Source organism: Cajanus cajan, chromosome 3, assembly GCF_000230855.2.
Source record: "Cajanus cajan strain Asha chromosome 3, NIPB_CcT2T_4, whole genome shotgun sequence".
In the NCBI taxonomy this organism is placed as follows: Eukaryota; Viridiplantae; Streptophyta; class Magnoliopsida; order Fabales; family Fabaceae; genus Cajanus; species Cajanus cajan.
Window position 1 is genome coordinate 6831231 of NC_138519.1, and position 72089 is coordinate 6903319.

Sequence of the window (72089 nt, forward strand, 5' to 3'; positions counted from 1 at the left end):
TATAGCAACCCAAGATAGCACTCCCCCACACAAAGTGATCTAACCCCAAAGGGGAATTAACAACACTCAACTGTTGGACCGAGTGTATCAGCTCGGTCAGAAGAACCGTATACAAGGCATTGAAGCTCCATTCTCCACTAATCCAGCAGTCGGCAACCGTTTTGTTGGTGTCCGCAATGTGAACAAAAGGGACTTTCCCACACCAAAGCCCATTACCTGACCAATCCGTGTACCAAAGTGATGAGGCGCCCGAACCTAGATGAGGCTAGAATCCCTCACGGAGTGAAGGAAGGGCCTTCATAATACTCGACCAGATTGGAGAAGCACCCCGCTTATTTTGAGCACACAGGATAGAATCTCCATGTAGATAGAGGTTGCTGAGGAGTTGAACCCAAGGCTTCTGCGGGTCCGAAAGCAGATCCCAAACTAACTTCCCAAGGAGTGATACATTCACCCTGCGCGCCTCCCTAACCCCTAGGCCACCTAACTCTTTAGATAGAGTAACAACATCCCAACTCACTGGAGACCAAAATCGTGTATTATCAGCCTTTGCCCAGAGCATACGACGGCAAGCCTGATCAATTATATTACACACTGCTTGGGGGAGCCACAATGATTGCATGCTATAAACGGGAATAGAGGAGATGGTAGACTTCACCAGACACAAATTTCCTGCCTTATTGAGGAGCTTGGCCTTCCAAGCCGCGAGTCGACCCTGAATCTTATCCATCACATCATAGAAATCTGCGCACCTCAGCTGACCATGAGTTATGGGAACACCCAGATACTTCCCAATCCGAGTCGTATAGCTAATCCTTAGCAGTCCTTCCAACGTATCAATCCTCCTCTACGAAACCCTTCTAGAGCTCACAAACTTGGACTTAGTCAAATTGACTCTTAAGCCTGATGAACGCCAAAATTCCTCCAAGAGAGGTGCCACCAAACGAGCCTGGTCCTCTGAAGCTTGACAAAATAGTAAGATGTCATCAGCAAAGAAAAGGTGTGAAAGCGGTAGCGCCCCAGGAGATAGCTGAATCGGTTTCCAAAGACCCTCCTAGAGCAACTCAGATATCCTAAGGGATAGACGCTGCATGCAAAAAACGAACAAATACGGAGATAATGGGTCTCCCAGCCGAAGGCCTCAGGACGGGACAAATGACGGTAGTGTGCTTCCATTCCAAAGGAGGGAAATTGACGAATTCTTCAACCCCCACATGATAAGTTGGATTATGATCGTAGGAAACCCAAACTGCATCAGCGTAGACTCCAAGAACTCCCACCTGACCCTGTCGTATGCCTTTTCAAGATCGATTTTTAAGGCCAAGGAACCCACACCTAAGCCGTCTTTCCGAACGAAATGAAAGGCTTCCTGAGCAATAATACTGTGGTCACGAGTCCCCCTCCCAGGGATAAAGCTGCCCTGGAAAGGCCCAATGACGCCCTGCAAGAACGGTCGAAGACGAGCTACAATCACTTTAGAAATAACCTTCCAGGCGACATTGCATAAGCTAATAGGACGAAATTCTTTGAGGCTAACTAGGTGGTTCACCTTCGGAAGTAATACCATTTGCGTCTGCAAGAGTGATGTGTCCGAGTACCCCAACCGAAAGGCATCCCTCACCATACGCCATAATTCATCACCCACAATAGGCCAATACTGCTTGAAAAAGAATGGTTGAAACCCATCTGGCCCTGGTGCCTTGAACGACTTCATGCTCATCACCGCCCGGCGAACCTCCTCCTTCATGACTGGGGCAGTTAAGGCAGATCGGGCCTCAACTCCCAAGCCATGTGAAATCCCAGCATGCATGTCTAGAGACCCTTGATCGTTCTCCACCGAGAAAAGCTCCTTATAGAACCTGATTGCCTCAGTTTTCATGACCACAGGGTCTGTATGCCAAGTTCCATCTGGTGAAAACAACCCCTGTATTTTGTTCCTCCTTCTTCTCGCGAGTGTTTGAGCATGGAAGAAGGACGTGTTGCGGTCCCCAAACTTCACCCACTTCTCTCTAGATTTCTGAAACCATAGATACTCCTCCTGAAGACAAGTTTCGTCCAACTCCATTTGTATAGCCTTCTCCAAGCGCGACAAGCTCTCTAAATCCCCCATCTCCAGTTGTAGTTGTACCCCTTTAAGACGACGTTGGAGAGCCTTCTTCCTAGTAAGGATATACCCAAACACCTCTTTGTTAAACTTGAGGGCATCTACTTGAACAACTTGTAGCCCATTAGCAAGGGTTGGCGTGCTACGACACCATGCCTCCCTAACGATCCGCTCAAAGTCTTTATGGGTGGCCCATGCAGCTTGGAACCGAAAGGGTCGATCCGGAGATTTGTCCCTAGAGCCGTCACGCCGTAGTAAGAGTGGGAAATGATCAGAATAGACCCGACACAGATTCTCAACATATGCTTCCGGAAACATTGCTTGCCACGCGACATTACACACCGCTCGGTCTAACCGCTTTGCCAGCACAACCCCTCGTTGATTACGATACCACGTAAAGCGGCCCTTAGCCCCCATGTCGAGAAGATTACAATCATTAAGAACCTCTAGAAACTGTGATGCCCGTGCCATCGAGAAACGACCCCCACGACACTCCGTTGACAACAAAATTTCATTAAAGTCCCCAAGCACTAGCCATGGAAGCGTAATCCGTCCTCCCAACTCCCGAAGGTGAGCTCAAACCTGTTGTCTGAGTTCCACCCGAGGATTAGCATAAACGGCAGTACAAACCCAACCCTTGCTCCCTTCAACAACCGTAAACGAGATGGCCTGAGGGTGAGAGGCAAAGTCGGAGGTGGTAGCAGAGCAAGACAAGGCCATCAAAACCCAAATACCTCCAGAATGCCCCGTAGTCTCAATGCTATAACACAACTTATAGTCCAAATTTTTCCAAAAGGATTCCACCGAAGAGAACTGGCAATGAGTTTCCAAGACAATAAAAATAGACGGGTGGTGGAGCCTTACTAACTCAGAAACCCTCCTTTTACCTTTGGCATTAACAACCCCTCTAATGTTCCAACTCAAGATATTTAAATTTGTAGACATTAAATAAAGCAAAACTCGACAGGTACTTACACCATCATGGCCTCCTCTTCCAATGGCTGATCATATTGCATCACATCTTCCGTCCCCAATATGTCTCGCCCACTATCCTCGGACTCGTGAATTACCAAGGTCTTGCCACCTAGTTGGGGCGCAATGGAGACCAATCCCGTATGCAGGTTCCCCATGAGGCCTTCGTGCATGTCTCGTGAGCCTCCCAGAGTAGGATTATCTTGCGAACTGCAGGCCTTAGGAATGATACCATCCGTTACAATGCTACCTCCATCTAGATTGGGTCGTGGGCGGGCCCCAATGTCCTCCACTCTGCTGCGTTTTTTAGTCTCCTTTGCGAACCCACTTCATGTTGATTCACGGGCATCACATGGCCCATATCAACACCACTTTCACGTTCGCGGTCACCTTCACGAGAATTCACGTTCACTGCACGTTGTGCATGGCCCTGTTCACGTTCACGTGGACTCACTTTGACTGCACGTGGGTTTTTAAAAACCTCACGTGATTCGGCCTCCATATGGGATCCCCGCGTAGGGTAACGCGGAAGGTTCTGATTCTTCTCCGTATTTTCCGCAGTCCCATAATGAGAGGGAGATTTACCCTTGCTCAACGGTTTGCCGAGATTGTTTTTATGAGTTTTCCGTTTCACGATCAACCAATCCCTATGCGGATCTGGCGTGATTAGCTCCCTTGCGCGCGGAGTGGATTGCTTTCCTGATTGAGCCACAGAATCTGCACTGTGCATTGCTTCCCCTGACGGCTGTTCCACAACCTCTTTCTCTCCCATGCTGTTTGCCTTTGCCACAAGCCTAGCTGCATGTGGACAGTTCCGCAGAATGTGCCCATAACAGCCGCACGACGAACACAACAGATGTAATCCCTCATACTCCACGTTATACCAAACACCATTGAGGAAAAATCTTCCCACGACTGGTTCATTTAGATTGATCTCGACACATACTCATGCAAACCTTCCCCGTGTCATGTTGAGAGTATTCAGATCCACCTTAACTGGCTTCCCTATGGCTGAAGCGATAGTTAGGAGAACACTCTCATCATAAAACATAACTCCAAGCCCCGGAAACCTGACCCAGACAAGAGTACTGTCAACCTTCGTTGCTGAAGCTACGAACTCCGGGGACCATGGTCTAACAATCAGGTAGTGATCAAAGAGCATCCAAGGACCCCCGTGCATGACCCGTTCTCTATCCGCTTCCAAGTCAAACTTCACCATGAAGTAGCCATGTGACACGTCCAACAACTCTAGGCCTCCTTGGACCTTCCACAAGGCAGGTAGCCTGTCCCGCAAGGTTAGGAACCCCACATCTCTCCCTAGCAACTTGATCACTAGACACTGTTCCCATGGTTCACACAACTGCTTCAGGGTTGGTGCTGTGATGCTGAACTTGGGTAACAACCGATCTCCACCCTCGAAATCCAACGTCATAGCCCCTTCCTTAATAAGATCGCGAACGACCGGCCTCACAGCCGGGGCACCCAGTACCTTCTCCTTGAAGGTCATGGTCTGGCTCATCTTTAGACCCCATCACCCTCATCCGGCGGCTGTGATGGTGGTTGGCGTCCCATAGGCATTCCCCAAATCCTCTCCATTTTTTTTAAAGAGTAATGTCTGACTGCACAGTATATGTCATGTAAATACAAATGAACTGTTATTGGTGAAAGAAAATGGAAATAAATAAATAAAATTAAGACAAATAAATAAATAACGGTGTGAATTATTTAACTTTTGTTTTTTTAAAAATAAAAAAAAATTGTAAGCTAATAGTATTCAATGAAAAATTTCTATTAATATAATTTTTCTAAGCGATTTTATTAAAAAAATGTAATTAAACTTTTTAATAGAATTTATATTTTAGAAAACAAAAGTTAAGTATTAAGGAGTAAGAATCATTTGAAATTTCTTAATCATATAAAATTCTGCTAATATTTTTTTTTATATATATAGTTTTCCTTAATAAGAGAAGTAGAATATTAAAGAATGGTATGATATAGTTAATGTCGTATTGCTTACTACATGCTGCTGTGGCTTTGTGTACGGAAATGTACTCTCCATGTGGTCTTAGGTGGAGGTTTACCATTCTCACTCAAACACACCAAAGCCAACACAAGTCATGTCTCACCCTCATCACTCATAAATAAACAATATTAGGTGGGATATGATACTAAATTACAAAATATTTGTCTTATATTAAACTTGCCTCAAAACTACACGCATATATAAATATTTTACTACAAATATTTAGTCAAATTTATGATAGAAATTAGTTATCAATTAAATTAATAAATATTTTATGCTATTAAAAATAAAATATAAATATAATACGTTTACTCTTTAGTTAATCAACATATAAATTAAAATATTAATCAATATATTTTTTAAGTTTATAATAATATGTACGATAAATTTGTTGACATCGTTAATTATTATATTTAAAGTATTATTTATTTTGATATTAGATTAAATCGTCGTAATTCTATTCTTAAACAAGTATTTTAGTGAGTTAAATAAAAAAGATGTTCATAAACAATGATTATCTTTAACTTTCAAGAGATATGAAACTTTGAAACTATTATTAAAACAATTTCTTCAATTAAAATTAAAGCGACCTCCATTAATATTTTGTTTATAAATTTGCTAGTATTATTAAAATTATTATATTCAAAATATTATGTTTATTATGCCATCACAAGTCTTCGAAAAAATATTTATATAAATTAAACAATGAGAGTGTTTATAAACGATTTCTAACTTTTACTCTTATTAAATTATTTGAAAATTTCAAATATATCAAAATAAACACTCAACTAATTTTTAAATAAAGTCTATGTTTAAGCTGTATGAATGAAAAAGACACATCCAATAATAAAAGTGGTCTATCATATTCTAGAAAGAAAGAAAAAAAAAATCTTAAACAAAATCGTACAGATATTTTTTTAATAATAAAAGAATCATACAATGTTAGAGATAAGTTAATTAAAAAAAGTCATACACCCAGACACATGCACTTGACTTATCTGTGTGTTGTCAGCTAGCCCTTATCTTAATGGACAAAAGGGACAAATCTTCCATGTTTAGGGATAGTTATTATAAGAACTCCTGCTTCATGCATATGGATAATCACGCAGGAATTCTGTAATACATGAGGACAAATATTCAGCTTAAAATATATAAATGCTCCAATTAATGTTTCAATTTTTAAGATATGATAAATTAAGTTAAATGATTCCTTCATTGGAAACAAAAGAGACACATTGATAGTTAAGTTTGGCATTGGATTAATTTTTCGTTCATATAGTTCACTTTTTGTGTAATGAAATGCAAGTTAGATATTGTGATCGATGTTTTAAAAATTGGTGCGGTATTAAACAAGTCAAAGTATTTGTTTTAATTTAAATAGTATATAATGATGGTCAAATTAGTGGTGAAAATTAAAATAATATACTTAAAAAATATAATATTATATTTTGCAATATTAAAAGTTGAAATATGAGATCATTTTGTAAGTTCTTATGATGTTTGAAGTACTCACAAAAATATAAATAAAATATATTACAATGTTTAAATTTAAAGTTCCAACAATATCCAGCAGTGCCCATATTAACAAAGTTTATATATTCAAAATAAAAAAAAAAGAATGATAAATATCTTAAGTTGATATTTCCTTTTAAAAATCAAACAACATTGTATTAAACATTTTTATTGACCTGTTAATCTATTGTGAACTAGTTTTTGTTGGTTTAACCAAATTTTAACAAAATTTACAATTTTTTACTGACTTTTTTTTTCCCAAAGTGGATTATGTGATTTATTTGAATTTGACACGAGATCAGTTTTCTTGTTGTATTGGGCCTATTGGCTAATCTAATTCAGCTTCTAAACTATGATTGTGGGTCTATGTTAACAGAATAATATATCATGCAAAAAATTAATACATAGTATTATTACATTCAATGCTTAATATGCCAAACCATCACAATACACCTAAAAAGTGATATTTTTAGTTGAGGTTATATGTCTAAGCCAAAGATCAAACCAAATCCTTAGTTAAAAAATATAAATGAGGAATCACTTGAACTAACATTTTATTATTATTAATGATTATAATATTAGTTTAACTTTAGACAAATAAAAATAAATAAATCTTAACATTGATTTTTTTATTCATAACCATATAATACTTTTAATAATAGTTTTGAAGAGATAACAAGAACAATGCTTTGCATGAAAAGTTTTAAGAAATGTAAGCAGGACAATATAGATTAGATTTAATCACCTATGTACTACTAGCGTAAAATTTTTTACACTGACAACTAATTATATTTTTTAATTGTGTCATGTCACTGTTAAAAGTAAATATGTTTACAGTGACATGACACAATTAAAAGATATAATTGGTTGCCAGTATAAAAATACTTTACACTGACAGTGTATAGGTGATTAACTCTATAGATTATGAGTTGCTTGACAAACTATATATCAATATGTATAAAAAATAAAATAAATAAAGAGTTGTTGAACGTGAATGTCTTTCAACACTGATGTAATGATATAAGCTTTCTGGACCCAAGATATGGACGTGTCTCAATTTTTCAATCAAAGCCCAACAGTGTAATGAGCGGGTTGGTTAAACTAGCCTCAACCTTCCCACAAAAAAATTTTGGGGCCTTAACTTTATACCAAGAAAAAAAAACAACACAAACAAAATTTCCCCTCTTTGCTTTTCTTCAACCCAAAAATAAAAAGCCAGAAGTAAAAAGCAAAAAGGAAAAGACCCAGCCAAGAAATTCACTAGTAAAAACAAAAGAATGTTATTAATTGGGATCTAGGAGGTGACAATTATAATTAATCTAATCCACTTACCAAAATTATCTTAATTAATCGGCTTATGTCTAAAGCTTTTCCATCCATAATAAAAGTTCTTTCATTAATTTTTTTTTTCATGGACATAATTTATGTTGTGTTCTAAAATTGATAATGAATAATTAATTTATATTTGTGGGACGTAATTTTTATTGACCAAATATTATTTTAACATAAATAAGAATCGAACTTAGGACTACCAAGTTGATTCACTCATCTAATATGTTTTGTAATATTTTATAGTTTATCAATAATTAAAGTATTATTAATATTTTAAAAGAGTGTTTATTCACTATTTATTCGTGAGATTCAGTTAACATTCAAGAATACTTACAAATTAGTTTATATTAATAACATATTGAATAATAATAATAATAATAATAAATTTATTAAAGTTGTGAAGCTTATTTAAAATTAATTTTTTTACAATTATAAATATTATTTATTGATAACTATTTATAATTATGTAACACAAAATATTTAATATTTTAAATTTTAGTAATAATAATTAATATATATATATATATATATATATATATATATATATATATTAAATCACTAAGGCTAGTCTAATAGTAGAAGAATTAAAATAATTGTTAAGTCAAAAGATGATCTTAGATTTCTTAGACTATTAAATTTAATGGTAACAAATTCAAATGTTTTTAAGAAATAAGATTTTCAAATTATACTATAAGATGAATAGTGATAACATGATTAATTATTATAACATTAAGTCTCTAAGATGAAACATTTTATCTATAAGACAAAAGTTTTATATTTATATCATTGTTTAATAATTGAATCATGTTTATTACTTAATATATAGAAGGGAATAAAGAGCTTCTTTGCAAGGAACACAACCATATTTTTGCATCAGAAAAAAAGATTAGCATATCTCTTGAAGCATGTAAAATCTCAGAGAAAGTTATTTTCAACTAACACACACATAGTTCCTATTTTTTGATACCTAAAAAATGGTAAGTAACTTTTTTGATTAAATAAGAAGTGATAATTTGGTAAAACACATTTAATGCTTACATTTAATGCACCAATTGACACTTCTCGCCATAAGAAATGAAGATAAAGATAGACATAATAAGCTTGTGAGAGACGCTCAATGATTTGTAATGGTCATTTTCATGAAACACGTATATATAAAAAGTTTGAAGACTCAAAAAGAGTAAGAAACAATTATTGTAAAAAGATATATTCATTCTTTCTGTAAAACTTTATATTTAATTGGTTGTATCATGTCTTAATAGTAAAATGAAATAACATAATTATTTCATAGCTTTAACTTTATGTTATTTATTTGAGCATGAAGATATTGGACGATAAAAGAACACTTGATTGTTAAAACCTGAAGAGACTTTGTACTGAAAGAATATTTTGATAGTTATTTGAAGATGCAAGTTAAAAAACACTTTGGTTGATCCAGAAGTGACTTCTAAAAAAATACTTGTATTTTTAAAAAAGATAGTGAAACTTGATCAGATTGATAAAAAATTAGACATAATTTTGATAATTAACGTGAACCAATATAAAAATATCGTGTGTTCTTTTTACTTAACTTTTAGTCTACACTCTTAATGTTTTGATACTATTTCATTATTTTTAAAAAGTATTAAAATTTTAAATTTTGTGTTGATACTATTCACCCTTTCTAATCTTTCTTTTCTCCATAGTGATATACATAATAGTTTAGGTTCTAACTTTGGTATGTCACTATAATTCCAAAAGCTAAAAAAATATTAAAAAAGTCATTCACATAAAAAGCATATTTATAGATAATATTAATTTTTTTTTATCATTTAATAAAATTTTATTATTATACTATAGAGGATGTGAATTAATTAATACAAAATTATTTTAATTTAATAAGTAACTTGAAAAACAACAAGACATTATAACATACTTTTCAAAAGATACATTATAATATATGTTATCTATAAAAAAATATTTATTCTACATAAATAATTTTTTTAATGAATTCTTATATATTTAAACACATAATTATTTTGTGTGATTATGTTTTTAAAATTTATTCTTCATTTTAAAGTTCCTTTTAATTTCTTGATCAATTCAAATTTTTTATTTATTATGTAAAAATTAAAATTTAAATATTTTTAAAATAAATTATCAATATTTATATATCATAATAAGTTATTTATCTTAAATTAAAATATAATTTATATATTTTAAAAAATTTATTTATACAAATATAAAATATAATTTATATATTCAAATATTATAAAATTTAGTTATATATAATAAATATTTAACCCGTAAATTAATTTTTATAATAACTAATTAAACCTACGTGAATTTGTGATTGGTAGATTGCTAATTTTGTTTTGTTTTGTTTTTTTTTTTGAAGAGAGATATTAAAGTCAATTTGAAATCGGTAGCACGATCACATTGACACCAGACTAGGTTGCAGTTGTTGGTAGGGTGCACCAGCCGCAGACGATCCCCCCTGGCTCATTCTCTACTTGGTCATTCTCCACTCACTCCACCATCTTCTCTCTGTTGTGGTGGCGACTCAGAAAAACCAACCACACCTCCAATTACCCAAACTCCGAACCGCATTAACCGATAAAAGATCCGAATGAGGGATCCCAATCTGGAGCTGCAGGAATCCGGTTGGGAGGAGCTGCGCAAGGAAGCGCGCAAGATCGAGGGCGATCTCGACGTCAAGCTCTCTTCCTACGCCAAACTCGGCGCTCGCTTCACCCAAGGAGGAGGTTCCTTCCATTCACTTTATTCAATCTTAATTCAACATATATGTACTGGAATCTCAATCGCCTTTTATGTTTTCCGAATCTGAATTATGAACAATGTTGAAGGCTTGCTAATCTCATCTTACGCCCGAGTTACTTCTTCTTCATGTTTTTAGTTTCCGATTTGCGGCTGATTGTTACTGCATTTCGGTCGTTTACATGTGGTGATTTAGTTTTTTTATGTAGGCGTTGCGCTGTTGAAATGGAAATGTTTCTCCTGCGCGTGAAATTGTATACCTGATGGGTTGATTTTTGTTAATTAATAGCGGTTGACGGACTGATTTTTTGTTAAAGGATGAATGTTGTTAACCAGTAATTATTAACTCGTTGATTTTTTCTAGGAATGTGATTGTGATCAAGGTTTCAATTGCTATCGCAAATATAATTTGAAATCTGGATTGTGATATTTGCTTTTTTATCTTGTGGCACAGCGATTTATAGCCTTGAAATGGTTGGTTTTGAAAGAAAGCTAAAGTTTCAAAAATTGAGATGGGGGAGAAATTATGCGTTTCCTGATTAAGACATTAAGCACTTTTTATAATTAAATGTATTTAGTGTGGCAGTGGCTGTTCTCGATGTTTGCGGATTATGAGAATATATCTCTTGTTATTAGGTTATGTGGATAGCGGTTCACCACCTATTGGGTCCAGTAGTAGGTCTTGGAAGTCCATGGAAATGGAAATTCAGTCTTTGCTTGAGAAGCTGTTGGACATAAATGATTCAATGAGTCGATGTGCTGCATCTGCTGGACCAGCTACTTCTGTGACTCAAAAGTTGGCTAGGCACAGAGACATTCTTCATGAGTTTACCCAGGTGTGTTGACTTTACACTTGTATTTTGAATGATTTAGTTTTAAAGTTTCAACTTTCTGACAGTTCAAAAAGAATGAATCTCTAGCAATGTAGATTGTTACAGAAGTGCTTGTAGTTTATTACTATACATGACATTGCATATTCTTTGGTTAGTGGCTGGATGGATATTGCATTGGATTTGACATTTTGAATTTGTAGATTGTAAGAATTGGTGTGTTTTTCCATCTCACTTGCAATGCTTGGTGCAGGTTTAGAGAGAAAAGAAAAGCATATTCTCTTAATAATATGTGACCATACACACTAGGATTTATGGTTAGAATTAGAATTTAGAAATGGCTAAGGAGAGATAATCAATCTGCTATGAATTAGGAGAAAGTAAATGAGCAAATTAAGAGTTAAGAGCAGAGCAAAACAAGGGATAAAAGACAGCATACCTAATGGCAATTGAATCATTGTAGTTAATTTTTTTTTGGTAACTAACAAATTTTCCTAAAATTCCCAAGAATTATTTCCTATCCAACTCCAACAGCCCTCTCAAGTTGGTTCATAGATATCTTTTGTGCCCAACATGCTTACAAAAAGTTCAAATTTAGGTCAGAAGAATCCTTTGGTGCAGATATTTGCCACTTGTTGCATAGTTAGACACAAGTTCCATACAAATAGCTCCATCATCTATCTTCTCTTTTTTGAAGTGTCTCTCGATTTTCAACTATTGGTGGGTTATATCCATGGCTCTCTATTCTGTTTCGGCACTGCTCCTTGCTACCATGTTCTATGTTTCTTGCTCTGCTAACCAACTTACACCATACAAACATGCAATAATCTGTTACAAATCTTCTGTCAGTGATAGACCCTACCCTGTCAGCATTTATGTAGGCTTTGGTGATCTATTTTGTGGCTTTTTGAGCAAATGATATTTGCCTATGTCCTCTTCAAGTATCTCAAGATCCAATATACTACCTTCCGGTGTTCTTGATAGATTGAATGCTTGAATCGACTTGTTAACCTTACTGACAAAATATAAGGCCATGTATGTCACAAGTAAATCAGTTCTCCTACTAATCTTTAACATTTAGAAGTGTCTACAGTCCCCTTACTTGTCATCCTTGAGCTTTTGATTTGGGTCAATAGGGTTGTACATCTTTTGAGAGAGAACAACCTTTTATTTACCTTGCAATCTCTACTTTAAGTGTTGTGATTAGAGTTAGATGCAATATTTTCTATACTTGAGAATGTTTTAGGGATTATGAGAATGAATTTTCTGCATAGCTTGAGTTAGTTACTCAGCTGATATTGTATTTATATGCACTTTTTCAGTGATTACAATTATGTTTATGGGAAGATTAATGTTGACTCTAGTTGCTAAGTACATGTATCTTAGGTTATAAATACAACAATAGCTAGTCTAAAAATTAATTGCTACAAATTCCAATCAGCATTTAATTACTGATTTAATTCCAGTACTCCTTCTCGAGATGGAGCATATAAGTCAAATGCTACAAGCCGGGAACAAATATACTGAATTCTTGGTCTGCTAGTTGATCATTATAACTAACAAATTCGGCAATGACTTCTTTAAAGAACTTTCTCCCAAAGTAAATGACAAACAATTTCAATATGTTTATGCCCTTATTGGAACAATGAATTGGAAGCTATATTAAAACCTGGTTTGATTTTGAGTGTCCCCAAACTTCAATTCTTGAAGTTGTATAATCCAAATGAGTTAAAGCATGGCTAGAACCGTAGCCCTATATTCTACTTTGCACTAGATCACACAATCACATTTTTCTTTTTACTCTTCCAACAGACAATATTTCTTCCAATAAAGACACAATACCCTAAAGTGGACTGCCTATTAATAAGTGATCCTACCCAATTTGCATCACAAAAACCAATTATTTGAGTGTTTCATTGGTCCTCATAAGGTAGAAATTGTCCTGGTGCCTTTTTAACGTGCCTCAAAATTCAGATCGCTGCATCCCAATGATCATTATGAGGAGAGATTACACAAATTGCCATACCACTACTAATACAAAGGAAATATCTGACCTCTTAATAGGGAGGTAGATGAGTTGTCCAACTAATCTCGTATATCCTTTTGGATTTGAATAAGGCTCCCCTTGACTAGGTAGTAGCTTTTTTTTAATATTTAATAGGTCCATGGGACAATCAATCGATCTATAATCCATGATACCAATTTCTTTAAAGTATGTGTAATGTGTACTTGCTCTATGAGATGATAATCCCCAAATTCTTGTTTTAAAAATGGCCACATGAATGCTCCTTTAGTTGAGAGTTTTTCATGATCATTTTCTATCAATACTAAATCATTTAAATTATCCACCAAGTAATCAAATTTATTTAGGGGAGTATGGTGATAGAAGACTAAGCAATTTGTGTCATTGTGTTCCAATCCAAAAACTTGAACAACAAAACTAAATTTGGAAAATCTAGCTTGTGGTGACTATTTAAGACCATAGCGAGATTGTTGCAGTTTGCATACCAAGCTAGATTCCCCCCAAGCAACAAAGCTAGATGTTTGCCTCATATAAATCTCCTCTAAGTTGTCCATGAAAAATTGCTTTTCTTGATATCTATCTAATTTAGTGGCTTATGAAAAATGGCACCATGGCAAAAAGGGTCTGATTCGCTAAAGTGAACAACTCTCTTTAGAAGACAAAGTCAGTAATCTCAATCGTTGATGAGAAAATCAACAGTTGATATTATGTGCTCATGCATAACAAATCATGGGTGCATTAGAATATCAACCGTTGATTTTCTTATCAACTTTGCTTACTTCACCTTTACTCACTGTAGAGGAGCCAAATTTTGGAAAGAAATAATAAGACAACAATGATTTTTGCCATTGGGAAAAAAGTATCTCAATAGTCAATACCACAACAAATCTGCTAAAAATTAGTTGAAAACAAAGGACCAAATCAAGGGACAAGAACTGAGCAAAAGAAGGTATTAAAAAAGCCTACCTAACAGAAAATGAAGTGGATCATTTTATAGGGAGTTGTTTTTGTCCTTTTAAATAAAAGATGTTGGATCTTGGCCATTGTGCCAAATAAAAATGAAATAGTTATAAGTAATTAGCGAGGTGCTGTCTTTTATATTTTTCCTATTCTCACTCCATTAGTAGGGTGTGTGTGACCCACTGAATTACTAATTGAATATTTTCTCTCAATAAAATGATGTTTGTTACAAGTATTCTTTGCCCTGAGTCTTAATTTCAACAAAGTTTCCAGTACCAATTCTTTGTTATCATATATGATGTCATGTCAAGCCTGTAACATTGGGTAAACTGCTGAATCAGATGGCTGGTGATTCTTAAAATCTGTCACTACATATGCCTTGTGCTATTCTGAGTAAACTGAAAGAATTGAAAATGGAAAGAAGTACCGAGGTCTTTGTCTGAGATGTGAAAGATGGAAATGAGTAGATTGAATTTGATATTGATTCCATTTCTTTAGAATGGTTTGACTGACAATAATGAAGAATAAGAATGTCCTTGGACTGTGATTATTCTCTTGTCCCTATTGTAGGCTTTTTAAGCAAATAATAATTAACAAGGATTGAAAAGTAAATTACTAATCTATCTGGTCTGAGCTCTTATGAATGTGTGCTGTAGGACTAAATATGGGATAAAATCATAAGATATATCCTCCTATAGTAATAACAACAAAGCCTTATCCCACTAGGTGATGTCAGTTATGCAGATCATACAACGCCAATCAGCTTGGTTACACACCAAAGTTTTAGAGATGTTATTTACCATGAAATCCCTCTTGACAACTTCCTCTAATCTCTTTCTTGTTCTCCTTCTCCTCTTCATAGGAATAAAAATCATGCAATCTATTCTTCTCACTAGTGCCTCCCGTGGCCTTTGTACATCTCCAAATCTCTTTAACTGCCTTATATTCCCATGGTAAGAAAAAACTGATCTTCTGATATACTTGTAGTCCATTTCATGCTAACAAAACATATGAGGCTACTATGTGTAATGTTTTGGTGCATTTGTCAAATTTCTAGTTGAACCCCCTTATCATCCTTTTTAAGCAGTGAAAGTTGTATTAGAAAGTGTTGAAAGAGAGAAAAGCAGATGGAAGAGATGTTGAACTATGTGTCTAATCTACACAACGGAGTCCATTTTATATAAGGGTGATTGCAACAAATAAAAAATAATTAACGGAGATTTATTCTTAAATACATGATATGATATGCCTTTAATCACATTCTAATAAATCTGATTCTAATAAGATATGCCTATAATTACAAACATCCTTATTAAATAAGGAAATAAATCATAAAATAAAAGAAGAATAAATCCTATGAGATCATCTAAGATACTCGAAAATATTCAATGATATAAAAGTGTTATCATCAAATATTTCTCAATATTTTTACAGAAAGTAAACTCAATTTTTCTGCTATGAAATTGAGCAGTGTTCTACGGGCATTAAGGCATTTTAACTTCAGTTTTTCTCATGGTGATCTAACTGTACATGCTTTAAACAATTCCTTCAATGTGTAATGCACACCTATCATACCATGATTTATTTAATCTTTGTCACTTTGACTTGATATATTGTGGCCAAGTCCTACCTACTTTTATGCTAATTTTTAGTTGAAAAAATTATACAGGAATTAGAAAGGTTTTAAAAATTAGAATTTACTGCAATGTATTGGATATGGAGACATTAAAAAATTCTATTAATTTTTAATTCTCTTCAGGAATTTAGGCGTATCAAGGGGAACATAAACTCAATGAAGGAACATGCGGAGCTTTTGAGTTCTGTCAGGGATGATATTACTGACTTCAAGGTGAATCATGAGTATGATTTAAATTAAATTACACATATATTTTCTCATAGTTGTACTAGACTTACCTTCTTCTGGCAGACATCAGGCAGTATGTCACCGAGGATGCAGTTACTACGTGAGAGAGCTGCTATCCATGGAAATATATCTCATGTAAGTATTTATTCTAGGAAGTATAATAAATTTGTGTTTCTTCTAATTCTCAATTGGTGAACATTTATTTATTGGCCAGTGGTGAATGCTAAATAGGCATTGATCCCTTGAAAGTTGCATCTAAGGGGACAAACTAGGCTCTTTCCTCATTAGTCGGGTTTGCACAAAATTTGAACTATTATCATACAGCCAGATGTAGCTAAGATTTGTCATATGGTGTCTTTTGTTCTTTTGTACAATTTTTTTTTTTGCTGTATATCATATGGTGTCTTTGAAATCACATCCAAGGTTTAAACTAAATTCAGTTGCTTCCCAATGTATAAATTTTAACTGGAGATTTAGATATTCAGTATCCCAGATTCCCAGTAGTACTGAAAGTATATTCCTTTTTTTTTTCAATACCCATATCCTTTTCCATATCTCAATTATTCTTATTGAAGTTCCATCTAGAATTGGCTGGCCACACTGTGGCACCCACTATTGCATCTTTGCAAAGTTATTGGTTCTTGCATGATGTTTAGTTTGATATAGTTAATTCTTAAAGCATATTGTTGGATTTATGATTTTAAATCCTCAGTTTTTAGTACTGCATTTATCTGTACATGAAGAATATTTATAACAAGATTTTTTTTTTTTAAATCTTGAATATGTTTTGCTTTATATCTTTTTAAGATTTCTCCACTTGATGCTGACATAATGTCATAATTATGGGTCTCTTATGGCTACTCTTTTCTTTCCTGCTCTTATTAAACATGACTCTATTATCCTGAATTTTAAGGAGTCATGATTCACTTTCCCCGCATTTTTCCAGATAGATGATGTGATTAGTCAAGCTCAAGCAACAAGATCTGTGTTGGGTTCTCAGAGACAATTGTTTGGTGATGTTCAAGGAAAAGTGAAGGTTCTTGGTGACAAGTTTCCCATCATTCGTAGCCTTCTTGGTATGTTTTACCTTTTTATCTTTCTAATTTTCCCTTGATTTTAAGATTTACCTCTCTTTGTTGACCAAATACGTGCTTTTGTAGGTTCAATAAGAAGGCGGCGCTCAAGGGATACTCTTATCCTGTCAGCGGTGATTGCTGCTTGTACGTTGTTTATCATCATTTATTGGCTCTCAAAGTAACAAAAATAATTTGTAACACACAAATTATGAATTATGGTACTCCTATCCATCGAGTTTTTCTGCTTTTGTCTGTTTATTTTTTATTTTGTTTTTAGGGAGGGGGAAGAGTAGGATTTTTTTTTTCATTGCACTGTCTAGGAGCCTCATATTTGTATGTCAGTTGTTGGCATTAAAAAAAATCTTATTTTAATACAATTTTTTATATAAATAATTATCAAATAGTAAAATTCGACATTGTTTCTTGTCTTTTGTCAACTAGATTCTAGTTTTCTGGTTTTTTTTTTCTTTTGGGGAAGGGGCGGCTACTTAGGAGCTTAATTGGTATTATGTAAAGTTAATTTAATAATTCCTAATAACAAAGTAACCTGCTGGGCGTTAGGCTGATATACTTTCTGCAACAAACAACACGCATTTAACATACTTTCTTACCGTTGCCTCAATAAGTTACTTGAGCAAAAAAAAATGTGTATAGGTAGAAACAATTATAAGCTAGTCGAAATGTGAGCAATCTTCTTTTTGCTTGTCTTTGAAAACCTATTTAAAGCATGTTAAAGTATATAATACGAAAATTTTAGATTTTCATGTTAATTTCAATATATAAAAGTAAGAGTTAGTAGTTAGCAATCTTTTATATCTCACGCATAAATGCTTAATATTTGAGATTGAGATCATATCAGGATATCCACTTATATCCTTTGGTAGCATGGGGTTCGGTCATTGGGTTATATTTGTCAAATTACTATGAGAAGTTAACTTGAGATCTGTGTTAGGAAAAAGGTATGGGGATGGTATGTCCACCACAGGAAGGATGAATAAATAAAGTTGAGTAAGTTAAGAAGGGTGACTTAAGCAATGAAAGTTGACATCACTGTAGAGTGGGACTGGGAACTGCACACTCCAAAATTTGTAGTTAGCAAGCATTTGTTGGATTTTATACAGCACATGATTTGATATTGAGAAGTCTGTACACGTGAAATCACCACTACTACTACTTGCTTCTTGTCTCTATTTGTCCATAAGACCAGCTTGCCGTGCATGCACTTGCTGGCAATTTTTCTTTCCCTGCTGGTGGCGTGGTCCCGTCATGTCCTCATGCTGTTGTGGTCCTTGTTCAACATTCCAATTGGCTTAACCAAGTAATGTGTCTAGTAACACATTATAGATCTCCCCCAGCATGTGCAATCTCATCTTGTTTCCTTAAAAAATCTGAAACATGTATTTAATCAGTACGCTATTATCATGTCGGCCTCCTAGATTATGTGGACTTTAATGTTCGCAACATTGTGGGTCACTTGAATTATATCTCTGTTCAGAGCATTCATTGAAATCATAATGTGGCTCAAACCTTTTATTTCAAGTGTTCCACACTCATGCAGTAATTTGTGTATAATCCACAACTAATTGTATATATCCCTGAAATTGTCGATGCAGACTTCATAACAGAGGGAGGCGATGGGCCATAGAAAGTACATAATGACGCCACATCTGAGCACAATGTTTTCTTTTTTTCTTTCTGAAACCTGAAATGAAATTTATGCATTTATATGTATAATACATGAATGTGTGTCATCATATTTGTTATAGCTTAATTAGCGGTTTTGAATATGTAAATAAGTTAAATACTCAGAAGAAAAGACTTTGCTGCACATAATATTATTCATCTTGAACATAATTGTCTTTTGTTAACAGTACTTGTAGTCTCCCGAAAGAAATAAACTTGCAAAAAAATAATGTTAATAATTATGAATTATTAGATTTTTTTTTTGTAAATTAAGATATTTCTTAGTTAAACATTAATGACTAATTTCTCGAGATATTGAAATTTATTTAAAGGATTAATTCTTTTGGACAAATATTTTTTATGCACAACTGGTTATTTTATGAATTATTAGATGGGAATGTGGGAAGTTATAAAAGGAAATAGTCAGCAATAGCGGCTCCACTGGGTCTGAACTTTGGAGAGATGCATTGCTTCTGGAAAATATAAAACTAAAAACCCCATTAAGAAGCTGACTTCGTACCATTTATGGAGAATCACAACACGTGGTGATTCAATTTAGATTAGAAGCGGGAAAGAGAAGGAAGTTGGTTTGATCATTGATGTCTAGTAAAAACATGGCTAAGCAAAGGCTGAGGAAGATTAGGTACCTCTCTGGTAATCTATATGTATAATATTGTAGCATACAGTAGCTTAGAGCATAGGGCTTCTTAGGTAGTTTTGTGTGGTAATGGTAGCTGAGGACCAACTACGCCTGTACGTTCTTGTGTAACAGTAGGGCTGTACAATGCTCCAGCGAACATAAATGTCAAAACAGTGATAGCTCCATAAATGTCATCTTTATTGGATTTCTACCCACAGCCACAGGTAAGAAAGAGAGTCTGTGTACATGTATCTATCTACGAGAGAATTGTGCATATATATATATATATATATATATATATATATATATATATATATATATATATTCCTTTTAAGTGTGTTCGGTAAAGAGAAAAAAAGGTAGAGAATAATAAGGGAAAAATAAGATAAGAGACATGCAGGAAAATAGGTAAGAAAAAAAAATAAAGATTATTTGGTAAAAGAGAAATAGAAGAAAAATAAGGTAAAGTTTTATTTTTTATAAATAATTTATTTTAAAAATAATAAATAAAATAAATGAATATATATATATATTTATTTATAATTTTATAATAGAAACATTTATTATTATTTTGAAAATTGTATTATTTATTATTTTTATTTTAAAATAATATATGTATAGACACATAAATTAATTAACACACATATAGGGTCATCATCTATTATACTAGGTTTAAGTTTAAAAATCTATACAAAATTTATATTTTTAATAATACATATTTAACTAATGCAATCATTAAATTATGTTATATTATACTTATCATATATATCAAATTTTGCAAGATTTTTGAACTTTTTACTATATATTATCCAAAAATAAATATTTACACATGTTTTAAGTATAATATTATATGTTAACATAAAGTAATATGATGAATTACAAAATAATTTTGAAATAATCTAAAATTTGATATACATGATCTTGAATATCATATCACATAATTCAATGGTTTAATTGATTAAATTTGTTTTATATAAAAAAAATTGTTCAAGATATAAGATTTGATATAAGTTTTAAAATTATATAAGGTGTTAATGAATCCTAACACATATATAAAGGAGGAATAAAATGACATCGATATAACATTTAATCTTTTATCAATTATTATACCGTTCAATAATTTTTAATTAAATGTGAATGTTAGATTGAAGTTCCTTACTCCTAGATTATATATATATATATATATATATATATATATATATATATATATATATAATTTTATATTAATCCAAAATGATTTGATGTCTCATTCTTATAGAACAAAATTAACAATACATGTTACAAAATATATTAAAATATGAACACTTTGATTAACTTTAAATTGTTGTTCAATTTTAACAAAGTTTGATATATACTTACAAGGTGATATAAAGTTAAAGTTCAACGGTTGAATTAATAAAATTCACATTTAATATAAAATTATTGAATGATATAATAGTTGATAAAAATTACATCAATGTCATTTGATCTCTCCTCATATATACATACATACACACACACACATATATATAACTTCACTAAATAACTCATGATGTATATTAAATTTCAATGATCCAAAAATTTAATTAAAATTATATATAAAGTCTACAAATTTTAAAGATCATATGGTACTTCGTTATATAGATTCAAATCAATGTATAAAATATTTTTATGATTATCTATCAATTTGAATTAATGAAATGAATTATCAAATATTTTTAATTTTTTTAAAATTGTAGACTTGATTTATTGGAGCGTTAAAATTCAATAAATACCATGAATTATTGAGTAAAGTAACTTTTTCCTATAATTATTGAGTATAATACACACAAATACAAAGTCAGCATTCATTTATACAAGGCGTAAGTCTAAAAGCTTAGGCAAAATCCTATACACTTAATAATTTTTTGTATAATACAAATTTAATCAATCTAATCGTTAAATTATGTAATATTAGACAGAAGATCATATATATCAAATTTCACACAATTCCAAAATTATTTAGTAATTGATCATATTGCTTTATTTTAGTGTATAATATAATATTTAAAATGCATGTAAACATACATTTTTGGATTACATATCTAGAAAATTTTAAATCATGTGAAATTTGATATATACGATCTTGATTATAATATTACATAATTCAACGATTGAATTGATTAAATTTGTATTACAAAAAAAGTTATTAAAAATATAATATTTGGCATAAATATTTAGACTTACAACTTGTGCCAACAAATCCTAACTTTGCATGAGTGTGTATTTGAGGAGGGATCTATTTACCCCAAGAGTAAGTCTTGGTAGATTTATTCCAACTTGTGTTTTACATCAAATTTTAATTATTCAACCGTTAAATTAAAAATTCTTAATGTATGAATTAGGTATAATTTTTTTTTTTAAAAAAATTGAAAATCATATGATACCTTATTTTATAAATTCAAATTAACATATAAAATACTTTTATAATTATTTGTTAATTTGAATTAATGTAACAAAATATCAAATAATTTTCAAGTTTTTTTAAAAATTTTGTTGACTTGATATATGCATTAATTAAAAAAATTTAATTTAACGATTGGATCGTTAAAATTTAATGAAGAATATGAGTTATTGAGTATAGTAAGTTTACTAAAACTTACTGTTAGAGTAAAATGATATCTCGTGTATATATATATATATATATATATATATATATATATATATATTATATTATATTATATATATATATATATATTGAAAGTAAGTTTATGCTTAATTCAACCTTAAAAATGACTTGTTAGTCTCAATTTAACTAGTTTAATTTTACCTTTAGATAGTGATTTATACACCAAATTGTGTTATATATAGAGATTCAATGAGGCTAACAATAGTAGTGAGACTTCTAACACTTTTACCTTATGTACTAGTATAGTTTACATTTTCAATAAATCTTAAAAGGGATTATTCAATGTATTTACTTAGTAAAAATTCAACCATTTGGATAGAAGTATCGCATCACAAATCAAAACTGATTAATAAGTAAAACTAAGTTTGGAAGCAGTTACAACGAACTAAGAGTTTTGATACTAAAATGAATTCAACTAACAAAATCTAAGTCCTAACGTAAGATAACAAACAAAAAAATATAAACTCCTATCTATTGCCCCGATGTCACATCTAGGGATGGCAATAGGGCTCATGAGGGCGGGTAATAGTAAATTTGTCCCCGCCCCGCTGTATGAAAATTGGCTCCATACCCACCCCATATCCACGCGGGTATTCATTAAGCGAATATTCATGAATTTCTTGAATACTCACGGATGTCCATGGATATTTATAATTTTTTTAAGAAATAAAAAAATTATATTACAAATAATTTTAATTTATATTTAATGTCATTGAAATATTAAAAATAAAAATTCAATGTTAATTTTGAATTTGTATTTAACGTTAATTCTGTTGAAATAATAATAAAAATGCAAGATAATCAATAACTTAAAATACATCAATCTTACACAAGTAAGTGAAAGTCTCATATCACAAAGCTACAATAATTCAATCTCATAATTTAAAACATAAGTAAACAACTTAAAATACATAAATCTTATTGGTCCAATCAAAGCTAGAAAATTAATCAAATTACATCCAACATAATTCTATTGAAAGAAAATAAGACGAGAGTGTAGTTTTAGGATTATGTGGTACAAGGATAATTAGGATATTTAATAAATATTATTAAACAGGTACCCGCGGGTATGGATATCATCATCACGCCCCCGCCCTATTTATAAACGGGTAAAAAGTTATCCGTCCCCATTATCTGCGACTACCCAATTAACCTATCCATTTATTACCCGTAGCGGATTTTACCCACAGATACATGCGGGTACGGGTATTTTTATCATCCGTAGTCACATCTAATCAGAACACTCCCAAACCTCCTCATAATTTTCATAATTAGTTTCACCTACAAGTATACACCAAAACAAACAACAAAGAGAAGAAAGTTAAAAACATCTGATTATTGGTGCAAGTTATGAATTAATTATAAAACTTATTTAATTAATTAAAATATGTTTTTAATATTTTATAAAATTATAAGGATGTTACAAGACTCACACAAATTATGTCATATTCATTATTTTTATTAAACATAGTAATTTGAAAGTATTTAATATTTCATTTCATTAATTTACAATGACAAAATAATCATAAAAATATTTTATATGTTGCTTTGAATCTATATAAAGAAGTATCATATAGTTCACATATTTTGTAAAAATAAATAAAATTGATCAATGTATAAAGAATTTTTAATTTAACGATTTAATTGTTAAAATTTAATATAGACTATAAGTTATTAAATAAAGTAAGTTTATCAAGATTTACTCTTAGAATAAATAAATCTCTTCTCTATATATATAACACTATATATTGAAAGTAAATTGACATAAACCCTAATAGTGTGTTTGGATGAGGAATTTTACAAATTCAAGAAATTTTAAATTCTTGGTATTTGAATTACTTTGATTTCAATTTCTGTCATTCTTAAAATATTTTGTTTGGATAAGTCAATTCAAATTTCTCAAATTTTAAATTGTTAAGTTGGATATGATAATTTGATTTCACTATGATAAATATGATTTTAAAAATAATTTATATGTTGAGATTTTTAAATTAAATTTTATAAAAAATAATAATAGCTCATTTTTAAATATTTAATAATTTTAAAAATTAATATTAGATAATATTTAATAATTTTAAATATATTTTTGAATATTCAATAATTAAAAACATGAAGAGATAAGATAAAATATATAAGTGAAATAAGAAGAAAAAATATGAGGAATTTCAAATTCTTACTTTTTTAAGAGAATTTGAAATTCTACTATTTCAAGAAATTTCACAAATATTTGAATTTTAAATTTTTTATAAATTCTTTATCCAAACAAGGTATCTCACTTCAAAAAATTTAAAATTCTTCAAATAAATAAATTATTTCATTTAAATTTTCCATCCAAACATACTATAACTTTTTCGTAATCGTGAGTTATCTGAAAATACTCATCTTCGTATTCCTAATTTTCTCGTGGCTGTGAACCAATGGTGTCACCATATGAGGCATAGAAATCATATAAGTGAGTTTTGTATTTCTTAACATTTTTTTCCCCATACATATGACAAAAATCAAACTTTTGTCGGCGCATGCTTAATTTCAATGCACACAAGTGAATTTTGACTTTAGGTCTATTCGGATAATTTTTTTAAGAAAACATTTCTAAAAGAATAAAATATAAAAAAAAATGCAATATACTTCTTTATAGATAAAATTAGTTTGTAGATAAGTTATTTTATAAAAATTCTCCATTGTAATTTCTTTGAACAAATCACTAATAAATTTATATGTAAACTAATTTTACCTTATAAAAAAATTTATTTCATTTTTCTTCTTCCTCTTAAGTGTTTTTTTTTTTGTTGAAAAATTTATCTAAAAAAAAGTCCTCTCACAGGTTATCTACCAACTATTCTAGACCTTATTGATAAGTTAATATGTGTTTGTTTTAGAATATGAATTCCAGTGAAAACACGTAGTGAGTGTAAGACAAATATTCGAGGAGCACAAATCCATTAGTTGAAAAGACAAATATTTTATTTTCTTTTAAGAAAGGTGATATTCTCGATGAAAAATATATAAATTTACACATTATTTTAGAGTGAATTTAGATAATTAGAAAAGAAATTAAAGAAAAAGATGGTAAATGTGGTGACAAGTGATTTAATGAGAAAGAAAGACAAAAATAAGAAAGAAAAAATCGTATAAAAAAAAAGAGAATGCATATTTATAATTACTCTTCCTCAACCAACAAGTGATTGATAGTGCAACTCGATTCTTTTGAGCAAATATTCGAGTTCTATATACAAACAAACATAATTAAAAAAAAAAAAAGATTACACTAAAATTTGATTAATTAATTTTTTAACAAAGAATAATTGATAAAAGGGCGAATATATTTGGAGAAAAAATTTCAAAGAAATTCTGATAAAGATAAAGTATTTATCATGAAAAAAAAAAAAGAAGATTTAAACTATCATTCTTAATTTATTTTTATTTTTATTTTTATATAGAGAATCTTGATTACTATTCTTCCCCTTTTGGTTGATGTAATCGTTGTTCCTGTATGGACACTTTATAGGATTTTGTTCATAGCCCGGCGTTAGTGACGCTGAAACTAAAACAACCCTTTTTGAATGACTCCACAATTCTCTTTGCAACTCAACCCATGCATTTGCTAATTATCGTATGCACTACCCGTTCGAGACAGTGAGGAATATATTTTCCTATTTAGAACAAAGAAGAAGCCCAATTGGACAAGTGGCATGCAAAGTAATTGTAGCTTTCTACAACTTCTAAGAAGTGACAGCCATCTTTTTCAGCAAAGTTAGGGTTACTTTGCAAGTAGTATCTCCTAAAGCCAACAAAACCCTTTGTATAGAGGCTACCTACACTATTAACTGCACTCTAACTTTTTTTTTTTTTTTTTTTTTTTTTTTAAATCGTGCATTGTTACAAAGTATTTATAGACTAAGTTAATGATTAGTTTTTATTCAGAATATATATAAAATGATTATTTTTTTATAATATAATTTATTTTATATACAAAATTAAGAGTATTTTTAGATTCATATAAATTGTTGTTAGATATGAATTATATGAAATGAAGATATAATTCTTTTACATAAAATTGGTTCTTATAGAAATAAAATATTATCTTCGGTCATAATTTTATATTTTAAATAACAATGAAATCTCATTTTTTTATTTATTTATAAATTTTAAAAACATTCAACCACTTAAACTAAACATTAATTGATTTATGTGAAACCAAATACAGCATATCCTAAAATTTGATTTCCACAACAATTTAGAAATCCAAGTTAGTATCATTTATGTATGCAGTATTGGTTAGTAGGGCTCCAACTAATTTGAAAAATGTGTGTAACCCTAAATATATGAATGAATTCTTTTACAAGTTAGAAAGGACAAAGGCAAGCCAACGAAATTTAAAGATCTCTGAATTCTGCAATCACTGACAGGCATTTACATGCATATGTGTATGAGAAAGTGATGTCTGAGGAGTCAAATCAGTGATGTATTCCCCAGATTTGTGTGATGATGAGATTAACTAATTACTATACCAGAATTCTGTTTATGGAGTGGAAAGTAATAAATGTGTTAGTGTGGGATTTATTTTCTTGGCAGAGGCTAGTTATTAATTAATTACTCGAATTAATTAAAGGATCTAGTAAAAGACAAAACATGTGCTAACTTTTCTTTGGGCTAGGTAAACTCCTGCGATCACCATGATTTCTGTTTCGATTCCCATCTATTTTTGGGACGTAGAGATAGGTTGAACAAGCTTGTATTTGGACCTAGCAAATTATAATTATTATTATTAGGAAAATGATAAAATGTCCTAATCACATTCTTAAATAAGTTTTGAATAATTAAAATAATAATTTAAATTATAAAATATTAAATTAAATAATTATTTTATAATAAATTTATTAAAAAATATTAATTTTTTAACGGTGAAAAGATGATTAAGACAACAAATCGGAAGAATGTATCTTTACGATCTTATTATTAATATTAGCAACTTGAGTTTGATCTAGGTAGCTATAAGCTCATGACATTTCTCCTAGCACATCTAGTGATTTTAAACCAAAAATCACACAAGTTTGTTAAAAAGATAAAAACTCCTGAATTAGGAGAGAAATGAACGAATTCTACTTCCACACATATGCACGTGCGCGCATATATATATATATATAAAATAAATAATTAATTTATTAAGACCAATAAAATTAGTGAAATTAATTAATTAATTATAATTAATAATATATAATATGAAATTTTATTTAAAAAAAATCCATAGAATTAAATAGTATATGATGTTCTTTTTGAATCTATAGATAAGCAAATCAAAACTAATGTTTACATTAAAGAAATTTATTAAATACATTTTTTTTTATAATTTCACATAAAATGTACATTACATTTTTTAAGATATCCTTTATCATATTTATGGTAGATAATGCTCTCATATATTAAGAATATTTTTAGATTAAAAATATTAAATAAAATTAATTTTAATGAAATTTGCTTAGTCAAAAAAAATTTAAGTATTTTTTTGCTTATATATATATTATACATATATATATATAAAGGGAGTAGTCATATTTAATGACAGTATTCAACAGTTAAAGAATATTTTTTTCAACTAATGAGCATTAAGCATTATTTATGGTGTTAGTTGTCTAATAAATACATACACTTTAATAAAAAAAAATTATAATAAGTTAAGAGTATAAAAAGATAATTACTCATTAATGCATGTAAAACCATGTCTTTTTTATTTATTTATTAAAATTAGGAATTAATAAAATTAACATATATTTTGTATTTATAAAAAATGAACAAAATCTTGAAAATATTATTTCAAGGCTTAAAGATAAATTATAATATGATACTTTATTTAAAAAATATCCATATAATTAAATAGTATATGATTTTCCTTTTGAACCTATAGATAAGTAAGTCAAACTAATTTCATACATTAAAAAAAATCATTGAATATATTTAATTTTTATAATTTCACATAAAATATACATCACATTTTTTAAAATATCCTTTATCATATTTATGATAGATAATACTCTCTATTATTATTATAAGAATATTTTTAAATTAAAACTATTAGATAAAATTAACTTCAATGAAATTTGCTTAATAAAAAAATTTAAGTATTTATTTTTGCTTATATATATATATATAGAGGGAATAGTCATATTTAATGACAATATTCAAAAGTTAAAGAATATTCTTTTCAACCAATGAGCATTAAGCATTATTTATGATGTTAGTTGTCTAATAAATACATACACTTTAATAAAAAAAGAGACAGTAAATTACTCATTAATAGAATATATATATTTATATTAAAATTAGTAATTAATAAAGTCAACAGATATTTGGTACGTATTTATAAAAAAATGAACAAAAATCTTAGAAATATTATTTCAAGGCTTAAAGATATATAGACGGATGCAGAATTCGAATTTATAGTTTTGTTTCTTTGTCTTTGTTAAAGGTCGAATGTTGTTCATCCATTTCAAGAAAAAACAAAATCCAGATCTTGGTACTCTTTTTGTAAGGTTACTTTCCCTGTCATATCCGTGAGTCAATTTTATTGTGGACTCGTAATTAAGATGTGAAGCTTATGCGAATATAATTAATCAACCTACACACAACTTCTTCCTATGTTTTGTTTGTTTGTTTATTTATTTTTTTTTTTTTTAAAGCTGAAAGTTAAGGTATAATTACTAGATGTATTTATTTAAAAGATTGACTTTTTTAATAATTATTTTTTTATATACATAATTTAAAAATCAAGTTTCTGATCACATATTTAAGAAACAAAATTATGTATCAATCATATTACATTTAAAATATTTGTTTTATTTCTCTCTTCATGTTTTTAGTTATTCTTCTTATAAATAATGTAAAAATACAGGTATTTGTCACGTGAATGATGCATAAAACAAAATTTAAAAAAGGTTTTTACTACTTTAAATGATATATAAATATTGGTGTAAAAAAATATATATAAATATACGTCGGGTCTTTTAATCAATATATATATGACCTTTTAATTTTTAATAAAAATTAAATAAAAAATATATATTTTTATTATAATAGACTTATCCTCGAATTTTTAGTAACTTTATATTTAGACGACTCTTATATTTGTAATATGCATGTAAGGAAAAAAAAAAAAAAACTGGTTGCCAAATATAATACAAATAAACAATTATACTGCCAGTATATAATCTCACAATGTTTTTTTTTTTTTTTTATAGAATAATCTCACAATTTTTAGGACAATAGATTATTTTTTCACATATATAAAATCTTTAGTAATTAATGAAGACCATTAGGGTCAAAACTTATATTTTTCCTCCCGTAATGTGTATAAGTTTCATTTGTAGTATTTATGTATGTTACGGCCAAAATATATATGATTTAATCTTAATTGAAAGAAAAATTGTCAGTAACACATTCTTTTAACATAATTGCTATTATTTTTTTAAAAATTCGTTACCACAATTTTACGTGAATTTCATCTTATTAATGAATCCTACAAATAATTTTGTAATTTTTAAATAATTTTAATTAATATATAAGGTTGAGGAAAAAGTAATTTTGTTATCATTTCTCATTATTAAAAATCATTATCTTGCAATGTTTTTATGTGATTTGAGATAAAATGTAGTTACATTACTCCAAGTGTTTGTGAGATTGTTTTTAATCAAAATTAGAGTTTTATTTTAGTATAATAAAGACTGATATTAAAGGTTAATATAAGATAATTAATGAAGTAACCTTAATTTTGATTAACGATTAACGCACAGAAAGAAAAATAAAATATCATCCAAGTTTTTTTCACTAACTCAGGTTAGCTAGATGACTTATACGTTTCTTATATATTAAAAAATGGATTACTTAGCTAGATGCTAGGGCTCCCAATATGTATTATGTTAATTAGAGAAAATGGTTCTTCAACTATTTTTTATTATCAGAAAATATACATGTTATTAGATTGGAGGTATAAGGGGCATCCAATCATCCATATACAATAAGTCAGGTCTCACAAAGATTTCAAACATAACATAAGATCTTTTGGCTACTAAAAAAAATAGAGTAAAATGTTCCACCTTAACACATAATCCTGACAAAGATGATCTAAATTTAATTAAGTCCACGACTTAATCCCCTACTAATAATGTTCCAAAATCATAGTCACAGCGACCTTTTTCATTTTCACTATAAAATGAATTGTGAAGTACATAATTAATAAGAAGCTATGAAAAAATTAAATTAAATTGAGCCTAATATTAAGATGAGCCGCTTGGTCACTATGTCAAAAGGGGGAAAGCATCTTGTATTATATTTTTTTTCATTTCTTTCATTTTCGAAGTTTTTGAAAAGTAAATCAAATGAAGATGATATATATATATTGAGTGAGATAGATTTTCATAAAAGCTTAGTAATAAAAGAAATGAATAAAAACAAAAGTAAATTAAATAAATAAATGGGTCTTTTAGTACACCATTGTAAGACAAAAACGATTAACATACGGACCATTTTTTCATCTATTAAAAAAATACGTACCATGTTGTGCCTTGGATGATGAAGTAAATGACTCTCAAATCAACCAGTACTTGAGAATGTATATCTGAAACTCTAAAATTAAAAAAAAAAAAAAAAAAACCCGAGAGAGATTAATGTTTTTGAATGGTAAAGGCGTCGCCACGGAATAATGCTCCCCTCCATGAACTATTAGGTAGATAGAGTATCCAAGTGTCTCATTCACATAATTTAATATCCTTGATTTTTCAGTCTTATTACATTGTTTTTTCCCACTCATTCTATTATTGTTTTGGTAAACAATTTTTTAAGATAAAGCTTTTAAAAAGAATTGAGATAAGAGGATGGCGTTCCAATCCAAAACATCCGAAATATAAAATTATAAATAACTTACATCTATCAAAAATTCAAAACTATAACTAATCAAATGTGAGAGTTTATCTCATTTGATTTGGCCAAACTCTTAAAGTTTTTCACTCCTTGCTCATGAGGGTGTTAAAAGAATTGAGTTAGTTCATATTTGAGGAAAAATAAAATTTGAATTGATTAATTTTATTTGATTCAAATTCGAAAATATTTTTTTTTATCTAACTCGAATCAAACAAACTTGATATTCAACAGCTTGATAAAGTTGTGGTCAAAGAATATCCAATAAAAAAAGAAAAGGAAAAAAATGTTTTGAAAAAATAAAAATAAGCATGATTTTGTCTCAAAATTGATAAATATGTTGTTATAAAAAATGCAAATTACATATTTGATGGTAATTGACTTATACTAATTAAATAAAAATAAAAATTATGAAAAATTATTGAGGGTTAATTGATTAAATCATACTAGTTATTCCATTTACAATAATAAGAAAAAATAATCAAAATGTCTAACACAAACTAAAATGTTTAACATATAAATAGAAGCTAAATCCGTCATCATACATCTAATTATCCAACTACACAAAGTTACATATTTACTATGTTAATCAATAAAAAAATAATAAAATTGATAATACATAAATAATTAGTTTAGTTTAAGCTTTAAAAGTATAAGTTTTGATATCCAAAACAATCAACATTATATTTTAATGGGTTTAATTTGGATCTAATTTGAATCAGAATAAAATCCAAATCAACTTAATTAGTTTGATAAGGATTATCAAGTTCCACAAGTTGATTCTAATAAGTGAACATTCCTATTTGCTCATGTTAGAATGGCCAATTTATTTTTCAAGGAAAAAACAATATAATGATGAAGAGAGAAAAATAGGTGAAAAGTTGTCCTTTACGTGATATCATTTGTAGAAATATTTATTGTGGCAGTCTATAGTTTGGCCTATATGATTACTCCATAGTGGTACTTGATTATTTATGGTTAGTTTGATTTCATATGTATCCTTGGCAGTCTTGATTATACTCTGGTTTTAGACTTAGTTTCCCGATAGAATATACGATTATCATTGTTGTAATCTCGTTATTTAATTTGGTGCATAAATCCTATGGATTGTTTGAGTATATGAGTTAGATTGTTCTAAACTTCTAATTAATTGGTTTGTTGTGTATGAGTTGGGATATCGATCTCTAACACTTTTAGTGAATTTTATCTAACAAAAGGAAAAAAACTACTATATAACTAAAGTCTGAGCCTTAAATACCATTTTTGGAAATCTTAGGAAAAAAAATAGTTTGTTTCGAGAAAATAATAAAATTCGTTTTTGAAAGAAATTTGAATAAGTTTTTTTTCTTTAAAATTAATTATTTGAATTCAATGTAATTATATAGAATTTTTGTTGTTTTATCAAAGCAATTGTTTTTGGTGATTAAAAGATATTATTAATTAAATTAGAAAGTTACTCAAACTCTTATTAAAAAATAATGCTGGTAGCATTGAGTTCAATACATGAACCCAAAAGAAAAGACTAAACTTTTAAGGGATTTAAATTATATGTCTTGTCTCTTTCTCTCCACGTTTCCATTCGGTGAACGTATATATACTTTATACTTTTGTAAGTTATTACAAAGCAAAATAAGAGAAAGGTTTGGATCCATGGAAAAGAACACAAAGGAATCACAATGAACAGTATTGTTAGGAAATAAAGATAATGAGGTACTGTATGCAGGATTGATTCAATATTTGAATTGATTACAAGAAAGAACAGAAGAAAAATGAATGGGGTGGGTCACTAGCATTGAACTCTGAAAGGGTTGGAAAACAAGATGGCTCTAACATCACCTAAGATCTTGATTGCATAGCAGTACTGGCTCGCGTTGGATGGATGATTTGAGAGTTTAGAAAGAACAAAGATTTGATTTGATTTGATTTGATTTGATATGATATGATAGACATGCAGAAGGATGAAAAATATGATCACGAAATGGAATTGTAGAGAACCGAGGACACACTGTAAACGTTCTTAACTTTGAAAACAACAGGTGAATGAGGCAAAGCTAATCACTCCCATGCACACGTCCCTTTCGCTCTCCCTTCCCCCACCTCTGCCGCCTCTGCTCTTTCTCTCTCTCTCTCACACATATCCATTGGGAATGCCAACCATTCATTTACTACACATTTTCTCCAAATTCATTTTTCCCATCTTTATTTATATCCTATATTCTTCATAGAATATAATGAACGGACTTTTTAGAATCTAGTTTATTAGACCTAGGCATGTCGGTGTGGCTTGATTATGATTTCTCATAATGATTTTTCAATTGCATTTCTGGGTGTTTAGCTGCACTTTTGAGGATAGAATAGAACACACTCATCTCACCAAAGCTAATATAAACTAGCTTCAGCATTATATGTTTAGACTTTACATGAAAGAATTCAAATGCATTTGTTGATAACCTGCAATCAGACACACTTTATTTAGAATCAAATGAATGTTTTAATATATTCGAGATGATAAAATTGTTGAGTTTTCTAATAATTATTCGATGGTATACTAGTTTTTATTATAAGAGTGTATAAAATCTAAATATGCAACTATTTTTATGGTGAGAATATGGTGGTGGAGCAATTACAACTGAAGTCCAAGACTCTAATTCAAAACTATGCTTGCAATAAGCGGCACACAAAAAATTACAAATTTTGTGAAAGCGTCTTAATAAATAAACAGAAAATATGTTGCAACTGTAAAATTGTGAGTTTAATGGTAAAGCATTGCAAGAACACTAATTAACAATATTATAGCTGCAGAAAAAAAATATGGAGCTAGAGAGAAATATTATATAGTAAGAGGAGATGAAAATGGAGAGAGAAGGAAAAGACTTTCTAGGTGTATTCGATCCTTTAATACTTAAGTGGCATCTCTTCACCCTGTCTCTCTTTTCTCTTTCTTTGTTTGTTTTTCTCTCCCTAGCCAGCTCCTTAACAGTAACTCAACAATCAAGATTCAAGAGGATCAGATCCATAGGAAGTTTATCTGTCCATCACCAAAACCGCGACTGATCAGTCAATCCCATCAATCAAATCAAATCATCAGAAAGCAAACCAAAGGCAAAGCAAAGAAAAGGGAATCAACAAAAAGAGGAACAACATGTCATCCTCATCCACTTCCTTTTCACCGGACCAACACCTCTCTCCCTCCGACCAGCTCTGCTATGTTCATTGCAACTTCTGTGACACTGTCCTCGCGGTATCATCACCCTTCTCTTTCCACTTCAATTCTTCTCTTTAATTACCTCTTAACTTGTTGTTTCAAACCCTCTTAGGTGAGTGTTCCTTGCACCAGTTTGTTCAAGACTGTCACTGTGAGATGTGGTCATTGCACCAACCTTCTCTCAGTCAACATGCGTGGACTGCTTCTTCCTGCTACCAATCAGCTTCACCTTGGCCACTCCTTCTTCACTCCTCAAAATCTTCTGGTATTTATGTGTGTGCTTTATGATATGAATATGACTATAATAATATTATTAATAGCTACCTAGGCCTAGGGCTTTTAATTAATCGATTCTTTTTCTTCTTTTTTGTGTGTGTTAGGTTTTTTTTGGTTAGATATACTCTCTTTTGAGAGAGAATAATTGAAATGAAAACTGTGATGATCAATTATGACTATTGGGTTTGGTATTTCAGGAGGAGATTCGAAATGCACCTTCAACAAACATGATGATGAACCAGCTGCCAAACCCTAATAATTTGGTCATGAGCACCATGAGAGGAGGGCCTGAAGAAACCCCTAAGCCTCCATCAGCTAATAGACGTGAGAATTTTCTCTAATTTCTTAACCTAATCGCTTGTTGAATTAGCCGCAATAGTTTCATATAATGTGTTTTTTTTTCTTCGCAAAGTAATAACCTGAAAACCACTACCTGTTTTTCATTTCTTTTGTCTTGAGTTTCCTTTTTCTACTTCTCGGGTGCGGTGACCAGAGATCCTTCTGATACCGCCAAAGAAAAGCCAGAGAAAAAGAAAAGGAAACTCTTCTGATACCATTCAGTCCATTTCACACTTCTTTTAAGCTCATAGTGCTGCCACTTAACCAATAAAGGGAGAAAAGCAAAAACACAAAAAAAGGTTCTATCCCTATCAAAACTCACTTGTCAATCTGAAACAGTGGCCAAGGTTTCTTGGTATGCTGCAAGTGGCAAAGAGAGAACAATCTTTAGCACATTTATCTCATGCATTGCTTTTTCCCCCTTTCCTGTATCAATGTTGACTGTATAATGCTACTAGAAATCCAGCTTTTCTTCTTCAAATCGATTAAACGTTAAGATTCCATTTCTTTTCAAACTGAAGCAACCCATTTCCGTAATCTTTGATTTTCCAAATTACCACAATAGAATTTCCAAGGGGTGAAAAATAAAATTCATCATTTTTTTTTCTTAACGGAAATAAAAGAAATCAAACCAAAATTATGTTAAATCGTTTTCTTCCTCTTTGCGTCTATGCATGTCTCCTTTCATGTATACATTGAGTGAGACAGAATTCTCCCCCCCGAAAATATAGTGCTGAATCCATTGGGAGAGTGATTGTTAGAGATAATGATGAGGTAATGATAGAATAGAGAGAGAAAGAGATAGAGGAGAGAGAGAATGCATTAGGCAAAAGGTCAGCGAAGTTATTTAATGTTCCTGTCTGTTTGCCTGAGCAATGTCCGTGTGTTGCATGTCCAGCTCCAGAGAAGAGACAGAGAGTTCCATCTGCTTACAACCGCTTCATCAAGTAAGTTTAATAACATTAATTTCATGTTATATTATTAGTTCTACCTAGCAATATTATTACTAGTTTTCATGAATAGTTTGCTATCACACATGCACCAAAAATGAAAAATAAAGAAGCTTAGTAACTCATTTCTCCTAGTAGTTACAATGATAAATAATTTTATTTCACATTTTTAATTATTTTGATAGCATCTGAATGGCTTTCACATCATTTAATTTTTAGGGATGAGATCCAACGTATCAAAGCTGGGAATCCTGATATAAGCCACAGAGAGGCTTTTAGTGCAGCTGCAAAGAATGTAAGATCCAAGGAGATTCTAAATCTTACTCTCTTAGGGACTTTTCCCATTTTAGATTATTTTCAATTCTTACTAATTGAAGAGATTTCTTTTTGTTTAATCCAGTATATGTTTAAACTCGTTTTTGTTGCATTGTTGGTTAAATATAAATGCTTTCTTTCTCATGTGTGGGGTCCACATTTTTCTTGCAGTGGGCCCATTTTCCACACATTCATTTCGGACTTATGCCTGATCATCAACCCGTGAAGAAAGCTAATGTTCGTCAGGTACTTGGAAACCCTAGCTACTGTTACCTCCTTTTCTTTTGGCAGCTCATTAATGTAAAAGGGAACTCTTATTTCTAGGGTTTCTAATCTCAATGTTTTTGTTGTGTGTTTAGGAAGCAGAGGACGTGCTTATGAAAGATGGGTTTTTCGCACCCACTAATGTAGGCGTCTCTCCCTACTAGAGGTGTTTATTGAAGGGCTTTGAGTGTTACTCATATGTCTCTAATTAAGTAGCTGTACCAGGACTTTGTCTTATGCATATTAATGTTGTGCCCTTGTGTTAGTACTTCTTAGTATTAAAAAGTTGTTAGTTTATGTTACAAGCAATGGTGGGAGGGGATTCTGTCGAAGCTAGCAGATTAGTTCTTCTGAAAATGAAGATGGTTTATTTTCTGTTGAACTGGTCCCAGAATGAATATGGGTGAATTTGGAATGTAGAAAGCTAAAGTTACAATATTTTTAAGTGTTTTTTTGTATTCTAATAGTTCTTGCTAATCAGTTCCCTGTTAGTTGTTATTAGTAACAAGTGTTTAATACCCGCTGATAAAAAAAAGTGGTTAATACCGTTACAACAAAATATATTTTTAGTGACATTTCATATGATTTTTAGTGACAATAAAAATTATTACAAAATTTTTTATCAGTATTTATTCTAAATACTGGTAAAAGCTCTTATAATGGTCGAAAAAAATGTATAACTTTTTATGACATTTTTTACTTTCTAGTCGATATGGGACTAGTAAAATGAGTACAAATACTCTTTAATTATCTTATCACTAGTCGATGTGGGACTTGTAAGATGAAAGTTGTCTTTTATTTATATAATCTTTTTAATTTTTTTTAATTACCTTATTTCTAGTCCCTTCAAGTTTAAGGATTATTGGGTTTGATAATAGTGAGTAATCTCATACCAACTTAGAATAGTAAGTTATATGTTTAACTCAATCCTACATAACAAACTTGTAAAGTGAGAGTTATTATTCATTTATATACTCTTTAATTATCGTATTTCTAGTTAATGTGAGACTAAAGTTTTTCTTAATAAATAATTGTCACTAATAATAAATTTTGATGTGATATAAATACATTTTTAGTGACCATTATATATTAGTCATTAATACTTTTATTAAATAATAAAATAAAGATAATTAATTTATTTCTGTTAAATAATTGACGGTAAAAATAAATTTTGTTGTAGTGTACATCCATGATGAAATCTAATATAGTTTTCTGAGGAAGAAAGTATAAATGTTTCTTTTTAGTTTTCAAAGTATCAAATGCTTTTGATTTAACGTTTTTAATTTTTTATACAAACTATTTTTTTGGTTAAGCCCAAGAAATCATAATTTCCATTAGTGAAACAATGCAAAGAATAGTTGGATATTAATTTGACATTGTCTTAATTAGATCTTATTTTATCACACAATTTATTTAAAAATTTAGGCTGTACTTTATTCTTACAAGGACAGATTCGGTAATAAAGAGAATTTGTCTTTATCAAACTAAAATAAAAGCATTAAAAATTTAGGCTGATTAACGACATATTATAGAGAGATAATGGAAGATGAGTGGAGGGGAGTTAAGTGGTGATAATGACGATATTGCGATCTTGTGGTCGTAGCTTTTGAAAACCATGGTATGGAGGAATCAATGAGAGGATCAGAAGGAAATTGTTAAGGTGACACATCTGGTTTCATTATTTATTTATTTAATAAGTTTCCATGATAAATTTGGGGCAAAGGATATATGGGCATGTTTTCAAGAAAAGATAAGTTTGATAGGCGATTTGGCTTTGTCCGATTCGACAACGTTAAGTGATTCAATAATAAAGAAATTATTAGGTAGTAATTAACTATGTGTCCATAACATATAATTAAATATTATTAGTTTTTTTTCAAATTAAAAAACTCATATATATATATATATATATATATATATATATATATATATCAATCATGTAGAGATGATTGAGTCTACAAATATTTAATATATTTAAAAGATCTAGGTAATAATTTATCCAGTGTATCTAGACTCCTTTTACCGCAAATAATGCTTATATTATCACCGGTGACAGATATGTACATGTCAAGGAAATCAAGTTGATGAGTTTTTCTCTGGTGAGAATAACACTTATTCATATAGTGGGCTAATTAAGTTTGTAGTGGTACGTGTAACGTAGTGATAATTAATGAAAGGAGCAATGGTTATGGAACCTTTTCGGCAGCTTCTTGAGCTAGATCTAACATTCAGGAACCTTACGTGGTTTTAGGGTTTCATTTTCTAACTCTTAAGGAATTGCAATAGGTATATCATTGGGCGAATTGAAGTCAATGTGGCAGAAAATGTATGGGAATTGGTCAACGACTTGGGGGTTACTGGGTCTAAGGATGAAACAAATGTAGAATTTGATCCTCTATGGTTGATGTATACTAGATTGTTGTAGGAAACAAAGCTAGCGAATGTGAAAGATGCCATGGAAAATGTGTGGGAAAATAAAGACTTTTGGCGGATCGTTAAAGCTTTTTATTATTTAGATTGAAAATTTTGTTTTCTAGAACGGGTACTTGGGCCTGTATCCAAAATGGGGAACCTCTGGTGGTGGTGAATGTTTATGATATATGTGTAATTTGAGGACGATGTAAGAACTACTTATGTTCAAACGTGGTTAATTTCATTCGTCCATTGCATGGCTGAGGATTTTAAGGCTGTAAAGTCAAAAGGTGAAACAAAAGGGGTTGCTATGTGGATTTTATTGAGGAAATTCAGGAGTTCATTGATGAATGATGAAATGGAATTCATTTTTATTCCTATATATTATAGGGAAGAAAATCAAGAAATTTACTTGGTTCAAGCTTGATGGCTTTGCTATGCGAGTCACTTGGATAGATTTTTGTTATAAGAGGATTTGATAGTCTTATGGAAAGTGTCTGGTTAGTTTGGCGATAAGAGGACATTTCTGATCATTTCAAGTGGTGTTGCATCGTAATATATGTGCAATTGGGGACCTATATATTTTACCATTTCGGTTTAACGATAATTAGGTGCGACATAGGTACTTCAAAAGTTTTGTATTTGACTCCCTTTAAGGTGGATGGTTGGATGGCTCACTACAATAAAAAGAAATCTTGAGAATATTTTAAAAAAATTACCTAATTATGTATAAATATTTAATTTGCTTTTACGACATATTATCAAAAGTTGTATATAATTTATATTACTAAAGATTTTTAATAACATTTTTATATAATTAAGTAATATTTTTTAAATATTATCAAAGTGATATTTATGTAACCATTTAATAATATTATTAAGTTTTAATTAAATTTATAAAATAATAATAAATTTAAATATAGTTGTTGTTATCAAATATGTTTTATGTCTCCTAATCCCCTATATAAATTCTTTAAGGTTGAAAACATTCTTAGTTAACTACTACCAAATTTATATCAAATATCAAAATTCATTTATATGTATAACTTTATGATTATATATAGTTTTTTTGTGTTATTCACTTATTCAATGTGAGACTTTAATTTTGAAAAATAATTAGATATTAAAAAAATATACTTTTTATACGTGACATTTTTTTATTTAATGTAAGATTTTAATTTTGAAAATAATTAATATTGAGATAAAAAAATATTATTCTATCTATAGTAACGTTTTTTCAAAAAAAAAATGTTGTAAAATAACTTATTTACTCAATCTATAATAACATTTTAATAAATGTAAGTAAGTATATATTGTTAAACAAGTAAAATGTAATAGTGTTTACGTATGCTTTGAAGGAGAGGTTAAAATTACTCTTAAAAAGATAAATTAAAATAGTGGAATACGAAAAATTTTGAGAATGTTTATTCAAAGTTATAGTTGTAATTGAACTTATCTTCCTCAAACTCGAAGTAAAAGTGGTTTGTAAAAGCGAAATTGAGGAATTAGCTTAGTAGTATAGGGGAAGGTATATACGTCTTATATCTCATAAGGCTAAAGTAATTAAGGTGGTCGGAAGATCGCAATTTTAACAAAACGTTCTTTCACATGTGTCTCAAGTATAAGGATGTACATAATCAAATTATAGTTCTTAAATCAAGTAAAAAAATTAAAGAAGTAAAGGAAATTAGAATTTAGCGATAATGAGTTCCTTACAACTATTTTTTTTTTTTGTTTTTAACCGAAAATATCATGGATGCGGTGTGGATTTATGAGGGGAATAAGATTTAGGTACCTTCATCGATTCAAATTCACATTCTAGAAAAAAAGTTAGGAATACTCCTAAGGATGAGTTATATCATGCGATTTGGTCCACGAATTTCATTGCCTTGTAAGGCTTCTAAAGAGTGTTTGGTCTTCGTTTATCACATTGGTTCCTAAAACGGATATTCTCCTAGATGGTTTCTTAGTTTAGATCTATATCAATAATTGGTAATATTTATAAATTCATATCTAACAAATTTTATATGGCATGCTCAATGAGTTGGTGAACTTAGTTAAAAGAATTAAAGAAAGAGCTTTATTTCCAAGGTGGACTTCAAAAAGATCTAAATATGGGAATCGACCTTTTAGATTATATATATATATATATATATATATATATATATATATGTATATTTATTTATTTATTTATTTATTTATTGCATAGATTGGAATTTCTTGAGAAGTGGAGTACTTGAATTTGAGCATATGTGTATTCCATGAGGCTCTCTTTGTGCTTGTCAATGGTTGCCAAACAAAGGGTTTAATTGACAATGTCTTTTCACTCATAGAAGTTTATTTTCTCAATTAATGAAGAGATCAATATTACTTTATCATAATTGTGAATGATAGGTAATAATGGAGAAAAAAATGGGCTCTAGATGGTATCTCGAGGGATTTGAACTTTTTTCCAGGTTAATTGTTTTTGTTTTTTTAAAAACACCTTATTTAGTATTAACTTGGAGCACACTTTCTAAGTGCCATATGCTAATTTCTTGGATTATGGAATTGACAACCTCTCTTTTAAGTTTCTTGGATTGTTGGTAGGTTTTAATACAAGGGAAATGTCAATTATAGAGTCAATGAAGCTGATTGGTCAACTTTCTCTAGTTCAATATGATGGAGAGATTTATGCTAATCATGTGGCAATGTTATGGTTTTCTCAAGCTGTTTCAAGAAAGGTCAGAAATGGGGAAAGTGTTTGATTTTGGCATGATGATTGGAATCAAAATGATAGATTGAAAAATTCCTTTGCTCAATCGTTTCTTCTAAGTCTCACTTAATATAAGAATGCTTGTGCGGCTGAAATGTGTGAATGATCGAATAATAATTGGTATTGATTATAAGGATGGATGAGGATTCTTTTATGTGGGAAGAGTGGTCGTTGGAATGATCTAGTGAATGTCTTAGGTTATTTAATTCTGTGTAGGAACAAGTTGTGTAATAATTATTATTATTATTTTTTTTTTTTTGCATGTTGTGATATGGTTTACTTGGATTATGTGAAGAAAAAAAATATTGTGTTTCAGGGTGCTTCTTTTCAACGATGTTTTGAACTCAACATAGGTCAAAATGGATATGGTTTAAGATCTAGGCAAGAAAAGTTTAATGTTCTTTTTCTTATTTTTGTATTGATCCTGTAATATGTCTAAATTTATCCTCTTGATACGACTTTAAAAACTGCTATAGGCATGTTAGAATACCTCTAGTACTCTATCGATCTCTCAATAAAAAGAAAATTGTATAAAAAATAAGTGGTTCATTGAGTACCTCTAGTACATTGAAAGATAAGTGGGGGCCTTAGTGAATCTTCTCTTTCCCCAAACAAGGTAGTGATAATTAAGTGCACAAAAGCTGAATACTTTTTCTTACATTTAATTAGATAATATTATTTACTTTTAAACTCTAAAAAATTGTCTAGTTTTAATTTTTTTTATTTATAAAATTGTGTCATGTGTTTCTTATATAACAAAATTAAATTGATATAATTTTTTTACAAAGAACAATAACCACACCAAACACATTTTTATAAACAAAATACTCCCCACTAAATTAATATATATATATATATATATATATATTAAAATCCTATATATAATAGACTAAAATATAAACAATTTTAACTAATTAAACTGCATTCAATTTAATAATATCATCTCCAAATACCCTTCATTTCAATTGATAGATATTCCATTTCTAATAATCCCTTTTTATTTTTGATAATAAATATCAATGAAGGGCTGTTTGCAATAAGAACTTATTGTTTTTAAATAAAATTAGACAATATTAACTATATTTTTTAATTAGTGTAATTCATATTTTTCATCATTTTTCAGTATGGAAAGAGCATTTCAAAAGAGAGAACTTCTTTAAGAAGCTAAAGTAAATATTTTTATATTGAATAATGCTACATACACAACAAAAATTGTACGTTAATAAATATGTCTTTCTATAATAACTAAAATAATAAAGAAAAATAAATACAAAATAATGTTGCACAATTGTATTGTACATGTAGGATTACTCATTTATATATTTAAGATAACTATAAAAAAAAAAAAAAAACCTATTTTTTCTTAGCTAGCTTCCGTTTGTGTCTGTGGTTCCTAGTTGCTAGCTCAGGAAAGGGATCAGACAGACATGTTTTTGTAAACGAACCCCAAGACAGCACCTGAAATAACTAACTAAAGTGATAAACTTTTAAGCAAGATGTAACATATAGCTGCTACAACTATTTCAAGCTAGTTCAGTAGGTGTCACTACAGTTACAGCTATAATAATACTATAATGAACATGCTACTGCAGACCTCGGAACCTCGATTACCACTAACACATCAACTTTCAACTCACTCTAGCTTTTACAATAATAAATGAACAAGACTCATTCAAATCCATCAGTGGCATCTGTGACATTTTTGTTTAATTCTACTGCATCATGTTATAGAATAATTGAAACCCTAAATAAAGAGTCTTGTGAAAAAAGTTAGAAGGCCGAAATAGGAGAGAAGGCCCAAAAGCAAAGAAAAGGGACCAATAAAAAAGAGAGAGGAACATGTGACATCTAAATCTAAAGAAAAGGAACAAACGTTCGATAAATGGAAGAAAGGGATTTTCTTGGATAAATATGTCACTAAAACAAGATTTTAATAGTGTTAGAGATGTCAAACTCTTGTTATGAAGAACAATAGTTTAGACTTGATCTTGGACCATTTATGCCAACTCATGATGCCAGATTTACGTTCTTTGAAGCTTAAACTTTAACTACAAGGGTAATTTTGAGGATTAAAGAGAAGTCACAATTAAGTTAAGCCAATTGAATAAATTATACATTAATAAAAAGACTATAGTTTCAAAGTGTGAAAATTACGAGTCAACCGGCGTAAGTGGATTGGCCCAGCATAGTTCAACATATTTTTGAATTGGGTGAGGCCGAGAGACTAAAATTTGCATGTTCAGCCCAACATTGCGTGTGGCGAGATACGCTAACCCATGAATTACTCATTTTTTATGTATAAAAATTTAAAAAATTAAGAACTATCCATGTAAATTAATTTTTATATAAAAGCTAAATAATATTTTTATAATCAATGGTATCAAATAGAAAAATATAAAATAGAAAACTAACAATTTCCGTTTGTAATATAAAATAGAAAAATATAATAATAATAATAATAAATCAATTGTATCAATTATAATAATGGAAAGATGGATTTGTGAACTTGTTCGAAAAAAGAGATCCCTTATGCGTAGAATTTCTTGCTCTAGATACTCGCAATATGATTGTTCACAGCAAAAATATGTAGATATTATTGTTAATAATTACTAATAATAGAAAGTTCTTGAGAGATGTATTACGAAAATTTTCTTAAAGAAAGTAATGCTGTTGCTGATGGATTAGTCGAATAAGGAACTACATTTAGTTTGACATGGAAGAATTTTCTAAATTTTATTTTACATGAAGAGGATTTAGATTTTAAGTAGTTTTCTTTGTTTATTTTTATTCATGAATATAAAAAAGTAAAATTGTAACAATAATTGTTGTCGTAAACTAATAATGATAATTAAGTGTTAGAAATCAAAACTATACTCAGTCTATATAGAATATTAACTTTGAAATGGATATTAAAGATGCCTATACTAAAACTTCATTTTCTTTTGATTGGGAAAAAGATGATTGTGATACAGACAACATCTTGGCCTACATATGACACATTGTCAAGAGAATTCTGGAAATAAATCTTACTTTTGAACGATGGCATTTGGCACTCATAGCTAGGTTTAGCTTCCTTTTTTAGTATTTATAGCAAAGAGATTGCTAGCAACACTTTTTAACTCACATCTGCTTATTTCTTTTATTATTATTAGTTAAAATTTATTAAAAAAATATAAAATTGTAAATATAGTTCATTAAATAAAATAAAATTTATATAATTTTATGATTTTTAATTAATAATAAATAGTATATTAAAGAATGTACTGATAATCCTTGGAGGTCAAAATTCAAATATAAGTTTATAAATTTGGAACACACCCTTTACACAAAGCATTAGTTTTATTACAGTGCGAAAAATAATGATGAGATAACCAATATCAAATTCCTATGTACGTTTGGATTAGTTTAAGTCCTGTTTCGGATTGTCATAAGTTTTCAGTTTTATCTAGTTTTTAAAATTAAATTTATAATAAATTTTAAAACTATTTTAAATCACTTTTAGAAATAGAAAAAGAAAGATTTAATAATTCTACTCTTTAAAGATTTAAGTACTTTCCTATACTCTTTTACAATTTTTACTCCCATCTTTGCTTTTATTAGGTCTTTGCTAGAAGAGGTAAAATAGATTAGATCATATGATGATGATCTATCTCAAAGTCGTTCTATAATTAAACTATAAGATTTAAATTTTTAGATTTTGATGATATGGATTGTGGACCTCAACCAATTGTGGACCTATTTAGTCTTAGCTCACAAAAAAAGCTCGAATAAACAAATTATTCATCGAGCTCAAGTCTTACTAATAAGTTGAATTAAGTATGAGATTTTTCACTAGAAACACCATTGCTTACAACAAGTGTGTATTCTTGACATTTTATAAATTTTAGACGAAATGATAAATATAGAGTTTTATATATAAATACTTATAACATTATATATATATATATATATATATATATATATATATATATATGATTTAATTATGGTCCTTAAATATTTTTGGAAAATTTTAATTAAAATTTTAAATTAAAAAAGTTTTAATCGAATCTTTTATCTTTTTATATTTTTATAATTTATCTCAAAGGTTAGATATCCGTTTATTATCCTTGAAATTTGATAGAATATTATTTATATCATCCTACTTGAATTATTATATTATATTTCTATTTCTTGTCATCATCTTATATTAGGTTTTAATTTTTACATACTAATTTTTTTTTATTTTAGAATATTTATGATTAAGGAGATTACAATAACTTTTTCAGATAAATTAAAATATGTTACATATGGTTGATGATATATAAGTCACACTGTTAACTATGTATGGTTTACATTTTTAGAGGAAACATTCAAAATGAAAGGAAAACAAAATGAAATGAAACCAAGAATGAAGGGGATGTATATAATGAAAAGTATAATGGAGGAAGTGAGAGAGGATATACCGTAATGGAGAATAGATTATGCACCAATGTGTAGTTGGTTTAACAAAAAGAGAGGAAGCAAGAAAGACAAAATTGTGAGAGTAGGAATAATGAGTGCAGTTACTTAAAAATATTATTTGGTGAGAAATAAATGATTTTAAAAATATAGAAATGACAGTTACTTGTATTAAGATGGTGGTTATTAAGGGTAAAAAAGTCATACCAAAAGTGGAGACCAAATGGTAGTTATGAATATTTGTATCCCTTTTATATAATATTATATGTTATATATATATATATATATATATTAAAAAAGTTGGACCCCTCTTGTATACATGAGTTGTGGGGAACTACACCGCTAAACAACCTAAGAACTGGCGCTGCTAACAACTCACTTAAGCACACAATTGGTCCATCTCAAATCTTCTTAATCAAATGTTAAGGGATTTGATCTTTAAATTTTGCACACAAAATAAATATGAGAATTTTAAAAATAATATATTTATAATTAAAATGTATTTATTTATTTTAAATTTTAGTTATATATAGAAAAGAAGAAAAGAAAAAAGCCAGTGGAGAAGTGGATATTTGGGATGACGTCAGTGTGAATGGTGTGTGGTTTCAGCCGAAGAATTTCATGACCACACACCATCCATCTTTCTTCTGTAGTGTACAGCAGTTGGCCTCCGATTATATGATAGCCTCAATTTATTCTAATATATATATGTATTTATATTAATTTATTGTGGTTAAATTAAAGATTGAATATTAAGGACACAAAAAGTCAACAGATTATAGAATATTGTATACTCATTGTCATATATTATAAGAATGTTATTTTTATATGAAAATATAAATATTTAATTTTAATTTTTAAATTAAAATAAATAGGTTAAATTCAAAGATTACATATTAACTAAATTATATATTGTATTATATTATTATTGTAGTTATTTTTATTATTGTTGTCTTTATTATCATTATTATAACTATTGTCATCACAATCATCTTTGTCATTATTTCTATTACAATATTACTGTCATTATTATCATCATCAATATTATTATTATTTTCATTGCTACAACATCATGGTACCATCATTATTATTTCATTGTTACTATTTACTTAATTAATTATTTTTTAGTTCGAGTAAATTAACAATATAACTATGATTATGTTAAAAGATATATGTGATATAACTTGTTAAAGTACTCTATTTTAAAGATATATATATATATATATATATATATATAATTAATATATAAAATTAATATTTTTAATAGTTTATCATACTCAAAATATTTTAATTCCTTTTATTAAATTCTAGTATGAAAGAGATAATTTGTATCTTTATAATTGTTTTAAAAAAATAATAAAAAATAGGAATATAAATAATAGGTGTTACAATATGTAAATCAAATGAGATAATGTATAATTAGAAAAGTTTAAAATAATCTTCAACGAAAATAGAGATAAAAAATAATTATAAAATAAATGGATAGTTATATATTATTAATAGAATGGACAATTAATTTTTTGTATACATATTTTTTTTTCCTTATTATACCCTTGAGACTTGAGAGGTATGATGGTGAAAAAAAATATTGAGAGATATGATGGTGAAAAAAGAATAATATTAAAGTAGCGGATAATTATTTAAGAGAATATAATTTTTTTTTATATTCAAGGGGTACAATGGTCCACTAAAAAGTGGAGATCAAAATGGTGGTTAATTACCGAAATATATCATCTTTATAATAAGTATAGATTATAGATTGTATACATATATTTTTCCTATTTTATCATTGAAAGATATGATGATGAAAAAAGAATTAATATATAATGAAAAATCATAAATGTCTAAAAAGAAAAGTGAAAATCAAAGGAATTATCCCGTATAAATAAAAAAAAAAATCGTATCATATTTTATCAAATATTAAACCATTTTCCGTATCAAACGCAAGGGAACACCCTTTTTACGTAATAAAATTGACTCATTTAATCTTTCCTAAATTGGAATATGATATTTAAATCATAGAGAATATTTTTGTTATTTTGACAATTTTTTTGTTTTCTTTTTTTTGTTTTCTTTTCATATCTTTTGTAAAACGAAAAAAAAAAAAAGTGCATGTATTTTATTTAATTAAATAATTGTCCTTATGTTAGCTGATGATAGGACGTTTGATTCCCTAGAGAACGGCTATGTTATTTTGACCTTTTGTTTTTGTTATTTTTCTTTTCTTATCTTTTCTAAAAAAAATATAGAATATTGTGTATGTTATTTAATTAAATAATATCTCCAAAATGAAAAATGCCAAACCAACGAAGTGATTGATTTGTATTGGATTGGATGATAGCTAGGATAAGAAATATCCGTTCATCTTCTTATTTTGTATGTCTTTCAAGATTGGATGAAAAAATCTTCCATATATCAAAATCCATATTTCAAAATTATGTTTGTATTGAAAGAAAAGAAATAGGTGAAAAATAAAATGAAAAAAAAAGTAAATAAAAATAGGTAAAATAATAGAGTATAAATTTGATTGTTTAATTAAAAAGAAATAAGTAAAAAATATATGAGAAATAAAATATATACAAAAAAGATGAAAGAAAAATAAATATAAACAAATAAGAAGATGAAGTCCACCACTTTTTAATTTCTCACCCTTTTATTTATCTTCAATCAAACAATTTTAGTCTATTCTCTTATTTTCACTCTCTTCACTTTATTTGTTATCCATTTCTTCTTAACCGATCAATGCATGGGGTGGTGGAGTGCACTTTTCCTCCATAGTATTCATCTATTTAACTCTCTCTCTAGCTCACTGTATATGTATATTTTACTCTTTTAAGAAAGAAAAACATGAATTCAATTCGTTATTTCTGGCACATTTTGTCTACTGAAATTATGCATAACTTATTATTTTTGACTTTAGTAGTATTTTGAAGTTGATAAAAAAGTCATATTGTAAACTTGGTTTACGACTAAGATGGACAATGTTTAGTGCCTTTTTCTTATGGGTGCTGTAATCTTGTAGCTTGTGTTTATTTATCTTTATCCTATGGTGACGTAAGACTTCTATAATCGGATTTGAGTACTTTCTACTCTGTTCTTTTAATAAATTTTTCTTATAAAAAAAATGACCGATAACACATACGACACATCGCTAAACCTATTGATATCTGTGACTTACCTCCAATTTTTTATCAGCATGTTCTCCCATGTTATGCTTTATCAACCTGTATATAAAAGGGTAGGTTGTATCTTTCTAATTCTAACATAAAAATTGTTGCAACCTTATAGGTCACAATTATGTCACCACTTGTGTTAGTTCTGTGCCTTACTCTTCCTGTGTTCTTGTTATTCTTCTTTCGATACCCTAGAACCTTGAAGAACAAGAACCAACTCCATCCACCTGGTCCTAGAGGCCTTCCCATATTAGGGAATCTCCATCAATTAGACAACTCTAATTTTCATGTGCAGCTATGGCAACTCTCAAAGAAGTATGGGCCATTATTTTCCCTTCAACTAGGTTTAAGGCCAGCCATAGTTATTTCCTCACCTAAAGTGGCCAAAGAGGCACTTAAAAACCATGACGTTGAGTTTAGTGGACGACCAAAATTGCATGGCCAACAGAGACTCTCCTACAACGGAATAGACATGTCATTTTCCCCATACGGCACTTATTGGAGAGAAATCAGAAAACTCTGTGTTGTCCATGTCCTTAGCTCTAGACGTGTCTCAAGCTTTTCACCAATAAGACACTTTGAGGTCAAGCACATGATAAACAAGATATCTGGGCATGCCTCATCTTCAACTGTTACGAATTTGAATGAAGTATTGATATCCCTTACTAGTGCAATTATATGCAGAACTGCATTTGGGAGAAGGTACTGAATGGTTGTTTTGCATTTGCATTTTGTTGTAGTTTGTAGAGAGATATTTTTTAAGAAGAGTATGATATTTTGTTGTGTACATGATATTCACGTACGTTTTTACATTAATATGATATTGTTGGATAAATTTCCTTTTGATTATCACTCAATTAAAAAACTTTATACCAATGAAGACTTCATGTATGATTATAAATTTACATCAATGTGAGACTATATTAAAACTTTATACCAATGAAGACTTCATTTCATGTATGATTATAAATTTACAGCAATGTGAGACTATACAACAGGTACGAAGATGAAGGAAATGAAAGGAGTAGGTTCCATGGGCTTCTCAATGAGTGTGAGGCCATGATGGGTGTCTTGTTTGTTTCAGATTATATCCCGTTTTTGGGTTGGGTTGATAAACTCACGGGGTTGCGTACTCGTCTTGAGAAAAGTTTCAAGGAGTTGGATGAGTTTTCCCAAGAGGTCATCGAGGAACACATGGATCCAAATAGAAAATCTTCAGAGGAAGAGGATATAATTGATGTCTTACTTCAACTAAAGAAGCAGCGTTCGTTTTCCACAGATCTCACTATTGATAACATCAAAGCTGTGTTCATGGTTTGAAACTCTTTTATATTCTCTTTATCATTTAATTTATCAATGTCTAGCAAAATGATTGTTTTTAATATTTCTTACTCGTACCATTTTAATTGTTTTATAGTTAATTTGTGACAAACAAAATAAAAAAGTGTTTCTAACGATTCACCATAAAAGAGTTTTTGTTTAAATTAAACCTTGATTACTAGTCATAATTCCTTACAGGACTTGCTTATAGCAGCAACGGATACTACTGCATCAACAGCAGTTTGGGTTATGACAGAACTAGTAAAACACCCAAGAGTAATGAAGAAAGTTCAAGAAGAAATTAGAAACTGGGAAGATAAGAAAGATTTCATCGATGAAGATGAGACTCAGAATTTTCCATATTTTAAGGCAGTGATAAAAGAAACACTGAGACTACATCCACCATTGGCACTCCTTGTACCAAAAGAGACAAATAAAAGATGCATCATAGAAGGTTATGAAATTGCAGCCAAAACATTAGTATATGTGAATGCTTGGGCTATACATAGAGATCCTGACACTTGGAAAGAACCAGAAGAGTTTTTACCTGAGAGGTTCTTAGACAGTACCATAGATTTTCGAGGTCAAGATTTTGAGTTAATTCCATTTGGTGCTGGTCGTAGAAGTTGTCCAGGTATACTTATGGCAATCGCCTCATTGGATCTTATACTCGCAAATCTTCTTTATTTCTTTGATTGGGAATTGCCACCTGGGATAAAAAAAGAAGACATTGATACTGAAGTCTTGCCAGGACTTGTGCAGTATAAGAAGAATCCTCTTTGTGTTTTGGCCAAATGTCACATGTAAAAGCCCCATAAAGTTGTATGGTAATTAATAATGGTTGGGTGGTGCCTAATAGCTTAATTCCTACAAAATTATAGTTGACTGTAAAATTAATTATCATGATCACCTATCATTACTATTAATTGTCTGTACTAATACTATTTATGTTACTATCATTATTATTATTAATATCATTGATGCTGGTTGAAGTGGTGTTGTTGATGTGACAACAATAATAATGTGGTACTAGTAATTATAATAATATAAATGATGACGATAATAACGATAATAATAAGAATAATAATAATAATAGTGCATGATAACTTTATTTATAATATTATAATATAAGTAGTTTATTTTAATCTAAAAATTGGTATTAATTTTTCTGATATGAGAATGGATTTGGATCTTCACCCCCAAGAGTGCCTTCAGCTTCTCTCCAACAAAATATTATAGATTGTTGGATACATCTAAATGGTTGAGATTAAATTTTATTAAAAAAAACAAAAGTAAATTGCTTCTCTATACTTGATTCTATAAGTCTGTTTCTAAATCGGTTTTTTAAACAACTAATTTAGAAGGGTAATCAAAGAGAGCCTTTCTCCCTCATGACCAATTTTGTTTCACGTATCTCCTCTATTTTTCTCACATGTGATTTTCGATCACCATTCCCTCTTCCCAATCCATTATGTCTTCTCTGTTTGCTATTGATGCCACTCGCCTTCGTCGCCATGCCCAACTTGCATTCCTTCACATTTGTTGCCATTCTCATTCTCCTATGTCTTCCGCCATTGTGTTCCTCGTCGTTGGTCTTGTTGGTCCCGTTCTCCATGTCTTCTCCATTTGTTGTTGCTATATTCCCCTTTGTCTGTTGTTGTCTCTTGCATTTTTCTTCACAGAGCATGTGCTTTATTGCCATAATTTGTTTTTGTTATGTTGCCCATCAATTTTGTTGCTTCTGACTAAAACTTGGATGAAATTTGTTTATGTTTTCTGGATATGTATTGGACGTGCCACTCAGGATATATTTTTCGGATATGTAAAAATCCTAAATCCTAAACATGCCATTTTGGATTGTATTCAACGTGATGGGAAAGATTAAGGATGGTAATGGATCGAATCAACTCAAAAGTAGTTTAAAACTTGATTTGATAATTAACTCGTAGAATTTAGGGTTTAGAATTAACTTAACTTATTAAAATTTGAAAACTTGGTTATAAGTTAATAATAATAAAAAAGTAAACACTTTAGAATTTCATGGTTATAAATTAAATTTTTTATTATTTTATGAAAGTTGGGTGTTAAGTCAAAAGAGATGATCCTTTAAATTTAGAGTTTTAATGCTAACAAACAAAGTATTTTTATATATGAAAGAAATGTTAGCAAAAATGTCTTTGAAAGATATCCTTGAAAGGTTTATCAAATGAAGTATAAAACACAAATCATTTGTAAGATGATTATTAATCAGACTAATTAAACATACAATTTGTCTCACATACATTAAATATTTATCATTTATTGAGACTAATGACAAAGTTCACTTTGAATACTTCATTCCTTAACAGATCGAATCAAAAAATCATCTTGAAATTCACAAATCTATTAAAGAAAAAAATCATGCTTTCTGTGAACCAAATCCTTAAAATCATGGAGAAAAACAAATAAAGTCAATGTTATAGTTGCTCTATGCGAACATTGTTTCTTTAAGCTCTGTTTGGTACGAAAAATTGATAACTAGTCTCCTTGATCAAATAAGAGGTACTATTTGGTGAAATACATTTAATGTTCACATTAAATGTGTCAAATAACTACCTATCACTACAAGGGAAGACGATAAAGACAAACAAAGAAAAATTGTGAGTTAGACTCAAAGTGTGACAACAATCATCTTCTCCGGGCTACCATATAAAAAGTTTCAATGTATAAGAAAGATAGAGATGTGATATATATTCGTACAAAAGCATATTTTCTAAAAAATCCATTCTTTCTTGTAAACACTCATTACTCCATAATTGGTTATATAACGTCTAAGTGAGACAAATATAACATTTGTGTAACCTTCATAATCATTGTTATAAGGTTAAGCTTAGAGAGACTTATCTATAAAAGAATGCTTATTTTGAGTTTGGAGAGACTTGACTATTAAAAAATACTTGGTTGTTAAGCCTACAGGGGCTTGTTAAAAAAATACTTAAGTAGTTGCTTGAAAAAGCAAGTCAAAGAATATTAAGGATTGAGTCAGAAATGGCTTGGTAAAGGAATACTAGTATATTTGTTAAAAGATAGCGAAACTCAATCTGATTGGATTGAGAACTTGACGTAGTTTCGGTAATTGACACTACAAGAATTTCGCGGATTAGCGAGGGAATTTAACGAGGGATATAAATCCAAGCTATTTCCTCGCTAATTAGCGAGGGACTGGCGAGGAATACAGTTCCTCTCTAATCCCTCGCTAATTAGCGAGGAAATAGCTTGAATTTTTATCCCTCGCTAAATTCCCTCGCTAAATAGGATCATTTTGCGACCAACCTTCATCTCCTCGCAAATCCGTCGCTAAAGCTAGTGCTTATTTAGCGAGGAACTTACGCCCTCGCAAATCCCTCGCCAAATTATGAGCCAAAATATAAAAACGAATTTTTCATTTAGCGAGGGAGTTTTCTTGTCGCAAATCCCTCGCTAATGAGTTATAAGTATAACCCTCGCAAATCTGTCGCAAATTAGTGAGAGAAAATGTTTTTCTCTAATCCCTCGCAAATAAGAGATTTCTTTGCTAGTATAATTTGAAATTCAAGTATTTGTAAATTTTTTTGAAATAGTATAATTTCAAATTCTCCCAAAAAAGTAAGAATTTGAAATTCCTCATATTTTTTCTTTTTATTTTACTTATATATATTTTATCTTATTTGTTATCTCTTCATTTTTTTAATTATTGAATATTTGAAAATATTTTTAAAATTATTAAATATTATCTAATATTAATTTTAAAAATTATTAAATAATATCTAACATTATCTATTAAATAAAACTATTGATTAAAAAATAAAGTATACAAATTTTTAGACTTAATTTATTGAATAAGAAATTCAATATATAACGTAATTACATTCATTAAAGAACTCTTTTAAGAGTTACTTTTGATTAGAGCTGTCAAAACGGGCCAGCCCGGCCTGTTTGGTCCGGCCCACCTCAACCCACTTTTTAAGTGGGCCAACCCAGCCCAGCTCACCAAATTTATTATGCAAATTTTTCTAGTCCGGCCCGGCCCACCACGGGTTGGTGGGCTAAACGGGCCGCCCACCAACCCACCTGATTTTAAAAAAAATTATAATTTAAAATAAATTTTAATATAAAATAATATTTAATCTAAAGTAAAAATTATTAAACTAAGTATCATGGTGGGTTGGGTTGACCCACGGGCTGGAGCCCACTTTGACAGCTCTACTTTTGATGTAATTGAATTTTCACTCATATATATTTTTTAAAACACACACACACACACACACACACACACACACACACATATATATATATATATATATATATATATATATATATATATATCATAAATTTTAAATATAATTTATATGTTTACAATATGAATTTAGTCCGTATATGTTTTTGTTTTCTTAATTATGATAATTTAAAATATTTTTGTTTATTTTGATTTATATATGAATTTAGTCTCTGTAAGTTCATGTTTTCTCAATTTTAGTTCTTTAAATTTTTATCCTTATAAATATGCATTTTTCAAATTTTAGTTCTTTAAATATATATTATAATTTTCTTTCACTTTAGTTCATGTAACTTCGCACTAACAACTAAAAATTAGAAAGAAAAAATATAAACTTATATTGACTAAACTTTCAAAAAAAATATTATAAAGATTGAAATTGGGAAAGGATAATCCTATAAGGATTAAAAATAATTTTTAAAAATTGGAAGGATCAACATGAAAAAACTCTAAATTAATATTTAGCTTATATTTCATATATAATATTTGAAAAATTAAAGTAAGCATAAATTATATATATATATATATATATATATATATATTAATCAATTTTATCAAGATATTTTTTAATTATCATATTATATATAAAGGAAGTGTTTTTTTTCTAAACACGTATCACGATTTTTTCAAAAATGTTTTTGCTCAACATGTTTTTTTTACTCTATCTTTTTTAATTAATTTAATTTAATTTACCTTCTCTCCATAACTCTCTCTCTCTCTCTATATATATATATGTGTGTGTGTGTGTGTGTGTGTTTCTTTTCAATAAACATAACTTTACTTTCTTCTCTCTTGCCACATCAGTATGCTATAATACTTTTCGTTTGTATAAGTTTTTTGTTCCAAATATTATTATATTTTTATACAATTGTAATTTTAGTACATTTATATCATATATAAATAAATCTTAAATAAAAATTTTATTATAATGTTGTTAAAAGAAATACTACTTTTTAAAGTATTTATTTTACTACTAATGCATTTTCTATAACTAATAAATATTGCATAATTGTGTGAAGAAAAAAATACACTTACCTTTTCTCTGAAAAAAAATATAAAACACGTATAATATTAAATAATATTCGTTTCAGAAGTTTAAATTATAAAAATTTTAATCAACTTAATTTAATTTTTTATTTAAAAGTATTCAAAATAAAAGCAATATTAATATTATAAGAGGTAAAAGTAATAAATACATGAGATTTAAAACAAAACTAATTACATAGAGTAAATATTTCACTTCATTTTTAATGTATTTTAATTTTTTTTTAAATACCAGTATTTTATTATTTTTAAAACTAAAACAACAACTTATTACTATGTATAATTTTTTTCTTATATTTATCTTTTTTAATATTATTTTAGAATTTAAAATAATATCATATTAAAATTATAATAATATATCTTTTTGTATATTTTTATCAGTATTATTTCTATTTAGCTTATTGTTATTTTTAATTATAGTTTAAATTAAATTCATTTATAAAGATAAAAGTTATTTAAATTTATCAAATAAAAAATTTAAAAAATTTATATTTAATAATATAATATGTTTAAAAAATTATATTAACTAATATTTTTTATACTTATATAAAATAAAGGAAAAAATAGTTGTTAGTGCCTTATTTTTTAGTTTCCCTCCTAAATTTCAAAGGTGAAAGTAGAAAGGTGAAAGGTGCGGTGCCCCTTCTCTTCCCCATCCCTACTTCTCCACTCTTCTTCCTTGCGAAAGGTGAAAGGCCGACCCCCTTTATTAAGGTACATTACCACGACCCCCTTAATTTTATTCTCTTAATTTTGCCTACTTCTTTTTCATTCTCTTAATTTTTCTGTGAACATCTGAGAAATCTGAGAACATTAATAGTGTGTTTGGATGAGAAATTTTACAAATTCAAGGAATTTTAAATTCTTGGTATTTGAATTACTTTGATTTTAATTTCTATCATTCTCAAGTTTTGAGATAATTTTCAGCCCTATGATTCTTTATGCTGATTAATGATGGGAGTAATTACTTTGACAGTTTAGAATCTTATGAATTATCCAAATCCTAATCTCCAGTTCTATGACTTCATATTCTATCAAGAAAAATATTCTGTTAATTATATAATACTAATGAAATTAAGTTTTGGTTAGCACGGATTTGTAATTTTATTGCATCTAGTGTTGACAATCCCACACGACTCATCAGAATGCTAGAATGCAACATGAAGAACATAACTTTTTTTTTTGTGAGTTTCAATATCAAACCTATTACAAGTCCGAAGCCTAACCTTTTAATAGTGTAGTGATTGGGAGACATTTTACTGATCTCCTACTATTATAATAGCTGGATAATTGGTTGTAAGGAAGTTGATCTCTGCATACTTTTTTTCTTTGACAGGTTGTGAAAGTAGAACCAGAAACCTCTTATTGTTGGTGATAGCCATAAATTACAGGTGAGTTTCTTCATTCACTGTTGTATGATTTATGAAGTTGGAACTTTGCCTTTACATGTTGATTCTTACATAAGAATGTAACTATGAAATTTGGAAACTTTTTATATTTATAAAATAATAGTTAACGCATAGGTTAAATAAATTTCTCTTGAAATATTTATAAAATAATAAAAATAATAGATGAAATAAGTTTCTCTCACAAATTAAAAAATAGTTAACGCATAGGTTAAAATAGTAGTTTTTCCAAAAAAAAAAAAAACTTATTCAACCTGCGTATGTGCTAATTTTTTTAACTTATAGTAAAAATTTATATATTTTCTTTTCTTTTTCCAATACACAAACATAATTTAAATGTTTATTTCTACAAATATAATTAAAAAATAATAATACATTTTAATACTTAAAAATAATGTTTTAAAATCAAATGATAAATTGGACTAATTGGACAATGATTTTTAAGTTTGGTTTAAGTGGATCAGAGTTGACCCATTAGGTCTTGACGGGCTTCCCCACTCTATAACTTAAAAATAATGTTTTAAAATCAAAAGATAGCAAAACTCAATCTGATTTGATTGAGAACTTGACGTAGTCTCGATGAGACGAACCAGTATAAAAATACTCAATATTTTATCTAACTACTCTTCTTACTTCATACTACCTCATTGTAGAAAATGTGCGAGTTTTTTTATATATTATTCAACTCCTTTCTAATATTTATCTTTTTTCCATGGTTTGGTATCAGAGTTTAGCTTCTGACAAAGTCGAACATCTAACCGTGCTAAAGGACAAAGATCCATTATGGGAAGCAATGAAGAACAATACCTACCAAAAGGAGTCTCTCTTACAAGGCCCTTTACCTTCAATGTAGAGAACTACTTGTATCAGAAGGATTGAATGGAAATGTTCATCAAATTCATCCAATACCACCTTTGGAGAATCATCACTCAAGGTGATGTTGCTATTACCAAAAGCTTGAGAATGAGTATACTCAGGATGAATACAACATTGCAGCTCAACATTACAACAAGATACATCATTGCTTGCTCCTTATCCATAATAGTGTACAACAAGTTCTGCAGTTGTTCAATGGCTAAGAAAATATGGGATGCCATGAGGATAACTTATGAGGGTACTGAAGATGTAAGGCTCGGATGATTTGCCACACTTCATAGGCACTATGAGTTATTTTCCATGAAAGAAAGCGAATCTATAGACGAAATGTTTGGAAGATCCCAAACAATTCTAAATAATTTAAAACCCCTAGGAACTGAATTCTTCAGAGCTCAAAATAATATTAAGATCTTGGATAATTTTCCTAAGGATCTAGGAACTTAAAGTCACAACCATTTTAGAAACGTGTGATCTTAAAGTTCATCACTGATACCAAACTATGGAGAAAAGATCAGTGGCGTAGTTTTAATTTTTACAAACTTTAATAAGTTGTAATAATGTTTCTTGAGACTCATATCTTACAATATTACAAAGCTAATAAAATAAGTTATGTTTTCTCTTTTAAAAAAATAAACAATCATCATTTTATATAAAATCTATTAATAAATTACAAATTTGAAATGTATAAGATTAAAAAAATTGAATCTTAATTCATATGTTTTGAGCTAACAAGCTAAATTGAGCTGCTAGCAAGCTTGAATTTAACCAAGTTTGAGTAAGAAAAAAATGTCAAATTCGAGTTGAATTGAGAGTTAAGCCAAATGTTATCAAGTAAAATTGAGTTGGATCGAGTTCAGTTCAACTCAACACATTTAGAGTCATAGAAAAGATCCATCCTATGTGGAAGCTTAATGATTAAATGGTTTTTTATAAAATAAATTCTATAAAAATTAAAAGAAAATATGTGGCAAATTTTAAACAAGTTTCAAGAGCGGGCCACTTGAGTTCTTGTAATGATCTAGTACCCTGGGTTGTTGGACGAATGGCACCAAAATCAGATGAATGGTGATGGAAGCATGTTAGCGTGTTTGGTGGGTTTGATAAGGGAAGTGGTTAAAAAAGCGACGGAAACGCAATCACATATTTAATTTCACGAGGAGAGTTGTCTATTTGAATTATATAACCTTATTTTCCCTGCTCATGATTGTTGTAAATGAGTGTTTCTAGAGAGGTAATTAATGTAGCTGGGTTATTGATGAACTTGGCAAGAAACACAATAAAATCATTATCTTTTGTCAATTTTTTTCGGATATGTATTTTTTACGTCCTAGAATATATATATATTTGGATTCCTTGGCAGTTGGCATGATTATCCTTGTTCCGACCATTTCTCCTTATTGCAGTGAGTTTAGGTCTTGCAGTCTTTCATGAAATTGGTCTTGTAGTTTAGATCTTTTCTCCTTATTTCAGTGACCATTTCAAGGTCAGTCCGGGGAAAGGCTGAATATAGTTCAATGAGTTTGCATCCTTCCTCCTCTGTCCCAATGTCTTAATCTTATACACTAAAAAAAATATTGGAGATGTAATAGTTGTTTATGGCCATGTCTGAAAATATGTTTTTGTTAACAATAAGGTTACGTTAATTAGGAGAAAAGGTTACGTTAGGAAAGTGGTGCAAAAAAGAAAATATGCATGATGTGAGATTTATGGAAATTAAATTCACTAGTGCAAAAATTGGATTTAAAATCGGAATTTTAAGATCGGTTACAAAGTAACCGATCTTAAAAGTGATGCGGTGACAATTTTGTAAATAATATAAACATTTTTAAAATTGGTTAAAATTTAATCAATTTTAAAAGTACTTTTAAAATCGGTTATTTTATGACCGATCTTAAAATATATGTCTGACACAACTTTTAAGATCGGTTCAAATATAACCAATTTTAAAAATTATTTTTAAAATCAGTCACAATTTAACTAATTTTAAATCATGTCTTTTTTACTACTTTTAAGATCGGTTATATAGGAACCGATTTCGTATGTAACATTCAAAATCGGTTCTTAGATAACCGATCTTAAATATCTTTTTCCGTATCTAGAATTTCGGCCTCCACTCTCTGCTTCTTCGTTCAGGTTCGTTTGTTCTCGGTTACGCATTACGTTGAACAAAGAAACTGTGCGCGCCCTGAAATCGCCACCCTTCTCCTTCTCCGTGAACAACATTAGGTTTCGTTTACAAATTTCTGTGGTCTGTGCTTCGGGTCCGAGTCTCATCTACAGTGACAACATTGAACTTCTTCCACAGTTTCCGGTTTCCAGTTTCCACCACCACATCTACGTTAGGGTTCGTCTTCATTTCGATTTGAAGAGTTGAACTACACCATGGCAACTCTGCAATCCTTGCGACCTTCTTTCCGCCCAACATCAATCTCTCCCTCAAATTCTTACACTTTCCCTGCCACTCCCTTTAATTATTCCCCCAAATTGATTGCCTCAAAGGGTGTCACTGTCACCCTAAGACACTCTATCATTTCTCCTAGGGTTTCCAATTCCCACTATAGTCCCCAAATCGCGGAAAGTCTCGGTGAAGTTAGCATTTTCACCGCTGCCGGAGAGCCAGTGAGATTCAGTGACCTCTGGGATCAGAAATTCAGAATGAGGTCAGAATACCTTATATTCATGTGTAAAAGCTTTAACGTAACACCTTTATTTGCAGGATGAAAGGCTGGCTACCTTGAGTTATAAACAGGTAAAGCTTTTTCCTGTTCTTGTCAAATTTGAAATAGGAATATGTCATTGTCATAGACCATTTTGTTTATTTTATATGGAACATCTCTTGATGAGAGTAAAAAACGAATTGCTAGAATGATTTGGTATGCATGTAAGATCTAGGGATCAAAATGGTTACTTCTGTTGATGTGCCAAAAGAAAATATTGATTTAGTAGTGTGGTTGCAGGATTATGCAAATCATGGATTGGCATATCTCATCGACTTTGTACATGGAAAAGCACGGAAAATGCCTGAAATTTTGTAGGTTGGAGTTTTTTCTTCAACGTCAGTTATAATTATATTCTCTTTTGCTGTTAGTCACTCTCAAATTACCTTTTACCGCTAAATATACAAAATTATATATGTTCTAGAGGCTGGATTATCACCCTCTTATCTGTAGAGTGTTAAAGTGACAATCAGAGACCTAGATTAGCTTGAACAGGTTATATTTAGAGCCGACTATAAAATTACAGTACTGGCACTTTATTCAGCTCTTCTAATTCTTTGGCTGGCTTTGGTTATTATATCTTCTTGTACTTTCCTGTTGAGATAATGATCTGATGTTAATTAGTAAATATTCAGCTGGAGCAACAGAAACTTCCAGGGAAGTCCCCTAATTTGCTCACATATAAAGGAACTCCAAATCTGAAGGTGTTCTTCTACCTTGTTCTTTGTTTTCTACTGTTGTTTTCCTACTAAAAAACGAGTTTGTCTCTAGGTTATATCAGTTAAATGGCTATTAATACTTTTTTGGTGATGTAATTTGTCTCTAGGTTTTGTTACTCATTTAACTATTATAAGATTCATATTAAATTATTTTTTTATTTTATTTCAATAGACTTTTAAAATCGGTTGTTACATAACCGATTTTAAAAGTCTTGACTTTTAAGATCGGTTATAAATCAACCGATCTTAAAAGTCTACTTTTAAAATTAGTTGATAACCGATCTTAAAAGAGCCGATTTTGAAAAGGTAGACTTTTAAGATCGGTTCCATAACCGATTTTAAAAGTCCAAAATAACCGATTTTAAAAGCCTTTTTTTCACTAGTGATTGTATATAAGATGTGGAGAGCAGTGCTGGGGCAATGAATGTGGCAATGTGACATATGCTTAATTTAGACAGCCAAATTTGTTGCACACTTCTACACGAATTTTGAAGTGATCACATCGTCTAAGAATAAAGTCATACAAACTTCACGTTCGAGATGTTTAGTCCTTAGTATGAGAAGAATGTGTTGGAAATCTTCTATTGACTAGAACTAAGACCATAATAGTGTATATAAATGGAAAATAATAATCTTTATCTTATAAGTCAATTTTATAATGTTGAGTTAGATTATTAATCCATTTTTTTAAGATGCTATTAAAGCATATATCAGAGCCTATCCTAATGATTCGTGTTGTTGGACTTATCAGGCCACCTGCTATTAAACCATTATTGGATACCCACAAATGTCCAGTCCTCAGTGTAAGGGTGTGTGTTGGAAATTTCGCATCATCTAGGAAGAAGGTCACACAAACTTTACGCTCAAGATATCCAATCCTCAACGCGAGGGGTGTATGTTAAATATCTCACATCAACTTGGAATAAGGTCAAAATAGCGTATATAAATGGGGAGCAATCCTTACCTTACAAACTAGTTTTGTAAGGTTGAGTGGATTAAGGGATTGCTCCCCACTTATATACACTATTATGACCTTATTCCTAGTTAATGTGAGATCTCCAACACATCTCTTCATGTCGAGAATTAGACATCTTGAATGTAAAGTTTGCATGACTTTATTTGTCTAATATGAGATTTCCAACACATCAACTTACACCAAAGATCGAACTTCTCGAATGTAGACTTTACATAACCTTGTTCCTAGATAACGTGGGATCTTCAACTAAGAATGTAATATCCCTCCATCCTCCCAAGCACATTGATAAATAAATAAGTAATAAAGTTTCCACAAAATTGAGTCTTCAACTCTACATCACTTAATTACAAGGTAGCAGAAAGTTCTCTATTGACTAACATAAACAATGATGCAATCATGAAACTTAACTTAAAAAAATCTTAAAAAATTCAGGGATTATTATTAATCATGTGTAAGTAGTAGTTAGCCATAAGGTAAATAAGACTAGTTGCCATAATGGCATCTCATTATAAAGGAATGATTTAGAATTAAAGTTGCCACCAAATGACAAAAACATTTCACATGCTACAATACTACCCATCTAATAATTCTAACACATAGCTACAAAATGCGACATGAGAAATATATATATATATATATATATATATATATATATATATATATATATATATATATATCCCTTTCTGAACAGTTAATACTTCAACAATTTCTTAAATCTGACTACACTTATGAAATACTTGTATTTTTTAAAGACTCTTAAAAGATAAATATCTCATGCCTTGACAACAATTTTCCGGCAACATTTATCACTTCAGCAATGTTTGACTAAGTAGATACTTGTTAAAGATAAACTAGTATTTACATAATCAATCAAGTATGTAGCATCTATATAGTTTGATATTAAATTTATACATTTATTGAGTGAACCTTAATTTTTAATTGAGATTCAATACAAATGATTAAATTGATTTAATCATTTATATTGAATTTTAAATTGTTCTATTAGATAGTTTGAGATAAGTATTTTTTTTATACTTATTTAATTAGTATAAGTTAAGTTTTATCTTAAATTTGACAAAAATTTGATTTATTGTATTTTATATTGTTCTCTGAGTGTATATTTGATTGTAATGTTATTTGATGTCTACTACTTTCATTTTGTGTAGTTAGAGACCAATGTGAAATGTTGTCAAAATTTTGACGAATTTATGTAAGTATCTGGGCTTATACGTATTGATTAAGTACTTGTATGTATTGACATGCACAATCTATGTTTTTGATAGAGAAAAAGAAGCTATGAATCAAAGTTGTATACATGCAACATGCATAAGTGAGTAGTATGAGACTAGAGTGGAATGTTTAATTGAATATGTAATTGTGTCCTTGTGTTAATTGTTGTATTGAGAGTTGTCTAAAACTTGATTATCATTACATTTGCTTTTAAATAATAATAATAATAATAATAATAATAATAATAATAATAATAATAATAATAATAATAATAATAATAATGTCATTTTATCATCAAAGCCATTACAAGATACTATATACTCAAGGGTTCAAAATTGAAGAGAAAGATGCATTGCGTCTCTCTTAAAATAAGTTATTTTAATTCCAACAATGATATTTTTTAAGGTATTTTATTTTGAATTATGATTACTATTAAAATTATTTTTCTATTCTTTTTTAGTCTCATAAACAAAAATGAAACTATGAGTTCAGATACTTTATAATGAAGACAATGTATACTATTGTCGATTTACAAATAATATTTGAGTAGATTGAAGTAAGTTTTACAATTTTAAAAGTTCTTATTTTAAGTTCTCATTTTATTTTATGTTTTACGAATTATTACTAATTGTTCTAGTTTTTTTTAACAAATATTTATATATCAATCATCATTGTAGCTAGAAGAGATAAAGATCATTAAGGAGTAATGAACTACATTTTTCATTGAACATTACATTGATTAGTTATGACTTATGTTTTCTAATTTCACACATGTTCCATAATATAAGATATATTATTTTGGTATATTTACTCAACTTATTATGTTCACATATGTTGCATGTATTTAAATCTCTTTTGATTATATAGAAATATATATAAATATATAATTATTTGAGTTTATCTTTAATATTTAATTTATATGTAATTTGTTTCATTAAGAAGTAACATAAGAAATATAGTCATTTTAGTCAATTGAGAACTTATTAATCGATGAAATCTGTATATGAACAATCTAATATTGTTTGATTTGCAAGTTTTGCTTTAAAATCGACACTCCCAAAATAAATATGTCATTTAAAAAGAAATTGTCACTTTCAAAATTAGTTATGCCATAAATGATTTTAAAAGTTAATACTTACAAATTTAACTCTTTTTAAATTGATAAAAAGAATTGATTTTAAAAATAAAAAATATTTAATTTTAAAAGTTTTTTTTCAATAATAAATAAAAACATTAAAATAATGGATGTTACCATGTTGGACTAAAAGTAAAAAAAATTTAAAGAAAGGAAAAAATAAAACTCTCTTCTTACAGCATGTTGTCTTCATTCTTGGAATTGGCCTCATCGTCAAATTCCAAAACGCTATCAACACAACTCAGAAAAGCCACTGTCATAATAAAAGCCACATGCCATTTTATGAAACATAAGATAGGGAGGCCCACATTCTGATCCATTATTAATTTCTGAGAACCTATTGGAATTGTTAAAGGGGGTGACCTAATTTTTATCAGAAACCGTATGATATAATGGACAAATCCATACATATATGAAGAAAATAATAAACTGCTAGTACGTGCTAAAACTGTTATAAAAATTGATATTGCTAATAGTATTGTCCAGGTCTCAAGTCAACCGTAGCATTTTCAAGCATTGTGTTAATTTGGAGAATGAAACAAAGATTGGTGATGCAGTTTGAGTACTACAAAGACGTTGCAGGAGAAGAAGCTCAGAGACAGGAATCACTTTTTCTATTTATGAGGTTTAATCTCAACCTTTCGTATGTATCCAACAGTTTATAATATGGGAATTGCTATAGTAGCTACGATAATTGAAGGATTTATAATATTGCTCGAGAGAAGCTGGAGATGCTCTTCAAGAAGAGGATTTAAATCCTTTTAACAAATTAATATTTTCGTTTGAGTCTAAATTTATAAAAATAAATATTATTTTACTAAATTAATTATAAATATCTCATTATAATTAATTTTAATTTGAAACTTAAGTTAATTAAATATTTATTTTATCTAATTAAATTTATAAATTTTATATTACGGTAAATTAATGATAATAAATTTTAATTTAATGATAATTTTCAAAATAAAGCCATCTAATAAAAACAATTATTGAATAGTGTAATAGTTAATATGATTTATAGATATTATAATTTAATAATAATAACTTTTAATTAATTTAATGATACTTTTTGAAATAAAATTATCTAATAAAAATTTATTTAATAATATAATACATATTATACTTTATAGATATGATAACAAGTTTTATTTCAATAATAATTTTCAAAATTAATATATTTAATAAAAATACATAATAATTTTTTTGTGAGAATAGTGAATATTTTAAGAGTTAACATAATTTATAAGAATATAATTTTTTTTTTCAATACATTGAATTGATCTAATTAAAATAAATATTTAACTTAATTAATAATATTAGTTAATTAAATAAATATTGATTAATTAATTTTATTGAATTACTTATTACTGTATCAAACTTACACAATTAGAATGTGTTTTTCCAACTCTTTTTATTCCTTTTTTCTCATTTATTTTATGTTATCAGGGGTTATTTAATTATAACCAAATATAAGGACCTACGACCCTACGAGCCTGGTATATTGTCATCCTGACCCTACTCCTCGAAGTCTATTTCATTTTATGTTTAATTATAAAATAGGAATGTCTGCAAATTAATGTTTAATGCATAAAATAGGAATGATATTTAATAAAAAAAAACACAAATTCCTATTTTTTAATTTGGATTAAGTCCTGCTCCAGCAACCCTCGCCTCTTCCACTGCTACATGACCTATTGGGTCTGTTACAACTCCAATGCAAATGTAAATATAAATTTATATATTGTGCCCAAATCATTCAAACTTGCAACTTTTATATCTGTATGAAATTTATTGCAACTTTTTTCTAGAAAAGTCTCCTGCATGCGAATTTTTTCACAAAAAAGTTATTTACCGAAAAAATCTGCAGGAGATTTTCATGCGGTTTTCAAAATCCATAAGAACCTATTATTCATCAGAGAATTATATGTAAATTTTAATTTACAAGAAAGTTCGAAAAAAAAAACCCGCTTCTTGTAAATTTTTATTTAAAATTTACAATAAATTTCGTACATAATAAAAATATTAATACTAAGCCAAGAAGAGAAGCTAGAAAAGGATTATGAAAAGGAAGCAAACAATAAAAAAAAAGGGGCAAAATTTCAGTGCGCTAAAATAAAGATACAGGCCAGATATTACAATCTACATATGTAATATCAACATGCATGCCCTTATTTTCCTACCTTATACTCACGGGCAGAATACAAACAATATTACTACAATTTTATTAATCAAACTTTTAGATTGAACACTTAGCCAAAACATATAGAGGATTCTTCTTATGCTGAGTAAGTCCTGGCAACATTTCAGTATCTATGTCTTCTTTTTCCATTCCTTCTGGCAATTCCCAATCAAACGAATTAAGAAGATTTGCAAGAATAAGGTCCAAAGAAGCAATTGCCATAGGCATACCAGGGCAAATTCTACGACCAGCACCAAATGGAATTAGCTCAAAATCTAACCCTCGAAAATCTATAGTATTGTCTAAGAATCTCTCTGGTAAAAACTCTTCTGGGTCTTTCCATACCTCGGGGTCTCTATGGATAGCCCAAGCATTCACATACACTATTGTCTTGGCTGGAATTTTATAGCCATCTATAATACATGCTTCATTTGTTTCTCTTTGCACAAGTAGTGGTGCTGGTAGATGCAGTCTCAGTATCTCTTTTATCATAGCCTTGAAATAGGGAAACTTTTGAATATCATCTTCTTCTAAAAATTCTTTTTTACCTCCTAAACTCCTAATTTCTTCTTGAACTTTCTTCATTACTCTTGGATTTTTTAGTAGTGCAATCATAGCCCAGACTGTTGTAGCTGCGGTTGTATCTGTTGCTGCTACAAGCATGTCCTACAGAAAGAAATCAGCCGTTGATAATTGATTTGAAAAAGATTTTGACAAAATTAGTTTTTTTTTTATTTTTTTATAATAAATGAAAATTAAATTTAGTATCAAAGACTTTAAAACATTTATACACTCTACTCAACAATCTGAACTAGACTCTTATTAGAAAAAAAATTGGATTCATTTCGAGGGAAGCCTTAGTAATAATTTAATTGTGACACACTGGCATGTAGATTTTTTCTGCAAATTAATTCAGGTCTCATGATAAAATTAGTTTATGATAAAAAAATAGAAATTAATAATGAAAATTGAGGACCACATTATCCTTGGGGACCGATGGTGCTTAACATTCACTTGAATATATGGCACGAGAATCTGCCTTTACTTTTGTCCACTTCTCAACACTAGCTACACGTTTGTTTATGTCAGAATTAGTAAGACATGTGGCCTAGCTTCATTACCATATATATATATATATATATATATATATAAAGTTGATTCATATAGTCTGTACTCCACAATATTCTCCGCATACCCCACCTCTCTAATCTATATATATGACGTAACAATGATGTATTTTGTGTGTGCGAATATATTATGCTATTTTTATTAGAGAAATAGACAAATTAAATAAGTGGTGGATAAGAAGTCCAAACCATCAACACCGCCTTGATGTGATCATTTGTGAGATCTATGGAAAACGAACGTTGCTTCTTCAATTGAAATAAGACATCTATGAAATCCTCATTCTCTGGAGTCTTTCTTTTGGGATCCATGTGTTCATCAATAACATCCTGGTAGAACTTATCCAATTCATTGTAAATTCTTTCAAGACGAGCATGCAGTCCCTTGAGTTTATCAATCCAACCCAAGAAAGGAATATAATCCGAGAAAAAGAAAGTTGCCATCATGGCCTGACACTCATTCAGCATCCCATGGAACTTACTTCTTTCGGTTCCTTCATCTTCATATCTTCTCCCAAAGGCTATTCTACATATCATGGTGCTAGTGAGACGCATTAGCACTTCATTCAAATTTGTAACCTTCGAAGATGAAGCATGGTTAGATATTTTCTTTATCATTTGTTTGACCTCAAATTGCCTTATTGAGGAAAATCTAGAGACACGTCTAGAGCTAAGGACATGGACAACACAAAGTTTCCTAATTTCTCTCCAAAAGTCACTATATGGGGAAAATATCATCTCTAACCCATTGTAGGACAATTTCTGTTGGCCAAGTAGTTTAGGTCTTCCACAACACTCAAGGTCATGGTCTTTCATAACCTCTTTGGCCAATTTAGATGAGGAAATAACTATGGCTGGCCTTAAACCTAATTGAAGGAAAAATAGAGGGCCATATTTCTTTGAAAGTTGCCATAGCTGAAGATGAAGAGAAGAACTATTGAGCTGATGAAGATTCCCTATAATGGGAAGGCCTCTAGGACCAGGTGGAAGGGGTGGGTTCTTTAAGTTTCTGCGGTATTGGAAGAAGAATAACAAAAGCACGGGAAGAGTAAGGCATAAAATTAGAAGTAGTGGCACCATTGTGGCCTAATCCTAAGAGGTGGAAGAAAACAATATGTTGTGAAACTCTTATTAGAAACTTATATATAGGGACATAAGCAAAAAAACATCATAAAATCAGATAGCACTGGGTAACGCTAGGTCACTATAAACAGAGAAAATGTGAAGATAATAAAATGGGATGGCTTATCAAAAAAAAAAAAATGTGATAATAAAAGTTCTGATATTTAATTTTGAGAAATATTTTTTAATAGTATTTAAGAATTTGCATGTATAGAATAATTGTTTATGTTGTATAACTAAATTTTATAATAAATAAATATTTTAAATATAAATAATATTTAATAAATAAATACTTTTAAATTAATAAATACTGTATTTATGATAAAATATTAAATAATTTATATCTATTGTGAAATTTTTAAATTTTTATAATAAATAAATAAATTTAATTATATTAATTCGATTAATATAATTCAATCTGTTCTAATCTAGTTGGATTTAGTTGTATTTAAAAAAATTACATAAATTGATTTTAATACAATCCGTTGAATTCTGATAAGATTAAATTTATGTAATTATGGCCAACCCGTTGAATTCTGATAAGATTAAATTTATATGTTCAACCCGACCCCTTAAGCAAGTTGATTGCTTTTTATGAGGTAAGGGTGTCGTTTTCTTGTAGTTTACTTTTTGTGGCATCAAGCAATATCGATTAATTTACTTCTAGAATTTGCAAAATTGTTATCAAGATATACTTTTCACTATTTCAATTTTAATGAATGTCCAATTGCATATTTTGTCTTGCACAGTAATGATTACCTCTACAGAATTTGGGAGTGATGAGATTGATGAAAATTGGAGGATCGACTATTTGGGAAGGTGTCACTACAAGTCGTATATTAATACATATTTTATATATAGTACACAATAAGTATTATTAAAAATTACTTTTACTTACACAATAAATATAATATATGTTGATATATTATTAAAAAAGTGTGGGTATAAACTATAGTGACACACAAAATATATTGTTAAATAGATATATACCTAAAATATGTCAAATAAATATATACTTACATATATTATACTTATAGTGACAGTTTAGTTTTTGTATGTCACTATATTTAATATTTATTGTAATATGTTGATAAAGTGTGGTTAATGTTGATGATGACGAAGAGAGTATTGCGGATGAGGAAAAGGCAGAGACGTTTGAGGCAAATGGTGAATCGGAGGACATGTTAATTGTTAAATGTGTTAATATCTTTTACTTAATTTAGGTAATTATTAAATATATTTTATTATTTAGAATCATGCATGTTTTTATAAAAAAAAATAAGTTTTTTAATTTGGTCCCTTTAATTAATTAATATCTTTAAGTTTTAGGTGTTTTTGATATTTTTGTTAGTTTTTGAGATATAAGGATAAATGAAAGAGCTTAGGCCAATAAAAAATAAAAAAGTTTAGCATAAGGAGCTTCACTCAAAGTGAAAGTGAAGTACACCTTGAGTAATCTTATTCTCACTCAAGCAAGTAACTTGACTGCTAAAGTGAGCAAGAGCATAGATACTATTGAAAGTACTCATGAAATACTCGCTTAAGTGAGATAGCTAATTGCTTTGAGCGAGTGGACACTGTAAGTCTATGTTGAAAGAAAACTCATTTAAAATCTTATAAAAATAAGAGTTAGAGAAATCATAATGACACTTTACATATTATATATTTAAGAAAGATTTACAAAATAAAGTAATTAACATTAGGCATCACAGTCTTGAAAGCCTCCCTTTGTTTCTTTCTACAATCTCATTAACCATGAGTAGCTAATTCACTTGTTATTAAGGATTGATATAGTTTCTTGACCCATGTAACTCTTTCATGTTTTCATTCAATTAAATTTTTTATTCAATTAATTGTTGTACTTTTGTTCTTAATTAATATATGTTTTGTGTAACGACCCGCCATGGTCTCTACACTTAGTGGAATCCCACTACTACTAGTGAACTAAGGAAAATATTAAATTGGATAACTCATACAGAATAAAAATAACCAAATTCTTTAAATACAAAAATAAAATGCCATATATGTACAGTCATCCCAAAAAATAATATTCCCTAGTGCCGGTCAAACAGACAAAAATCGCTACCCAAAATGGTAACCCTAACACGAGGATCAAACTCCCCGTCTCGCAGCGGTCACCTCGACTCCAAGTTAGCCCTGACCTGCTCCCATACCAAGTATGATCATCGCAGTTCCACCACATGGAAACAGAAGGGTAAGCTAGAATTCACAAATGAATCATAATAATCTATACTACACAATCGTATTCATAGAGTCACACCATACACTCTATCCAATACTACTCATGCATAAAATACAATCCACCAATCATGAAGTCAAACACCACACTTCATCATATTAATAATCATGCAATAAATGCATCTCATGAAAGATATCAATGCATATCAATCATCTAATGCGTCGTCACGCATACACCTAGGAGATCTCCACAACAATAGAGCTGTATAAGTGACATTCCATCCTACCG

At 29.4% G+C, this 72089-nt stretch overlaps 5 protein-coding genes and 1 long non-coding RNA gene across 7 annotated transcripts; 4 read left to right on the plus strand and 2 right to left on the minus strand.

Moving 5' to 3' along the window:
- Positions 1–265: 265 nt before the first annotated feature.
- On the minus strand, positions 266–3249 carry LOC145955996 (uncharacterized). Its single transcript, XM_083071551.1, has 5 exons — positions 3080–3249; positions 2687–2864; positions 1286–2596; positions 872–1054; positions 266–757 (listed from the first exon to the last, which is right to left on the minus strand). The coding sequence occupies exons 1-5, from the start codon at positions 3247–3249 to the stop codon at positions 266–268; spliced, it is 2334 nt and encodes a 777-aa protein (XP_082927677.1).
- Positions 3250–10389: 7140 nt separating this feature from the next.
- On the plus strand, positions 10390–19390 carry GOS12 (golgi snare 12). 2 transcript variants are annotated; one of them, XM_020380293.3, is made up of 7 exons: positions 10390–10687; positions 11337–11536; positions 16273–16362; positions 16441–16512; positions 17324–17453; positions 17538–17671; positions 19067–19390. In XM_020380293.3, exons 1-6 carry the CDS (start codon positions 10552–10554, stop codon positions 17633–17635), a joined length of 726 nt encoding a protein of 241 aa, XP_020235882.1. In that variant the 5' UTR covers positions 10390–10551; the 3' UTR covers positions 17636–17671; positions 19067–19390. The 2 variants fall into 2 exon arrangements, with proteins under 2 accessions (XP_020235882.1, XP_020235881.1); XM_020380292.3 differs by lacking the exon at positions 19067–19390 and having other exon boundaries at positions 10392–10687; positions 17538–17869.
- Positions 19391–34115: 14725 nt separating this feature from the next.
- On the plus strand, positions 34116–37159 carry AFO (Plant-specific transcription factor YABBY family protein). The gene is made up of 7 exons (XM_020380295.3): positions 34116–34574; positions 34651–34803; positions 35012–35138; positions 36052–36100; positions 36323–36398; positions 36590–36664; positions 36778–37159. The coding sequence occupies exons 1-7, from the start codon at positions 34476–34478 to the stop codon at positions 36844–36846; spliced, it is 648 nt and encodes a 215-aa protein (XP_020235884.1). The 5' UTR covers positions 34116–34475; the 3' UTR covers positions 36847–37159.
- A 12166-nt stretch (positions 37160–49325) lies between these two features.
- On the plus strand, positions 49326–51937 carry LOC109815551 (cytochrome P450 83B1). The gene is made up of 3 exons (XM_020380302.2): positions 49326–50161; positions 50458–50773; positions 50978–51937. The coding sequence occupies exons 1-3, from the start codon at positions 49584–49586 to the stop codon at positions 51584–51586; spliced, it is 1503 nt and encodes a 500-aa protein (XP_020235891.2). The 5' UTR covers positions 49326–49583; the 3' UTR covers positions 51587–51937.
- An 8468-nt stretch (positions 51938–60405) lies between these two features.
- LOC109815533 (uncharacterized) lies at positions 60406–61918 on the plus strand. Its single transcript, XR_002241187.3, has 4 exons — positions 60406–61059; positions 61116–61148; positions 61357–61434; positions 61752–61918. It is a non-coding gene; the product is annotated as an uncharacterized LOC109815533 (long non-coding RNA).
- A 5336-nt stretch (positions 61919–67254) lies between these two features.
- LOC109815539 (6,7,8-trihydroxycoumarin synthase) lies at positions 67255–69648 on the minus strand. The gene is made up of 2 exons (XM_020380290.3): positions 68672–69648; positions 67255–68021 (listed from the first exon to the last, which is right to left on the minus strand). The coding sequence occupies exons 1-2, from the start codon at positions 69557–69559 to the stop codon at positions 67413–67415; spliced, it is 1497 nt and encodes a 498-aa protein (XP_020235879.1). The 5' UTR covers positions 69560–69648; the 3' UTR covers positions 67255–67412.
- Between the last annotated feature and the right edge of the window lie 2441 nt (positions 69649–72089).

Excerpts from the sequence above, each read along its gene's own strand:
- LOC145955996 (XM_083071551.1), bottom strand. The coding sequence starts at position 3,249 with ATGCACGAAGGCCTCATGGGGAACCTGCATACGGGATTGGTCTCCATT. Across the intron at positions 2,865-3,079 it reads GAAGAGGAGGCCATGATGGT|CATTGAGACTACGGGGCATT; the intron begins GTAAGTACCTGT and ends GTTGTGTTATAG. Across the intron at positions 758-871 it reads ATTTGACTAAGTCCAAGTTT|CTGAGGTGCGCAGATTTCTA; the intron begins GTGAGCTCTAGA and ends ACTCATGGTCAG.
- LOC109815539 (XM_020380290.3), bottom strand. The coding sequence starts at position 69,559 with ATGGTGCCACTACTTCTAATTTTATGCCTTACTCTTCCCGTGCTTTTG. Across the intron at positions 68,022-68,671 it reads ACATCAAGGCGGTGTTGATG|GACATGCTTGTAGCAGCAAC; the intron begins GTTTGGACTTCT and ends TTCTTTCTGTAG.
- GOS12 (XM_020380293.3), top strand. The coding sequence starts at position 10,552 with ATGAGGGATCCCAATCTGGAGCTGCAGGAATCCGGTTGGGAGGAGCTG. Across the intron at positions 16,363-16,440 it reads ATGATATTACTGACTTCAAG|ACATCAGGCAGTATGTCACC; the intron begins GTGAATCATGAG and ends TTCTTCTGGCAG. Across the intron at positions 16,513-17,323 it reads TCCATGGAAATATATCTCAT|ATAGATGATGTGATTAGTCA; the intron begins GTAAGTATTTAT and ends GCATTTTTCCAG.
- AFO (XM_020380295.3), top strand. The coding sequence starts at position 34,476 with ATGTCATCCTCATCCACTTCCTTTTCACCGGACCAACACCTCTCTCCC. Across the intron at positions 34,804-35,011 it reads TCACTCCTCAAAATCTTCTG|GAGGAGATTCGAAATGCACC; the intron begins GTATTTATGTGT and ends TTGGTATTTCAG. Across the intron at positions 36,101-36,322 it reads GCTTACAACCGCTTCATCAA|GGATGAGATCCAACGTATCA; the intron begins GTAAGTTTAATA and ends TTTAATTTTTAG.
- LOC109815551 (XM_020380302.2), top strand. The coding sequence starts at position 49,584 with ATGTCACCACTTGTGTTAGTTCTGTGCCTTACTCTTCCTGTGTTCTTG. Across the intron at positions 50,162-50,457 it reads AGAACTGCATTTGGGAGAAG|GTACGAAGATGAAGGAAATG; the intron begins GTACTGAATGGT and ends ACTATACAACAG. Across the intron at positions 50,774-50,977 it reads ACATCAAAGCTGTGTTCATG|GACTTGCTTATAGCAGCAAC; the intron begins GTTTGAAACTCT and ends AATTCCTTACAG.